At 38.4% G+C, this 72,089-nt stretch overlaps 2 protein-coding genes across 4 annotated transcripts in view; both read right to left on the bottom strand.

Annotated features, from left to right (window-relative positions):
• pappaa (pregnancy-associated plasma protein A, pappalysin 1a) overlaps positions 1-2,966 on the bottom strand; it is a gene marked incomplete at its 5' end in the record, with an annotated part of 88,848 nt that extends 85,882 nt beyond the window's left edge. The window contains one exon of the mRNA XM_083929296.1: positions 2,576-2,966. Within this exon, the coding sequence (XP_083785422.1) occupies positions 2,576-2,966 (391 nt within the window). The remainder of the gene's footprint in view (positions 1-2,575) is intronic.
• A 16,485-nt stretch (positions 2,967-19,451) lies between these two features.
• znf618 (zinc finger protein 618) lies at positions 19,452-51,862 on the bottom strand. 3 transcript variants are annotated; one of them, XM_083930506.1, is made up of 16 exons: positions 51,734-51,862; positions 51,495-51,583; positions 41,261-41,600; positions 40,173-40,250; positions 39,832-39,876; positions 39,526-39,576; positions 34,350-34,439; positions 33,801-33,884; positions 32,795-32,884; positions 32,137-32,226; positions 30,476-30,553; positions 29,610-29,654; positions 28,765-28,866; positions 27,341-27,541; positions 25,643-26,745; positions 19,452-25,273 (listed from the first exon to the last, which is right to left on the bottom strand). In XM_083930506.1, the coding sequence occupies exons 3-16, from the start codon at positions 41,571-41,573 to the stop codon at positions 24,725-24,727; spliced, it is 2,919 nt and encodes a 972-aa protein (XP_083786632.1). In that variant the 5' UTR covers positions 41,574-41,600; positions 51,495-51,583; positions 51,734-51,862; the 3' UTR covers positions 19,452-24,724. The 3 variants fall into 3 exon arrangements, with proteins under 3 accessions (XP_083786632.1, XP_083786633.1, XP_083786634.1); XM_083930507.1 differs by having other exon boundaries at positions 28,789-28,866; positions 51,495-51,845; XM_083930508.1 differs by having other exon boundaries at positions 41,315-41,600; positions 51,495-51,845.
• Positions 51,863-72,089: the final 20,227 nt, after the last annotated feature.

Raw genomic sequence — 72,089 nt, 5'->3', positions numbered from 1 at the left:
AGCCACATCCAGCTGTTAGCGACTGTTAGAGACTCTCCAGGGTTTCTCCGTTAATAATTTGTACAGGAAAAAAATGTCTTGATGGCTTATTTGAGTGCAAATGTCAAAAAAGAGCATGGGAATTTCACTTTAAATGCCTGAAGTTTGACATATCAAATCATAAAAAACATAAACGAATGCAACTTCTTAGTTGGTAGACCTTAAGTTACAGCTGGGTTTCCAGTATTCCTTGACTGTTATAATTAATTGTTCAGTTACAAGCCCCTCTTCCATTGTTACAAAATTAAGTAATTCCGGAGAGTTATAAGAATCATGTGTCAAAAATAAAATAAAAGAACGAGCCAACAGAACTGGTCAAGGATGCAAAAGTACCAGACCACTCGGCTTTCAGTATTCTTTTTCTCAAGCCAGAAACTGTGCTCACTTTATGCTGATACCCGACCAACTGCACCGAAAACAACAACATAAGTGTTACAAAAAGGGAAATTCAAATCTGGAAGAAAGGAAGAAAGCAAGAGCGAATGAAAAAGACAGAAAGAGAGAGCAACACCAGTGATCAAAACAACACAGTTAAAAAAAAACACAAAAAAAACAGCTGCTGCAAACAACACTGTGCTGGGATCAAAACAAGGGGATGGAGCATTTTTAGAAGCACTGGGATTTTTGAGGCCCGAATTGGATTTAAAAGATTAGGCTTTAATGAATTTGTTTGATCATCACATTTGTTCTCTTTAGGTTCCTTCTCTGGTGCACTGATGGGAGCAAATCTTTAATAAAGGAACACATGACTATAAAGGAATGGTAATGTCTGGTAGGGTGGAAGCCAGCACAAGATGGGGGGTGGTGCAAAAATAACAACACCTGAACAAAATAAAGTGATCCAACACCACATCTGTAAAGCCTTGATGTTAATTTTTCTGTTAAGATTGTGTGTCTGGGGTGTTTATTTAATTCTATGGTCATTGTGGAGACGTTGGTAGTGTTGTTGTTGTACTGGGTTGCATTGCATAATGCTGTACAGATGTTCCTGTTATTGTGTCCATCCTCTCTAAATCTAGGAGTCAGAACACCCCCCCAACCCCCCCCCCACACACACACACACACACACACACACACATACACATACACACACACACACACACACACACACACACACACACGCACACTCCTCTCCCCCAGTTAGCGACTCTGACAAGGGATTGATTTAGCAGAGCATGTCCCTGCCAACTGGCTAGTACTACCTAAAAGTGTACTGTATCTCAACACACACAAACACACACAGGCACGCACACACAGACAGAAGTGAATGTTTGTGTGTGGGTTGGGGGAGCCAGACAGATAGAAAATAAAAGGAGCATGTAAATGTGCTCATATGGTTTAGTGTTTAGTTAAGTCCCCAAACGTGCAGACTGGCATACAGGAGGCTGAGGAGGACTGAGTTCAATTCAGTTCAGTTCAGTTCAAATGCAGCCATCTGCACGAGTATTACAGCAGGCAATGAGTTGTGTATGCAACGCTCCCTATCGGAAAAGAAAAGCAACAAAAAAAAGTGACCTATACTGTAATGAACAAAAGCGCTATGGTCAAAACAGATGATGCAGAACAGTTTTAACGCCTGTCTGGTGCTCCTTTACGCATGGCTGCAGGAGAAAAAGGAGTGCGCACATATGACTACAAAGTGTCATGCTTTCCTCTGACCAGAGGGATCTACTCAAGTATGTGTCCTCATCTGCGCAGTCATTGGATAGAGATGCACTATCACTATCTGATAGTGCCATAAATTAGAGACTTGCCGACGCATGATGTTGCACAATACTCTGTGTTTTTGGAGAGACCGTAGCCATACCAAACATCACCGGTGACCGTGGAATCACACCGCCACAGCACAAACACACGCAGGACATTTTCGGGCAGGAGGGGGGAACCCTGGATCTCTCGATCCTGCCCCGTAATTCCAGTAGCCAATCCAACTGTGTCGATTTTGGGGGACACTTAAGCTTGCGATTGGAGCTGCGCGCTTCGAGCGCCTATACAGCAAATATCTCCCGCGTTGTGCCTAGCGTGACGTGCTCGCTCACAAAGTTTTGGCCATTACATCATAGTTTTTAAATAGCCAAGTCGGTTCAGAGAAATTACATTTTACGCACAGTGACATCAGCTACCGGTCAAATGATGCAGCCTATTTATCAGCTGCCCGTCCTCCTCACTTGTATGATTATAACCCACTCAAATCATCATTCTAAAGTGCAAAAATTACAGAAAAAATACATTTGAATGATAAAATCAGCGATTTACCGCCAGTAAGCTGACAAACTTAAATGTGATCAAAATATTCAGTGACCCCGTGCTTGCACTACCTAAAATATCCGCTGTACTTTTCATAGCATTACATCATTGTCTAGTCTGATAGATGAACTCATTTTCAACTCGCTGAAACTGCATGTTGCTTTGTTTCAGACTACATGACACTGATAAAATGCTGCACATATGCATGTTTAATTATTATTTCCAGTTTTGGAGCTACACAAATAAAAAGGAGTTGACAATAGGATGGAGGATGTGTAGACTACCCTACCTGCAATCACTGTGGGTGATCGTTGACCTCCCTCCGGTTTGATCCACATCTCCAGAGTGAAATTTCCTCTGGGTATCTCCACGCCAGGCTTCAGTCGTAGCTGATCTCCCCTGCCGGTAAAATAGACAGCTTTCCCCCGGTCTGGAGAGTTTTCCTCCGCCTGAGAGGAGCGCCGACGCTGGCGAAGCACCCGTCGCTCCAAGCCGGGCAAAGAGCGTTTGCCCCGGGGCAGACGTGTGGCACAAGCCCCTGGGATGGTGGCTTTCGCCTCCCTAATGCGCACCAACTCCCTCTTGGATCTCCCCTTTCTCCGGACTGTCCCGCACTCTGATCCAAAACACAAGAAGAGAATCACCAGGCAAGACACCCAGGGAGATGTCCAAAGTTTCATTTTCAGAAAAGGAAATGGCAAAAAATATTTTAAAATAAGAGGAAAAAATATATATTAAAGAAACAACGGAATAACTACAAAAAATGTATGTCCACAATGTTCTCCTCTTTTGAATCCTCTCGAGTTTTTCCTTCTCTCTTTTTTACAGCGGTAGAATGTCAAACCGAAGAAACTGTCTAAATAAACCCATAAAGCTATGCTGTTTTTCCCTCTTTATAATGCTAAGCCACGACCCCCTCTCTTAAGCAAAACTACTCTGGAGACATTCAAGGGACACAGGAATATTTGATTCATGTATGTGTTCCACGGTGCCTTTTCAATGGGTCCCATTTAGCCAAAGGGATGACTAATAAGTAATCAATCAAGAGGGGGGTCCGGCCGATGCCCCCCTCATCCCCTTTGGACGGTAGGAGTTACTCGCAGAAATCCACAGTTGTCCGCCAAGCTCCTGTCACACCTTTTTGTTGTTTCCTTATCCTACCCGTAAAACAGCATACGGAATGGCACATATGAAATTCCAAAGAAAAGTGACAACTAAGCGACCTCTCATATTTATTACAGGAAACAAGAGGTAAATTGTGATCAAAAATGGAATCCAAACTTGCCCTCGCCTTAATGCCTGTACAAAAGTTGAAATGCACTATAATATCTGCTAAGGCGAATGAGAGAAAGAGGGGCAGAGAGCTGCAGAAGTAAGCATCGCGGTCCTCATTGATTGCCTGAAGCAGATACACTTGGAGCAGTCGGAGCTCGCCGTCCGCTTTAGAGGCAGTTTCTCTCTAAGTCTTTTTAAGAACAACTCATGTTTCAAATGTACCGGGGCTGTGTGTGTGTGTGTGTGTGTGTGTGTGTGTGTGTGTGTGTGTGTGTGTGTGTGTGTGTGTGTGTGTGTGTGTGTGTGTGTGTGTGTGTGTGTGTGTGTGTGTGTGTGTAGTGCTTTTTTTTCAAAGTGGGAAGTCACACAGGTAGGCAACTCTCACTGACGGCAATTCTCTCTATGGCACATAGTGATAGGATGGTGTTTACGGAGTTTGAAAGGCGTATATGTATCCCTCTAGCGGTTACAATTTAAACAATCCCAACACTTCCACCAAGTCCACAGCACTGAACCATAACCAGAGACTGAGATAACGAAAGAATTATTCCAATCCCCGATGTTAATTGTTGAAATTCTACCGAAAAGCTCGGGTTTAAGGTTAATTTCACTTCAAGAGTCATAGATTTTGGCACAGACATGTTTCAAGGTATACACTGAAGCTTATTGGAGTCCTTAATGTAAATGTTTCAAATTTAATGTAGAATCAACAGATCCTGCCAAATATGATTTTGGGATCAAAGCTTTTATTTTATAGGCTGTTAAAAAAAGAGATCAATATCCCAAATTTAGAAATAAAAATGTTGTAAATATAAAAAACATATACTAATATGAGGCAATTCATAGACTCTTATGAAAGTCCCCCATTTTAACTTTGGCAAAGTATCCCTTATTCTATAAACCTAACTGTCCGATCAAAGTCATCTTTGCCATTAATGTCTTTTCAAAATAAAGTAAGCAGTAGATCAAAGAAGTAATGGAAGGACATTGACAAAGCCATAGCAGTTCTTGTCCTTTCTTTACTTAACTTAATTTGATGGATCATACGTCTTTTTGTCTTTCATCTTAAAAGCAAGAGTTTGAGCTTTTTAACCACAAAATGGCAATAAGTGCACTTATGTGCATATTTTCTATACCAGGCCCACTTATTCCACTCCAAGTTTATTCCAGTTCACTATTACCACACAAGGTTTTTTTTTTCTGTCAAAGGGTTTTCAAAAAGAAAAATGTAAGCGATTTGGAAGTTTCAGGTTGACACACACATCCTAATGTTTACTGACCCGTCACTTTAGATGGATGTGAGTTTCAAGACCACACTCTCGACTAAAGTTCGCAAGAGCCTTTGAGCCCGGCGACAAAGCCTTCATAAGTCTCAGCTGCTGAATGAAATGAAAACAATCCTTTGGACAATGTTACTGTTACTCTGAGGATATTGTGACACAGAGAGGAGAGTGACTTTACCTTTTAATGGCTTTCCATAGAGACAGTCAGTCGGAATGTCAGTGTTTCCTCTCTGTTCTCCCGCGATTGTTTGTTGTAAATGTGTGTTTAGACAGCCAAAACTTGCCACCTACCATAAAGGGAAGAGAGAACAAATATTAAATATTTGTTTTCCTTTTTCATATGGTGTTGCGACTTTGGGCCACATATTTCCTTTTGTTACTTCTTGAGTAGGGGGAAATCACATATTGAGAGGTGTTTGACCTTGGAAGTTGCTGGGAGCAGAGTTTCACACGGACCACAAATTTAAATCTTGCCAGAGGAGACAGTGGTTAACCTTGTGTGTCCAAACCTTCACATGATCGGTCGTTAACACACATCTTTCACATCTCTCTGAAAGAGTTTTTGTTCAGGACTTTGTCTCTAAAGACTCCTGATTCCCATGAGATTGCTTGCGTTTGATGCGCACTTTGTGGTAAAATGCATGCTTGTTTCCCCTCCAATTGGCCTATATTTTCCAGTCAGCAAAATAGCACTGGGTCACAGCAGATAAATGTATTGCTATAATAAAACATACTTCTACTGGTCTCTTCTCACTGAGGTACCAAAGTATCATGACAGAAGGTGAGAGACTTCTCCAGAACTGTAATTACATTCTTCACTTCCTCACATAAAATCCGACTGTCACTCTCTCTATCGCTATAAAGGAACATGAGTGTTGAAGATAGAAAAGATAACCTAATGTCTTACATCCAGCATCCATTCAGGTTGGTACACTTTGTACAGACTAAAGGAGGGGGGAGAAAACCCCCTGAAACATGCTCACATAAAGGTCACTCGCCAGCTCTCCGTTATGCAAGGGGATTGAGTTGAATTGTTTCAGTACAGTCTTGCGCCCACCACCCGACCCTGCAGGGCATGGACCAATCAAAATGCTCAAAGTTCAAACTGTGTGCCTCCCTGGCTCTACTACCATTTGCCATTATAAGAGCGTCACAATATCTCTCCTTTTCCAAACAGGCTGATTCCCAGTTATTCCTGGATTTGATGGTACAGGAAGACAACATCCCATCTTAACCTAATGACCCGTGACGGTTCATGTCAAAGAGCCCATGTGCAATTCTGCAAATCCCACTGCAAATCTGAGTCAGTCCATGAAGCAGAATATACTGCATCACTTACAGAGCGGCATGATGTTAAGATCAGTCAGGGGTCAACAGTGAATAAAACACCACTGGACAAACACAAACATTTTGACCCAGGGAGATTGGATCTGTGCTGTTTAAAAGTAACAGCTTTGTCAGATTGGTTGAACCGTGAGCCTGTTTTGTGAACACAGAGCTCAGTCAGGTAATATTCAACAGGAGTAAAACAATGTGCATTTGATGGCTCTTCAAACTTTGTTTTCATCTTTCACTACTGCAACCAAACTACTAACTTTGTCTAATAGCATGTAGGTCATAAGCATCCTCAAACTTGATCTCTAGCTCCATGGTGTCACATCCATTGCTGCACTCATATCACTTCTGTTTCGAGAAAAGTGGTTGCAGTATTGTACAATAATCCCACTACGTCATCAGAGTGACTGCAGAGTAGTGCGAGTCAAATAGGGAAAAAACATTGTCCTATAATCCATTAATGCACCCAGCTTAATCTGTGACTGTTCTAAAGTGCAAACCTTAATGCTTTTCCCTCATTTTTGTGTGTGGATGATCTGGAAAGTAAAATGTTAGAGTGTCAACGATGTTTACACATTAAAGAATAATACAGATGGGCTTTACAGTAAATATGGGAGAATTTTTATTGAGAAATGTTACAGGAAAATAAAAGCTGTAGTGACAATAGGATTCCATAATCATAGCAGGATCTTATAAAAGGCAGTGGCTCTTTCTAAATGTAATGCCGTTACAGAATACCCATTAAAGCCTTTGAGAGTATAATCCTGTGCTACCTACGAACTCCTAGCAGGTCAAGTTTTTTAGTGATTTCATGAAAACTGTCACAAAGGCAATTTCTGATAAAAGAACTCCCCAATAATAGATGCGCTATCAGACACAGAGGTGTTGTTTGTTACTTTTAAACAAAATATTGCAAAGATTACAGAAAATGTATACGTTCACGTAAATCGGGTTTAATCTTTTCTAATGCCTATGACAGCTGTCATTTATATGCGCTTAGCATGGAAGGGCAGCCAGTTCAGCAGTAGCATAATATATATTCTCTAATTTTGATCTCCTATATATATATATATATATATATATATATATATATATATATATATATATATATATATATATATATACATACATACCTCATACATATATATATGTTTATAGATATCAATATATACATCCATACATACATACATACATACATACATACATACATACATACATACCTCATATATATATGTATATATATATATAAAACTTTGTTTAAATCATCTCTTCTGACAGTGGTTACTGTCCTCTCACGTTACTTACTGCTTTTCACAAAATAAAGGTTTTAGTTGAAGTGCCATGGTTATATTTTTAAAAAACATGTTAGTACAACAGTGGTATAGCCACAGCAGATATTCTATCAAATTCTGAATAATAAAAATAAACAGTTTTTCAGAATGTATTATGTATAATGAAAGTATTAATAATTTGTTCTCTAATTTTGACATCCATCATATCCATATATTTATATCCATAGATAGATAGATAGATAGATAGATAGATAGATAGATAGATAGATAGATAGATAGATAGATAGATAGATAGATAGATAGATAGATAGATAGATAGATAGATAGATAGATAGATAGATAGATAGATAGATAGATAGATAGATAGATAGATAGATAGATAGATAGATAGATAGATCGATCGATCGATCGACCGAAATGTCAATTATTCCTCGTGAATTAGCAAAGTCTACTGTTTCATTTAACTCATCACAGCAAATTAAATCTTTTTAAGTCATTCTTGGTGACAGTGAACACTGAAAAGTTAACTTAATCACGTGGTTGTGTCCCACTTTTATATTTGTAATTTTATCATCTCTCCTAAGTGCCTTTGTATCACTTTGTTATGATATATTACATTCTAGTGTTTTTTTCTTGGTCATCCCTATCCTACCCCATAACTTTCAAGTCTGCCCCTTTATCATCCCATGGTGCTCAATAATTTATTAGTTATAGCTTCCAGCTGTAGAGCAACAGAAAGTAAGAGAAGAGGAAGAGGAGGAAGAGGATGTGACTAAGTCGTATATGTTGTTCTATATCCCTGTCAAACTATATCTGTACACAAATCTGCTATCCAAAACCATTTTAGGAGAGCAAAACATTTTTCAGATACAAAAACTATCACATCTTAAGAGGGCTTAGTCTGTGGTGCATAGGTAGCTTAAGGTCATTATGCAGTCATACACTCTGCTGTACATACCACCAACCACACTTACACACCACCTTAGCTTTTTTTTGGCATCTTGTTGCACAAAAGCTACTTTCTTAGAGAAACATGGGTACAATTAGACTTGGCTGTGCCTGAAGCCTGACTCCTAACTCCTGGCTAATCCAAAAATGGGCAAAGTGGTGCAGTGTGGATGGAGCTGAGTCAGGCTGAATAAAGCCTAGAGTCTATAGCCACCTGTGAGGTCACCCAGCTGTCACTCAAAATGACCAACCCTTAACTATGCAGACTTTTAAGCTTTAATATAGAACATGAACGAGGGAATTAACTATATGCATTTTTTTTGGCATGTTTTTTCTACAGTAAAGTTTGTAATATGGGACTCTATGGAGATTGACTCTGTTCTCCAATAGCTTCATTTTTTCAGCCCCAGATGTTGCTGCTTGGCTTTAATGCTAAATACAAATAACTAAATTACATTATACTTTAACACCACCATCTGGAATGCTGTGTGGTTGAATGAGTAGATGTATATGACAGTAAATCTGCTGATGCCTTAGCTGGCCAAGCTCAAATTGTCTTGCATTGGGCTTTTTCATCAGAGTTTTTGATGGTTTATTTCGTGCTCTAGTAGAGCTGATCATCATTGGTCATGTTTTTAAAAACTTCATCAAAAAAAAAAAAAACATCCATCGGTTGTAAGTGTGACAAAAAAAATGCAGGAATGTACAATATCTGCTTTGCAGAGCCATAGCCCAGAAAAAAAGCAATGCTTTTGTCATCATCAACATATCTACGTGTAAATTTTAAAACCTCATAAATCTTTCTACTGATCTCAGCCATGACACACGGTTCCCAGACACATGATGAGACAATTCAGAAGAATTCACTGAATAAGATGTACTAATTTATTGCAACTGCAGAGGAAGCATGGCTAAATAATGACGGTTTAGTACTATAATTTCACATTAAATTCTCTCTTTTAATGACAAAATTGACAACAAAACTCTGTTGTTTTAAGACAAAAAATATGTAAAAAGTGAGACTTCTTTTTCTTGTTTTCATCATAAAGCAGGTTGAGATGCTATAAAACTACTGAGAAAGTATCAAAAATCCACAGAGAAATGCACACAGCCTGTACTCAGAAACTGTGTATGTAAATGAGCAGTCAGGACTTCCTTGTTGTTGTAATGTCACAACTTTACTATATGTAGGTAGAAAGTACTGCTACAGTGCTGATACCGTTATTCCCCGGCTGCAGTTATGGTACAGAAATGCCAGGAGCTTTGCTGCAGAATACCTGACCAATTAGAGCAGCCTAGGCTATTTTGGGAGGGGAGCTTAAAAACACAGGCGGTAAAACTGAAAGTTTTAAACAGAGGGAGAATACTGGTATATTCAGACAGTATGAGAATTTTTTTTTAGAAAATTAAAGCATGTAAACATGTTCTAATAGAAACTCAAAATACAACTGTGCACCTGAAAATGAGTATCATAAAATATCCTGAAAAGGAATACTGAGTCTGCCTTCCTTTAAGAAATACAGAACCTTTATGAACATCACATCATTGTCTGCATATGTGAATGTGTATGAGGAGTGTGTTCCTCATCATCTTCACATCCCGGATTTTAGCTGCTTTTGTGAGCTGTGTGGTAAACAATAACCCATTATGGGTCCCTAACGGCAACCAAGGCTTGCCCTTGGTTTAACTCCACTGCTTGTGGGGAAGAATTATATGTGCAGGGTTGCAGAGTACGGCACAGTCAGCACACCACCACTTGCCACCGCTACTGCCCCTCCGTCTAGACGTTAGAGCACGTCCATATGGAGATGGTTAAAAAGCTCATTAGCCGGCCTACTTTAAAATACAGTTGCAGTGACGCTTGTCCATAAAAACACAAAGTAGAGCGGTTTCTGCAGTGGTATTAACCAGGTTGAGGCATCAAGCCCCCAGGACTGACAACAATTTGGCGCAGTTCACCAAATGATGGCTGAAACTGCATGCTTTCCAAGAAAGGAAGAAGGAAAGAAATAATTTCTTGGAAGATTTCTGGAGCTTTTTGCTTGTTGATCCATCTGGGTGAGGAAGAGTGGAAAAATGCCTGGTAAGGTGAATGGGATATGGCCCATTGGAAGAAAAATGGCTTGGTTGTATTAAAAACATTTAGGGTGGATAAAGGACTGCTGTAGACCAAGGAAAGATTTGAAGACCAAATATGTCCAACAGCCATTCACAGTTTGGCACTATGAATTTTCAGCCTTACATTCACACATTGAACTCGAACCCTCCTTCATTTACTTGCAAGATATCCTCCCATAAAATAAACTGTATACAGTGTAGGCTTTCACGTTGTAAACAGCACCTATAAAAACATTATTTATGGTACATCTAACCCCTTTTAAAATTTGGAGAGCTGTAGATTATAGCCCCTTATAACCTTTTAACACCTTCTGTACAGTTGAAGACTACACAGGTTTGATTTAAGCTAACTGGGGAACCTAATACCATGAGAAAATTGTATTAATGGTGCAAAAAGGAAAGTCATCGGACATGCATGAAGAATTGCAACCTTTTTAAGATTTAACCACAGAGAAGAAGTTCCTATTTGCTGTTCTAAATGCTAATGTTTGGGGTGCCTAGTGGCTATATATATATATAGTAACAATTGATTAAATCATTATATGCCTTATAAAAAATGTTGCCCATTGTGACGAAACCTTCAGATTTACCACCCAACTCTGCAGTTCCCCTCAGTGTCTTCTTACTCTGTGATACACCTCACTGTACGCTAACCTCCTAGCAACAAATGACAGATAGACTTTGTTAGTACCCAGTACTTAGCATCTAAAGAGGCAGATATTTTCTCCCTAAGAGTAAAAAATTAGTTTTGAACTTACATTCTGCAGAGCACAATTGCACTCCAAGTGAATAACAATACATATTCGTAATAACGTGTCTTTTTAAACACAAAGTTACGTCTAATGGCTTTAAAAGAAATCCCGGGTTGTTGGTAATATGAGACGACTTTCAACAATCAGAAAAAACATATTAATGCATAAACTTGCTCACTGACTGCATGAGGCTGCAAAGAGACTGTTTTGGAAAGAATCAAATTTGACAGCAGTGACCACAGAGCAGCATTAACACTTCTAACCACTAAGGAGAGAAAACCTCAGACTCTACATATGAAAGATATCGTTTAACTGGTTTCAAGGTGGAGGTAATTCTGCTGGAGAACTTTCCCGAGCCACATATTTTTTTGTGTGAAGTGTGGAAGTCAGGAGGTTCGTACATCGTACACCATGTAACAAACAAATACAGAGACCAAATGGATGTCAGCAATTTTAAGTAAACTAAATAGTAATATTTACTATTATGCTACTGAGCTGTGGATGCAAGAATGATTAAAACTAAATCAGTGGCTGGGAAAAGCTGGACGAGCCCTACACAAGTACCTGTTAACAAAGTCAACATTCTCTCAAGTATCCTTTATGAGCACATCTTAAAGCTTCATACCTATTAAAGCTTTCTTTGTATTAATACAACCAAGCCTTTTTTTCCCCCAATATCTTTGAGGTTGTGTGTTTCATAGGCATGTTTACTCTCATCTGAACAATAAAAGAAAAACTATTTTCCAAATGCTCATAAAGCTTCAGGTTCATAGAGTGGTGTCAGCGTCACGGCTCTGTATGTGTACGAGTGTGCAAGCTTGCACTTGAATGTTTATCTGTATGACTGCATTTGCATGGATTGCACATTTATCTGTAAGCAGAAATGGACGTGGTCACAGAGTGGGTGGGAGGCTGCATTTGGGTGCATTGTGTGTATTTAAATATACTTTACAGTCGAGAATGTGCTAATAAGAATGAAAGAAGTGAATTCTCTGTGTATAGAGCTATAAAACTAAGGTACAAATGTCTCAGCATTCAAAGGTGTGGTACTTAGACGACTATAACCAAGAGAAAAATGGCAGGAATGTCTAGAATGTGGTTGGTAAACAACCTTAACAAAATGCAGTGGACTTTGTAAAGAGCATATATACCTTATGCTCTTTGGGTGTGTCGTAAATAATCCAAGTGCTTTGTGGATGTAAACAACACTGTGGTTTTTGTAGACACACTGTGCGTTGCGTATGATGTAATGTATATTTTACTCCGGCTGGGAAAGGAAACATAATGCGTTTAGTGCGATGGTGAAGTCAGTAAGCAGAAAAACACATGCTGCAGCATAAGTAAACAATGCATAATGCTACATTGAAATGAGCAAACAATGGGCACGTGCTGATTTGCAGTCAACAATGCAATGCTGCACCTTAATGTGTCTGGGCCAAACAATGCAAAAGCCGATTATGCAAATTGGGGTTATCGAGGGCATTGCAATGTAACAATGGCACCAAGTTGATTGAGCCAGGCTGCTTGTGTGCGTGTGTGTATGTGTGTGTGTGTGTGTGTGTGTATGCTACCCATCCCCTTGGGTTTCTTTTTTTCCCCACAGATGCCCTTCCTAAAACCCCCTATCCTATGGTCTCTGTTCCAAGGCCTCATTATAGGGGCTGCTGTCAATCGGAAGGTCAAGGGTCACAGCAGAGGATCATCTTGATCAATACTCCCCCGGCCTGATCAATCAACTTGTCTTTTCGTTTCCACCAATAAGATACCAGCTTCCGTCAAAACAAAGGAGTGAGAGGAAAGAAAATGCCAGAAAGAATTAGGAGGAGTAAGAAAAAGGAGAGTGTAAACAAGACTGCCTCACTGAACAGATCCCAGAAGCCCCTTTTTTTCTCAGTTTAGAATGACATTGTCAAGGACTAGGACATTGATGAGCGGTGTGCGTCATCATGATGCACCTGTAATGCCCTTGGGCCCCTCTGTGTTTGCTCCAGATCTGAAAGACTTTGTGGGAGATTTAGCTCTGTGGCTGCATAGTAATCAGTTCCTTATGGCAATAACACGTACTGACTTCTTGGTCTTCTTTAGTGGTAGCAATAATTTAAAAAAAGTTAATATTTGTAGAAGTACACATTCATCTCCGGTCTTTAGTGGAAAAAATGGCTCTTTACTAAATAACTCAAAGAATTAAGCTTTACGATCACAAAAGCATACTAAATCATCCCATTTTATATATCCAAATTACACGACACAGTCAGCCTCTCCTCATTTCCTTTTAGCAGTTCCAGAGTTAAGAAAATTGAAACGATCCATTAGCTTTGATTATCAAACAGGCTTAATAAATGGGTCATTTTTCAGTATCCTCTCAAATTAAAACTGCCCAGTGTGTATTTTCAATTGAGTATCTGCTTCTGTGCCAAGGAATTATTCTCCCTAAGGAATAATTCCAGCCACCAAGTAGTTACAAATCATGGAAATGAGATGATGGAATATAGAGTAGAAAGGCACTCAATGCTAAATCATTAAAAATGTACTTTCTTTACCTCAGCTCCAGAGCGACGCCTCACAAGACATTGGTTGGCAGCGAGCCAAGCATAAAGAGCATGCAGGCCTGGCCTGTTCCGTGGTAAAAGATAACTTAACTTAAAACTAAGGGCAGTATGTGAACAACACAGTCATGACATGCAGCAATAAAACTGATTTAAAAGGTTTGTAATACAATTTGATATACTTAAGTGATGACACTTTGACTGCAGAAGGAGGAAGTCACTCACAAAACTACTTTCTCCTCACTACTGTGTTACCGTCAGATCACATAACACAAATAGCTCAATTATAATTCACTTAAAGAAACAACTGTAAATTAATCAAGCAAGCTATCGTTCCCAGCACCACAAAACATAAAAAAGAACAAACAAAAAAAGATGGAAGAATTGAACTTTAAAACCCAATACGCTTGACCTGTTCTATTTCCATTCGTCTTTTAGGCTGATTTATGTAGCCTATGTTTCAGGAGAAACTAAATACAAAGAAGTGACACAGACAGATCATCACTGTTCAACAAACAAATGAACACTTATGACTCTTGCAGGGATTGAAGTAATAATGTTGAAGATTTTAATTTAAGTCACTATTGCCGAATGAACACAATTGTGATTGAGCTTGTGGCACACTGACAAAAGTTCTTGCATTTGCATTATTACGAACTGGGCTCCTGTGGCGGCAAAAATTACAAGCACTGTGCACAGCAGTTTCCATCTCCCAGCAGGGGTTGGTCTGCTGTAGAGTGTACATTGAGCAAGGGATGTTCTATTCATCACGTGAAGCGACGTACTGTCTTTTTTCCCCAATCTCTGCTAGTTTTGCAAGTTAACGGTATGGCTGAGCAAACAAAGAAAAGAGCAATGACAACAGATGATGAAACTCTGAAAACAAGTGAAAGTGAGATCCAAAAACACACCTGCATTTACTGCTTATCGCCAAACGTGCTGCCAAAGAGAATGACACAGAGATTTTTGAGCTTGTAACTTAAATGGTACGGTCACACGTGAAATTTACTCCCATTTACTTCCATTCAATGCAAACCAAATGCGTTTAACTTTGATAAACTTTGACGGGCGAAGTCGCAGCCTCAAGAAGTAGCAAAGCAGTGGCTGTCATTGCCTGTAGTTTTCCGAGTGAGCCAAGATGGGTGAGCTGTTCATTACTGCTGTGTCTAATCAGCTGGTATTGCCTCGTGGGGTGGTGCATTTGTGCATGTGTGACTGTACCTTAAGACAAGCCAAGGGTAAAAACTGTCATAACCCGGCTCTAGGCCATGACATATATGGAAAGGACACAACGAAAAACAGCAGTCAAATTATATTTATTACAATAAACTAAAACATAACAGAAATAAAGTGTAAATTAAATTAAGACCAATTAAAACAACAAGCTGGATCTACTGGCTGGGATGCCTCAGATGTGAGAAAGGGAAGACAGCATGGCCTTGAGCTGTTAAGTATGCTCCAAAGCAGGAAACAGGAGACACTAAGCGCAATTGGTCATTGCAGCCTCGCTACATGCAGGATTAGACAGGGGCCGTTACACAACAAAAAAATCCATCTACCACCTTGGTAGCACCACATGTGCTATGTGACTCTCTACTAGACCCGGCCAAAAAATGGTCCAGAACATAATCCTCGTAAAAAAATCGCAGCGTGTCATTTTTGCGCGGATAAAACAAACAACATTTATTTTGTGAGCTTTGTAGGTGCTGGTAGACTTCTTTTTTAACTTTGGGAGCCAGGCTAGGCGTTTCCCCCTGCTTCTAGTCTTTATGCTAAGCTAAGCTAAAAGACTGCTGGATCTAGCTTCATATTCAACAGATAAATGTGAGAGTGACAAGAGTGAATAAGTAAATAATCTGAGTGAGCAAATGCGACTTCTTCCAGTCTACAATTTATTGACCAAGGGGCAGATTGCTAAACACGGCGGAAAGAGAGGAAATGGAAGAACTAACAGGGAATGAACTGAATTTAAATGAACTATTTTTCAAGTAAATGGTATTTGTTTCAGCTTAGTAAGCTTTAAACACAGCCTAGGGGCGGTGTGCAACAACTAATTTCCAGGGAAAGAAGTTTGAAAGGTGCAGAATAAGGTAAACTGAGTGAGCAGCTGAAAAGTGTACACCAGACTCAGAGGAGGGACAAAACAAGGGAGCAAAAAAAAAAAAAAGGCAACAGAAGGAACAGATTGTATAATGAGCCAAGACAGAGGAGTTGATTACATTCAACTTCTGACATTTTGGAATAATTTCCCCGCCAAATAACACAATTTTATTTGTATGTGTAATGTCACTTGTCAAGCCGTAGGTTCTCTTGGTGCAGATTAATAGGAGAATAGAGAAATTATGTAAATGAAAAAAATACTTAACAAAAGGCAGTCACGTCGGGAACACAGCCACTGATGTTCCCTGGCAAGAAAAAGCTTGTAAAGACCAGCGTCAGCAATCCTGAATATGGCAGTTTAACAAAAGGGCAATGACGTCTTTACACAAAACAAATAAGCCTGTTTCACTAATACATGGGCTTCATTGTAAGAGTTAAAAATTCTTAATTTGTCCTACTCTTGTCATTGTCTTCAGCTGTCTGAAATTGCATGATGAGGCTGGATGTGCTCCCCAGATCATGACGCGATTAAAAAATAATAACGGTGAGATCAGGGGGACATCACTGAAGGGCTATTTATATCCACAAAGCAAATTCAACCTTGACCTCATTTTTTCAGTGACCACACTTGCCTTCCTCAAGCTAAGAGAGTCAAACATCATATTTTCACACTTTGGCATCATCTCATAACTCTGACTTAGATATGAAATATTCAAATGTTGCTCTGACTACTGTAATAGGCAGTGAAATTCCTCAACACAAGCTTCACAGACTGTGTTCTTTGTTTCAGGGAGGAGATTGCCAGCACCTGTGAGCTGGTACATGAATGCAAAAACACCCTGACACTCATTGTGTGTGTTTACATCATACTGTATCATATGTGTCATTGGGTAGAACACTGTGCTGTGTGTGAGAGGTCCACGAGATGCCACAAACTCAATCCTTTGGGCCTTTGTGGTGAAGGACTTTAATCTGAGTTGGTGTATGATGTGCGTGCATATGTCTGCGCAGGTGTGTAGAGGGAGCAAAGCAGGCAGGCGAACAGACAGGCGCACCGGGTGCCTGTGAGGTCAGGGGCTAGGTGGAGTGTTAGCGGGAACGACACCTGACAGCAACTGGGTGGATGCGCCCTGGCAGTTCTGTACATTTATGTCACTACTGATAAAAGTCAGCACCTGCTGAGCAGGAGAAACTACAGTGCCGGTGCCACTGGGTCCTCCATACAGGACAAGGAGAGGAGGATGAGAACAGTTCCTTCCGCTGTCCTTCCGTGTCCCTCCAATGCTCACTGAGCAGACAAGTCAGGACAGCTGTGATGGCCATTGGTTGGGCAGGGGTGAAGGTGCCAACCTTGTCAGTGCCAGAGGTGGGAGCAAAGCTTCATGGCACCGTCTGATTTGGGCTTTGAAAATGAAACCTGGATGCTTCTTTTTTTGGTTGCATAACAGCCAAGGGCAACGAGAAGTGTACAGAACTTTCTGTGTTACTGTAAATGTAGCTGAACGGCTACATGTGTCTTACTGGATAAAGCACAACAATCAGCTTCATGGACTGAATGTTTTTTCAATGGGGCAGTGTAAAAGATTTAACAAACATGAAAACCGACAGTGGAGCTTGTGTAGGTACAGTGTTGCAAAACACAATGATTCATAGCTATCAACAGGGGATTTCCTCAGGTTCTCTTGATTCCTCTCACTGTCCAGAAGCATGCAAATGATCCACAATTAAAGCAAAAATATAATATATATATATTAGCTATAAGATGGTCTTCTGGCCATCTAGCGAGTCTCAAAATATCTTAGCCTTCTATGTTCTGAAAGAATATTCCAACTTGGGTTACAGTACATGGAGCTCAATGGTATGTAAGTGTTTCCAGCTATCAAAAGGTACACCTGAGAAATATAATGCAATCCAAAATTACCAGATGTTTGATTTTTGCTCTCAAATCCATATTAACTTCGGAGGCCTTAGTTTGTAGGGTTGCTATACTGGGTTGCATTACATCGTAGCAGTAATGCTTTCATTGTGTTCACTCTTTAGCTGATAAAAAGCCAGACACTGCCACCTAGTGTTCACATACTGGTACACAGAGGGAACCCCCTTTAAATTCAGCAGCTGCGGTATTTATCACACTCCAAATGCAAAGTTTAAACTCCTAATTTTAGAACAATGGCATCCAGCAAAAACGAACAGCTAAATGTGTTCGCCGTACATGAATTGTGTGGTTGAAAAACAGCCCCACACACTCCTCCTTACTTTCCTTGAGAAAGAGCTGATGTGCAACTTTTCCTTAACCCAGAGTAAAACGGAAGCAAAATGTCCAGTGGGCGTGTTGTTTTCCCCCACATTTTGCTTTACTAGATGACTGACAAGTGAGTGCAAACACTTGGTGCCTTAAGCAAAAACAAACATAGCATCTCACTGTAGTAATAGCTTGTGGAAAAACGTCACCATCATCAGTGGGGCATGGAGGAAAGGAGGAGGTTGTATCTTGTGTGTGTGTTTGTGTGTTGGTGGGGCAGTGGAGAAAGAGTGGGGAGGCAAACTTGGATGCATGTGCTGCAAATTAGGCTTTGGTAAGCAGCCCTTATGTTGGGAGCAGCGGAGGAGACAAGAGTGCGGGTGTTTCTGCATGGCAGCAGACTGCTGCACCTTAGGGGCCGGCTGACCCGGGTACGAGAGAAAGACAGCAGGCTGTGATGAAAACTAGCTTGCTCTTTCGCTCTTTAGCCCTATCCTTGGCCCCTGGGGAACCCTTGCACGCACCCCTAAGCAGCCTCTGTATATTTTCTCCCAATGTTTGAGTCTTCAATCGCTCTGCCCTTATATAAGGCCTCTTTTCCCTTGTGTTTGAGGTTCCCCGTCTCTCCTGCTCTGTCACTGTGGAAAGTTCTGCTCTATTTATATGTGGGAGTCCTCATTCATACTGAAAATAAGCAACTAGTGTAATTTTTTTACAAGAAGATTGTCAAATATCCTCTCAGGTTCTCTTGATTCATAAATACAGAAGAAGGCTTTCTAAACATTTTACTTTATCCCTTGACAGAGAAAGGAAACTTCTTTCATTTGAAATGCAGGCAAAGGAAGTTTAAAGCTGTTAACCAATCTTACTTTTAACCCTTGAATACTAAGAAAGAGAGTTAAAGGCAGACATAAGGGGGGAAAACCTTTTTATTTATTTAGCATTTTGAAAAAGACAAAATCTTTCTTCTCTCGACTTTATTCTCAAAATAACAAAAACAGAAAATTCCCTCGATTTTATTTTTTTCTTATGCCTGCCACTAATACTGCTGGTTCAACTTCATTGTCTTTTTTAACTTCATGTGTGAGCCTAATACTCTTGCGTTGCCCCTGTCAGAGGGGTACTGTTGGATTCAAATACATTCCAGATTCTTTACCATCCATCTACTCACACATACATCTGCCACTCATCTAACTGCATACACACCAGTGTTGTTGACAGATTTGGAGTTTATTCACACATCACATACTACAGTGGGTAATGTATTCAAGAAACATTGAACAGCGCTGCCACATATGACACAGGAAAACAAAAGAAAAAGACACTTAATCCTTTCTTCGCCATTATATAAAAATAGTGTTGCTACAAAAGTATAAATTAGGCTTACTAATAAGACAACTCAGATTTGAAGCTACACAGGAATCTGCTGCCAAAGTGCAATAAAAAAGACAAAGTGAAACCCTTTTTTTTTTGCATTTTAGCAGAGTATAAAAGGAAGAAATGCCTGTAAAATAGGATGAAAGCAACACTAATTTCTTAACCTGAATTGATAATACAGACTATAATCCATAGTTAAAACGGAAAAGATCTCCATGTTTGCATTCCTATACCATGTTACAGTTATCTGAATAAGTTAAAATCCTGAAACAAAATAAAACTTACAGCTGATTTCAATTTTCTAATAACAGTATCTAAGTTGAGTTATATCATATCAAAAAACTTTAATGCTACTGTAGAAAATAGAGGTATACTGTTATTGGTGTTCCCTACTGTATCTCTGAAATGAAGGCTCCCCCTTGTGGCATAAAAACAGCAGTTCTCTTGTATTTACATAATAAATCCTCTGAAAGTGGATGATGTCAACCCATAAACACCAACCCATGATCAGCATCACTACTCCCACCTTGAAAGCTTAAAGTCAGTCCGGGTTGTTTATCTGACTCCTGATGAGTAATGTTTACTCACTAGCCAGTGATTCTCATCAGATGGAAGTGAATCATGTTGGCTCTAACTTTATATACCGGTACTCTTATTAAAAGCATGCATATCTTAGATATAATTCCCATTTAATCAACAAAAAAAAAATGCTATTTCTGAGTAACATTAAGTTGACATAATTAGGTCAACAATGGCATTTTGTCCCAGAGCATATCCTAGTTAAAATACTTATTTAAAAACCGTAAAAATCCCTTCATCAGTTCAATCGAGGATCACTGCTAAAACTGCAAGCCAATGTACAATATTTTACTATATCTTAGACCAAAGCATAAATTTCTATGAACATCTGATTTCCAATCTTTAAATTAAAACCTTACCTTCTGGGTAATGAGGTAAAACATTGGATTAGTACTTCAAAAAGTCAATTTAAAATATACTTACAACAATCTTTCTTTTTTTAAACAAAATATAAATGTGTGACATAAATCAGTTTGAAAACAGCAGTGTACATATTATCACAATGAAATGTTGTATGTCTTGGTTACAGTGAATCAAGTTGTTATTCCCAAGCCTTAGAGGGGGAAAATAGATTCTGTTAAAATATGAATGACAATTATTTTCAACATTAATTGCAAGAAAATAAACCATTATAGTGTAACATAACATACCCTGAAACTGGTGTCTTTGCTGACCTCAAGTGATTTAACTTCTCACCTGGCTGCAGTGATGTACAGGTGTGGGAGTGGTTTCAGGTGCTATCTATCAGTTACTACGCTTAGATGCAAATAATATTCAGTTTTTTGCCATGCAAAACAGACAATATTCCTACTAAGCTGTTTACATGGCTAATGAAATTGAAGATTTCACAAATTATTCTATTTGCATGCAGCTGTGCAAAATAGGTACATTTGTTTGACTGTGCAAACACAGCCTCTCTCTTTAATTCCTTATAATGTTTAACAGAAGGATTGTTTCTCCTGATGACCCGAAATGTGGGCTCAAGTCTGCCACCGGTGCGAAACTAAAAAAAACCTAAACACAAATTGGCACAGCTCGTATGTAAATGGGAATTAGTGAAAAATTAATTCTCATTAACCGTATAAACAGCCTAGAACAAATAGTCTTTTTCAGAATAAGTGCAGAAAACAGAATATTTTGAGCATGTAAAGGTGGTCACTGACAGTGAAAAAGGCTGGAAACTTTAAATCAGAGACAGCAGCAAAAACAGTGCTTTTTCAGCCTGGTGTGAATTTACTAAGAAGAAAAAATAATTTAAGAAATACTAAATCAAAGCTGCTGGAGGTAAGAAGAGTAACAGTCTATAAAAAACAATGTGTAGTTTGCAATTCATCTTTGATTGACAGACATTATTTAAGCATGTTCAACCTATAATGCATTATAGTAAAAGTTGACAGAACAGCATTCAGGAGAACTAAAAAGATTAGCATTTTAGCGAGACCTGTCTCTTCTTGGCTTGCCCATTCACTCAAATGCCCAAATTTCCAATGTGCAGTGTACTGACTTACCACTTCCTGTGTCCTTACAAACCGAAAAGGTACAGTCACATTAAACAATATTTCTCCACACTCAGCCTCAAAAGGAGATAATGTCACAATTCCAACCTAGGTCATAAATAAATGTTGATGAGAATGATCACTAACTGTACATTGACTATGAGTGTGATGCAGCAGTTTTTAGTCTGTTAGTGTGATATTGCACAAACCAGGTGGGCTAGAATACTTCTCCATTTCCAAGTATAGTTCATCAGTGTGTCTACTGGCCAACCGTGCACGTCTGTGAGGTCAAAGAGGAATAAAAGGTGAACTCATTGACTGAAGGTGGTCATACCCAAGCAGGAAAAGGATGCTTGAATGTCTGTGAAATGAATAAGAGACTGAGCAAATATATGTTCAATGTGACTGTACCTTAGGTTTTACTGAGGCCTAAAGCTTGGAAACAGGATAAAATAAATAGCATATTTTTTTGTTTTGTTTACAGTTAATATTTAAAATGATAAATATTAGTGAATAATATTTGAATAGGATTCAAAGAGTATGATGTAGCCTCTCATTCATGTGGTGCAGTCGAATCATGTAATGCACTGATCCGCACCACAAGTATTAGGTATATATTTTATCATTAAACTAAATCCAAATGAGTCTTATACCACAATATCAGTATTGATATATAAATTCCTGCTCTGGTATGAGCCCAATGAAGACCTGACCTACTGAGTATAAGTTTATACAGTAGATACTTGTGCTTGGGTGTGGTATTATTGAAGTAATAACTGACTTGTTTTATAAACATAGATATTAAACTTTGAAATATGTAAAGCACTTGTCAAATACGTTTTTAAAAAGCCCATATTTGACCACTGGAGGGCACTGTTTCAAACCATAAACCAGAGGTCCCTTTGAGTATACAGGGGTGGTAAAAAAATAAAAAAATAAACACCCTGAAAGCTTTCGAAAACATGGTGAAAAAGGCCATATAACAGCAAAAATAAAAGGCATGATGTTAGCTCTGACTGTAGGGTTTAAGGTGGTCACATGAAAGAGACGTAAGGCCCAAAAACAGAGATGACAAACAAGTCCTTGACTTATTAGTACCAAAGGCAACAAACAAACTTGCAATATAACTTCCATTCATCCAACCCATTTTAGGAGGTATCAGCTTGTGTAAATGTATACTAGAATCCATAAAAAAATAAACATGACTGCATTATCATGCATGTGTTGACCTTAGTGAATGCACTGGCAGAATTCATTTAATCCTAAAAAAAAAAAGAAAACCCCTCACTGATCCATTTTTCATTTGTTGCAAATGGCACTAACTGTATCTGGGGTGGAACGTTTCACAAAAGTCATGGTTCAGTACATACCTCGGAATTGAGGTCACAGTTTGGTGTGTTTTCGGTACAGTGAGGGAAAAAGTGGCGGTGCCTGTTTGGGTGCACTCATTCCTGAGAAAATCCCATTGATTTTACAGATAATACTTTACCATTAATAATTAACTGTAGGAGCATCATGAGAACAAATGAAGTTGGCAACTATGCCATATTATAAAATGGATGTGTGTAGCCCACATGAGGAAGCCAATGGTGATATATGAATTATAAATTAGGAAAGAAGAATAAATAAAATAATGATGATAACTTTCCTATGGACAAGTCTTTTCTAGTTAAGCTTTGAAAAAAATACACATATACACATAGTGGGCAACCACTCAAGGATTTATGCAATTATGAATTAAATCCTTGCCTACAAGCTTACCAAACTGATGGCTATTAACATTACTTCTGTTTGTCTGAGGGCAATGCACAGGCAGAACGTCTCCAGTATCAACAAGTGTACTGATATCTCTTTTCACAGAGCTGACTGATGTGAAATTCCTTAAGTACCAGCACTTGAAACTATCATCAAGCCACACAAAATGGCATCTAGATGTTATTATTGAGTATTTACTGACATACAAGCTGGGTTGGATCATCAAGTATTATATGATGTTATTTAATTCCCCTTAATTCCCCTGCAATCCACCTATGGTAAGGTTGAATGAAATTGTTGTAAAAGCTGACCACAAACTGGTTCTAATATGATGCTGGGCTCTTTGTGTGTGTGAAGGAAACTCAACCAAAAGCTTGATTTTATTGACTTTATGACATGGGCCCTTCTGTGCAAATCTAGCCGCTTGACTTGCATTTCTAGCAGCATAAGAGCTCTTGAGTTAATTTTAGAAAAAAACAAAAAAACAATGGATGGACTTTTCTTGACAATTTGTAACATAAACAACAATGAAAAGCATCATATCCTTATTAATGTTTTATCAGCTGAGTTTTACCCCTTTGGATTAAAAATGCATGCAATCTTGTGCATGAAAATGATCCACAGCTACATTTTTAGGCCACTGAAGCAACCGTCAAATAAGCATCAAATGCAATGATAATCAGAAACCTGACCTTCTCTCATGGTTGAATGTTGAGAAAAAGTATTTTCAGTGATGGTCATCATAAACCTAGTGCACTTACTTGTCAGAGGTGCAATGGCAGTTAAGATTCACCTCTTGATTTTTTTTTTGTCATACACCAATCAAAATGACCGTTCTCCAAATACTGTACATGCTACAGTATTTTCTGCTTTATGTTTTCACAGGTGTATGACAGTAGTTTCAAGCAGTGGAAGCTGAGTGTACCTGAAAATGTTGCCATCTAGTGAGAATAACAGCATTATAGCCTTTTAGCAGTATTGTCATTAGGCTGGAGTAATTTAAACCACTGACCATGATAACACTGATCCTGCTTACATGTGCATCCCAAACCGAGGGTGTCATACCACACGAGACCATCTTTTGAGAGCTAACGTTCCACCCCTACATTTTGTCCACAGTACCTTACAACAGTCCTTTCTCCATATAAAATATGCAATAAGCCGTTTGTTTCATGGGTGTTGCAACATATACACTGTGAGTTTCCTGTAAATATCTGTCTTGAGAATATTTAACACATTTCAGTTTACAGTTGGTCTAAATCTACAGTATATAAATAATAGTCTAAAGTCATTGGTTGGAGGTGAAGGTTTGGTTTATTAGGGTTGGTTGAGTTTCTCTCCTAGCCCATGTTGGAGCGAAGGAAAATTAGTTTGTTCATCTCCTCAGCAGTTACCTGCTGCCTCCTCTTCATAGCCAGGCTTTGCTCACACACAGTCACACACTCATTGTGTATGCCTACAGCAGGTACAGCAAGGAGCCACATTGCCAGGCGAGAAAGCCTGGGGAACTTCTCATTCACTGCCGAGCTCCAGTACTGGAAGAGGTCAGGTGTGCCTTGGAGAAGAGGCTCAGCCAGGTATTGAAAAATCTCTTGTCTAACTTGGCTCTGACTGTCACCATTACCAGACACTGAGCAAGATGAGGAGGACCCCCTTAAGGTGCCGCCATTGTTTCCCCCTCCCTCTATGCGGCTTATTTTAGGGGTTGGTGGGCCATCAGTGTCCCGCTCTTCACCACCTGAACCTCCACCACCGGCCATACCTCCATCCCTGGTTTCAGCAGCCATCTCGCATGCACGGGAGATTATATCTTCATGCTGGTAGGCCGGTACTGAACGCAGCTTTAGCTGTGGGTCCAGGACCATGGCTACCTGGTGGGCACGTTCAACCTAGAGATAGACAAACATTTCAATGACTGTCAGTCATTCCTAAATCCAATTACTCATAAGCATTCATCATACATATCAAGGCTCTCTGCACTATATCTATATATGAGTATTAAACCTGAATGCTTTATTGGTTCCAATGTGAATGTCAAGTTGGTATCACATGTCTGGTCAGATGTGTAATCTTGTTTACTTATTTTAAAATAGTTCAAGGCTTAAATCAGTTTTAGACTATATATTCAAGCAAAGTTTAATGAAATGTACCAGCATTGGTCAATTTCGACAATATTCTTTACATACTTTCAGAATTTAAGAGGAATCATCACTATGACAGCAAAATGTAAATTTAAGAAAGCAATACCAGTTCAGTACCTTGAAGTTTTCCTTAAGTGCTTCTAGGAAGTAGTGGCAGAGTTTGCTAGCCGTGCCAGTTCCAGCCTCTCCAGCTTTGGATGTGAAAAACTTCTCCAAGCGTAAGTAGACAGGCAGCACCTGCTGTAAGGTTGGTCTCCTCTGGCTGCTCAGCTCCAGAGCTGCCAGACGCAGAGGTGCTAGCAGACAAGACAGCGTACCAAGGAGATGCTTGTTGAGACCTTGGAGGAGTGGAGCCGTGGTCTTACTGCGTCCATAAGCCTCACAAATCTGTTCGAAGTGGGCATGGACCTGCAGAAGAGCTTCAGCTGTACGATCCCAGCAAGGAGGGTTGGGGCATTGTGCAGGACTGCCCTGTGTACCTTCCTCGGTTGTGCTTGTAGATGTGTTGGTGTACTGTTCCTCACGTAGGGACAGTGTGGTGGAGGAGGCAATATCTCGGCACGTTGAGAGAAGCTCAGCCAACTCATGAAGACCTCGAGCCTGGAGGCTACGCTTCCCAAGAACAGCCTGGACAACTGCACCGAGTGAACACCCAGCGCATCGCAAGCATATCCTGCTCCGGCCACCACCACCACCAAGTGGCGATCCCGCAAATCCCACTGCCCACACTTTGGGATCTGAGACATACACGGTGCGAATATCTGACATCACAAACTCAGACAGCACATTCTGCACCCAGTGGTGAACCTGCTCAGGCCCTTCCTTTAGCTCAGCCTCCCTCACACCGAGCACATAGCGCTTCAGTCTTGACCCTTCCACCTGGTAGGCTGTTAAAACATAGCAAGCATCTGGGCCGGCTGACTGAGAGTGGCAGGTGACAGCGATGCCAAGGGAAGCATTAGAGCCTAGAGCACACGTGACTTTGACTTTGACTTGGTTGTACATGCGGGGTAGCTGGCGCAGTGCCAAGGCACTCATGTTGCCAAAAGCATCCCGGGTGGAGTAGGCACCATGACGAGCACCCGTATCCACAAGGGTCTGTGCCAACTTCAGGAAGTCCTTGCTGTTAAGCACATTTAGCATGCTCAGATCTGAACACATTACCCGTAAGAGCCGCTCAGCCACCTGTTGTCGTTCCTTCTCAGGTAGTCCATTATTCTCTGCAAACACGAAAAGCAGATAGTTGGAAAGGAAGGTAGAGAAAAACAGGAGAACGACTATTAGTGTTTGTTTTTTTTAGTTTAATTTATTGGCAGAAAACACACTGTATCTGAGAAAGGAAAAGGAAATAACAGAAGCATAGAGAATAATAGAGATATGGCAATACAATGGCAACAAACCTAGCTGTTTCTTAAGCTCAGAGTTCAAAGGTGAGAGATACATTAGTTTTGGTGAATTTAAGTTTTGCATAATCTCCCACAGACAGAAAGTAATAAATGCATTAGAATAGACCATCTTTGACCCATTTAGTGTCCTCTGAAGTCCTATCAAACAGCAATATTAAAGCTTTCCCTGCTCAATTGTTGAGTGTCTATGGGATTTAAATAACATTATAATGATCCAAAAGGCATCAGGAATTGAGCAAAATTAAAGGGGCGCCTTTACTTCCAAGCTTTTTCTGAGGTGAGGCCCACAGTCTCAGATTCTTAAAACCCTGCTCTAGTGCAACAGAAGAACTCAACAATTCCCAAATACAAATGGGTGTGTGGCGAGCTCATAGTCCTGTGCAAATAATGAAGTTAATACTGTACTTACGGCTGACTGTGTGGTTTCTCTGGGAGATATTTTGAGGCTGGATTTGTATTTTAACTGAGGAATGGGCCTGGGCCTGGGCCTGGGCCTGAGCCTGAGCCTGAGCCTGAGCCTGAGCCTGAGAGCCCCTCCACAGCTGCTCCTGAGGACCGGAGGCTGAGGAGGCTTTGGGAGAGTCCCCTTTGGTGTGGTTCTCATTGTCCGCTGAGGAGATACAGATACAGAACATCAGGTAGAGACAACAATATCATGTGGTTTTAATGGAGAAAGTTTATGTTAGGCATTTCCAGTGAAAAAAAAGGGAAGAATAAAATTATGACACAAACTTAAATAAAGAAAACAACTGTCAGCAAAAGAAAAGACAACTAGAGACCATCTTGCAATGGATCACACTAGCTGTGATGCCAAATGACACAAAGGGGCTAAGTGGTCCCCTCCCTACTTCCTACCCCTCTACTTCTGGTGCCCGTGTTTAGATCACACCCATCTTCAAACTCAGCCTTAATTTTGATCTCAACTACACACCTGTAAAGTTTCTTGACTGCAGCTTGCACAGCTGTGACGCCTCAGCAGTGACAAAATCTGTCCACAGACACAGAGTGACAGACTGAAATATATACATCTGGCAAAGTGAAAAAATTCCGCTAGAAGTTCCCGCTAGAGTAGGTGTTTCAGGACCACATTTTTCCATGATGACAAACTCACACTCTCATAAGGTAATACAATACCAGCATCATTGTTACAGCTGGTAAAAAAATAAACATAACCCGAGTCTTTCATTAAAAAGTTGTGCCTTCAAAACCAGCTGTTCTCACTGCAATAATTCCAACAGCAAGGACCAAAGGCCAACGCCAAACAGAAAAAAAAACCTATCATAAATGATTAACTAGTTTAAATGTATTTTGTTTCCATTCGTGAAGCCTGGATAACAATATTTTATGACTGTCCAGATAATAATAGTATTATTAGAACTGCATACAAGGACAGGAAACATGATTTATGCATAAGAGGGTAAACAAACTGCACTTAGTTATTTATCAAGCAAAATGCCAAATATTTGGTGGTTTCAGCTGCTCAAATATGGCAATTCTTTAGATTTTTAGACTGTTGACAAGACTAAATCATTTTGTCATGACTTTCAGCTATAGTTGCTAGTGATTGAAATTGGTCTTTATTTCCGAATAATCAACTGGAAAAAATTTGAAGATAATGCACTACTATACAGTATAAATACATGGTTACATGTACGGTGCACTAAAGCTTTTGCAACGAAACCTAAATAAATGTATCCAGCAGCCTCAGAACCAGATCTGCAACAACCCTGATTACTATAAACAACTAAAGATTTTGTGTGATCAAACAGACTTCCACATGCATTGCAGCCACTGAGGGTGTGTTCACATTATTTGTTTTCCTGTCGAGCTTACGTGCATTTGTAGTCGTGGACTCACCAGCGTGGGACTGCATGTGCTCCAGCAGGTTGTTGTAGAACTGGAACTGGATGCCACAGGCACCACAAGTGTAGGGTTCTAAAAAATCACAAGGCCCAGAAGAGCATTGACTCTTTGTTGGAGGAGAAAATGAATACACTGTGCATCTGTACATGAACTATCCTCTAATATCCCTGATCTATCCTCTGGAAGTCATTTTTTATTTATATTTTTGTAGCCCAAAGTGACTTGATTTTAAAGCAGCATTTCTGAAAAATTGTGATGCCATTTTTGTCAATGTGTGTTAATTGCAGCAATGTTTAGTATGTGTATGTTGGGGAATCCTATGGGGGATTTAAGGTGCTGGCAATGACAATGTCCCTAGTATGAAAAGCCTTTGTTGCATGTAACCCCCCCTCCCTATAATTCCCCTCATTTTCTGTCCTATCTAGTAAAAAGCAACATAAACAATAAAACATAATAAACAAATTAATGTTTACACGTCTGAACAGAACCATTTTGTAACAGAGCGCACCAAAACAAAACCTTGTAACAGATAGTACAAGTCAGCTGATGCTTAGTTGTTAGTTATCACAAGGCAATTTGAACACACTGCAGATGTACAATATGGCTAATGTTAATCTATTCAGACATTCCCTGGTTATATTAAGCTTAATACAGAAATATGTTTAATCACAAAGATTATAGAGAGACTAATTGTATCAAACGATGATAGATTTAAAAAAATAAAAATAAGCACACCAGAAAAAAAGATGAAATGGATAAGATGGAAGCAGCATGCACATTTTCAGTTTTGAACAGGAAGGTTGGGTTGGACTTACTCTGGGATGTAGAGAAGGTGCTGGCCACCAGAGGGCTTGGAGTTCCTGTGGACAAAAAGATAGGGAGGAAGTTTAACCATTAATGCTCACTCTTGTCCCTTTTTTTATTCAGTGAGCGTCTTTAGTTTTCATGTTATTCTTTCATAAGGCCAGTGAAAGAGAATTTAAACTATTTCTATGGTACAAAAAAGCAAACAGATTTAAAAAAAAAATAAAAATCAGTGACTGATGGCGACATAAACTGTATACAAGCCATTTTTAATACTGTATTTACTATAGGGCATTTACTGATTAATTCCAGCACCAGGCAAACAAACAACTTTCCTTGGTGATAAAAGCACAGACAGACGGCACAAAAAAGTCACATAGACAAACTCAAATGAGAAACAATGAAGTCTTTTGTAACTTTTGTACAAAATGTTCTGCTCACGCAGGACAGTATTTCTCACTGTTAGAAGCTGATTTTAAAAAATAGGTTCTCAGGGCCTTTAACTACAGTACAAATCTCTTTTTGAGTCACTGCTATGATGTGTTGAACAAGGTCTCCATTCTGCATGTGTAGAGTGTGGAGTATAATAATAATAATAATAATAATAATAATAATAATAATAAAGCTGTTGGGCTTGAGTTTTATATAGTAACAACTGATACAGGGTAGGTCACATAAACCTCTTTATGTGACGAATGTTTTTTAAAGAGGTTTGTCCAAATTTTCAGACCAGGCATCAGCTGCAAAACTGTAGAAATACTGTTTCTATACTGACATTTACATATACCTGCTTGTTGCAGAACTGAAAATACCTTTCACCATTCTAGCAGAAATTATTCCACACAAATTCATATAAAATAAGTGACTCGGTGCTCACCGCTTGAATTCTGCGAACTGTTTGTGTCAACCAGACTAGACTGAATTGCACTTTCCAGTTTCCGCCTGAATGGACTGTCTGTAAGAAAACACAGGAGAAAGGCTGGGTGAGATGTCCATGCTAAGTAACGTGGATAATATTCTTGAGTTAAGCTACAAACCCACACAGCAGTTAAGATGGAGCAAAGTCAATGGCATGCAAGTTATTAATCGTAATTACACTTTGCAGCATGCAAATCAATCACGCTAACAATCTTGACAAAAGATCCAAATGTTCATATTACATTTAAATATGGTTTCAATTCCAACTTTTCATTCCATCTTTTTGACCCACTTCTATAATGTGAGTGTGTGCCATGCTTTAAATAGTTCTTTATGGCAGAGCATTTCTTTGTAGAGAGAGGGATGGTGTGGGGTTGGGAGAAAAATCAATGATTTATGACAACTGGAAAAATGTTTATAAGAAAAAAAAATGGATAGCATGGAGAATCGCGGTCCAAAATACATTGTTGTATTTGATTTTACTTAGAAGTAAAAAACAAAAAACAAAAAAGTATTTAATTGATTTTTTTTAGTTTGTGAAACCTGCTTTAAAAAGACAGCAGCTTTAATCACACTAACCTTTGGTAAGACAGAATAATCTGTGTGGACTGCATTATATTTCATTTTAATATTTTTTAACATCATTTATTGTTAAGATGTTTGAAGCAGCCAAAAAAGTCATAAAGGAAAAAAAAATGCTCAACCTACCATCACTTAAATTGTGCAATTAACAATTCATTAGAGGTTAATAGTTTCCAGCAGGATTGCTGCAAATGCAGTGGCAAGGTGACCCAGAACCTTACAGTACATGCAATCTCTTCGGGTTCTCCTAAATCCCTTTTCCACTGGCTCCATGTAACACACTTTAGTTATAGTGAGGCTCTTATGGATTCTTACCACAACCTCACAGGACTGTGATATTGTTGTGACGGTTCCTGCCCTCAAACCCAGCTCTGCCAATATCATATGAAACCAACAGGCTGCACTTCTGTCCACGTGTGGGCAACTATTCTTCAATTCAATTCAATTTTATTTACAGTGCCAAATCATAACAAAAGTCTCTCAGGACAATTTACAGAGTATGTATAGACCACACTCTATGACTTATTTATGATTTACATAGACCCAACATTCCTCCATAGGGTAGAGTCACAATGCCATGTTAAAAAGACCTTATTCAGCAATACAGGCAATAGGTGTTTGGTTTCTGATCATGTTCACTCGGTTGTTTTATCAACATCAATTTTGACCTGACTCGTTTCCAACCATATTACAATTTGTTATGTTGAAACCCTCAGCCAACTGAACAGCATTCAAGTCATCACATCACCAGTGAGGAATATAATGTATATGGTCTGTAAATACTACACTTAAGTAAAAGGGGGGAAAAAGGAAAAACATACTGCTCTGCACAGTGCTATTAGGTGCACAAGACTGCACTTTGGTGATCATATGTTTAAGTCACCAGCCGAAGCAGGTACAGCTATGTATGCATGTGTGCTAAGAGAAGAAACATTTGGATTACAAAGAAATGAGGCATGCAAATGTCACTTAGCATCAAACAATCAATCAACAAAACTGGTGAAAAAATGTAGAATTAAAAAAAAAAAGTTTGCTTACTTTTTATCTTACCAGTTTGGCTGTGGCCAAATTTACTCATATCCATGCTACTACATTCCTGTACCCGTGTTGTCTTCAAATCAAAGGAGCCTACATCAAGAAAGATCCTCATAGTCAAATGTACACCACTGATCTGAATCTGATAATACAGATTTGTTCATTTGTTTCTTCACAAAGATGCAATACTTACATTGTAAACTAGTGATAGACTGATTACTATATATTAATATCGGCCGATGTTTGCATTTTTTAGGTGTATTGTATCGGCCAATGCATTGTTTACAAACAGGTGTCCGCAGGCAGCTTTGTGTTGATGGAGATGCCTTTTTTTTAAGTTCAATAAACATTCTTTTTTTTTAAATTGAGACTCGCAATTTGTTATCATCGAATAATTATTATGTTGTAAATTGAGGGAGCAAAAGTAGTATCGGCTCCAAATATCAGCTCAAGAAAATCGGCAGTCTGTATCAGTCATCGGCATCGGCCCAAAAATCCATATCGGTCGATTCCTATTGTAAACATTTAAAAACAATATTTGAGATGTTGGCCCTTCGTCCACAATTTAGGTTATATTTGTACAAACAAACAAAATGACATAAATAGGGACATTTTCAAATCCTACACATCGTGGCTTTAGGCATTAACTAAACAGGCTTACTCATTGGTGTGTGAAGAGCAACATGCTCCTGGTATGGGTTGAAATACTTGTACTGCTTCCCACAGAACTCACAAACATAGCTCCCAGTTTCTGCAGACAAGAAAATACACAATCAAACCTTTGTTTTCATCAAAATACATCTTAGTGGTAAAACCTGTATATCAATTTAGGTCCAGTTTGTTGGATTAATTGTATTATATCAAAAATAGAAAAGGGACTGAAATTCAGAATAATTCTGTTAATGTTGTCTTATTTCACTGGAAAGAAGCAGAAAAAAAGAGGTCTTAATAGAGTGGCGAAGACAAAGGAGCTGGTGATTCTGATTTGAATCTTATCCCGACTGAAAATGTACATTTAGCAAAACCTCAATATTAGAGAACATAAAAACACAGTAGTCTCCAATGGAAGTTAACATGACCCCCCTCATCAGTAGGAGTCATTAGTGCAGTGACAAGTGCAGGCTTCCCACCTGCGAACACTGCCATTTGTGTTTGAAGGGACACCCACTGCTGACGGCTGAACCCACGGTCTCTGCAGACGTGGGCGATTGCTTTTTCCCCTGCGAAGGAGGACTTTTGGACTCATGTTCTGAAAGCTTTCCAGTGTGGAGTTAGCTCATATGCTTAGTGTTATTTTTCTAACATGGATCATCACCATGACTTAAGGTTGTTCATTACAAACTGTTTCCAATACGCTGAACTGGACACAGTTGGGCCTTAAGCTATCAAACATATGCCATGTTAAGCAAAATCGGAGGAGAGATGCACCTATAATCAACTTAGAATTTTAATACCAACTAAGCAAATGTCAAATTTCCGCCTCTAAAATAATCATTAAATAAAACCTAACACAAATGAAATCACAGAATTTGGAAAACAACGTGTTACAGCTGCAAATCTATTTCGTCGAAGCTACTGTACATATAGTACTGTTTGTAATCTTGTCCTGTCCTGGTATATCTGCGGAACTAACTATTTAAATAAAAAAGTGCATCAATCAGTCTTACTTGGTCCAATTTTCTGGTAGGGTTCAATCGGCTCCTCCTCTTTAAGGCCATCCACCACAGGTAACACAACCTGTTCATAAGGATCTGAGAGAGAAGTGGGGAAGGGTTGAGGAAAAAAACGTTAATTTGTTTAAACTGAATACTTACAGTATGTAACTTGAGCTCTTTGAGATGTCTCATATTGTACCCATTATTGACATTCACAAAATAATGGGCTCCGTTTACCTCCACTGAAGTGAGAACTAGCCTGAATAATCCTAATTACATTTTACCTGAGACAGACTATTATTAGAGTCAATTTATTGCTCATTTGATATTTTTTAATGAATTTTTTGTGTGCAAAAAGGCTCCCCATTTTTCTGATCTCCTCCTCTTTACTATGCTACTCAGCTTTTGTTGCTGCTGCAGGATGTAGAGACTCTACGGTGAGGGAACAGTGTGAAATAGGGAGTTCACTTATAAATGGCTTCCAGATCAAGTCTTGGAAGTTTCAAAAAAAAAAAAAAAGAATTGTCATACAAATTGTCCAAAAAAAAACCTCCTGGTTACCATCAACTGCATGCAGGTCACGGTGCTCCTGGAAGCAGCTGTAGTATTTATACTTCTTGCCACAGATGTCACAGGAGTAACGGAAGCTATCTGCAGATAAACAAATAGAAGACATATATAAAGATACATATAAAGACAATGGCTATGGCAACTAGTATTTTGTGGAAGAATGAATCCACAACTGGGTAAAAGAAAAAATAACTACAATTTTTCTTTGGTGCACAGTTTACAGTAGCAGATAGCAGGAGAGAGAAGATCAGGTAATATGCGAAAAAGATTAAGGAGCCATTGCAGGTACAGTGCACACTACAGTAACTAACGAAGTGAGCCCCAAAACACAGCAATATGTTCAGAGAAGCAGTCAAACACCTTGTACCCCAATTTCTTTTCACACTTCATTTAAAGAAATAGAAATAAATATATTTCATTGTGCCATATAAAAAGGGGCAGAAAGGTCAGGGTTAGTCATTAGGCATTATAAAAAACGATAAATAAGATTAAAATACGTAGGAAAAGATATACAAGACAAACAGGCTCCTAATCCGAAAGAAGGTGACAATTACTCAATTATATTTGAGTAACATCTCCATATAAACAAAGCTAAAAATGTACAAATAATTATGCAAAACAAATTTCTATGTTAATTAGCTCAATGCTGCATTCTACATTTTAATTCAATTCAAATAGGGACATAAAGTTAATATAAAGAAGTGTTAAATCGGATATTGTCCTTTTATTTTTATTTGAAATACATATTGCAATGTACATCTGCAATAAACATTTTTGAATGTGCATAAATATTGCTTCTCAGGGTGTAAAAGTGTATTATTGTTCAAAGCCATTTCTTGCCAACTATTTAAAGGGCTAAGAAAGTGAAAGGATATAAGATTACTGCTCTTGCTAATCTTGTTGCAGTGGGGGGCCAGGTGGCAGTTGACAATTAAGAGCACCTGAAATGCATCTTGGTACAGTGGATTTCTGTCTAAAGCCAATCTGTTGCATAAACCACTGAAATGGAGCAACTGTAAGGCAACTGTCACTCCAACGACTGTCGTTGGCACTTGGAGTACTAAGGGTTCCAGTGACATCATCGGCCTTGTACACGCCCTCACTTGAGGTGAAATAACTGGATCCCTAAGTTGCTTTTCACTTAAATTTCTTTGGAAATATGTAAGGCAAAATCCATTTCTAACCTCCTTTTCCCAATTGGTTCAGGTTGTCAATTTTTTTCTCCATAATAATTTGCCTAACTGTTGTTGCCCCAGCAGATGGCCCCTCACCTAACACACCCATGTGACAAATGTTTTATTATTTAGCAGCAGAGCAACAACTTAATTCTCTCCAGTTCATTCGGACTCTGGCAGCTGCAATAATGGCTGAATCCCTGAGGTATAACAAAGATGTACAAGATATGTTTATTCTGCTCTGGACTGGTCTCTATCGATGCTTCAAAAACTAAAATAATACTTGTCAATATGTAATTTGAATATTTTGGAAACATAGTAGATACCTGATACAAGGTGGCACAGAAAAGCCATTGATTTGAAACGACCAGTTTCTTCACTTCATAGCAAAAGAGTGCATGCAATTTATGTTTAACTTGAAACCAGGAAATACAGCTACAAAAAAAAGATTATTAGGATGCCTAACTGTAATTGCATTTATAACACCTCAAGGCTCCAACTGCATGCACATTCTATAATTTAAAGATTAAAGCTTTAATTTTCCACAAATTAGTGGGTTTTGGCATTTGTCAGTGTAATTAAAGCTCATATAGCACTCACGGCTCCAAGCATAGGTGAGGACACATTGTAAGTGAATCAATAACACAGTATCATAGCTAATTGGTTATTGATGTATGATCCTAGCAGGTTGGATTTGTCTCTTTACTGTAATGTTTCTGTGCACTTGCACGCAGCCACACACAAACACTCCTGAAGAAACCAAGGACAGTCAAGAGACAAGGCTCTAAAAAAAAATAAGAAAAAAAGGAATAAGGGAAACAAGTTCATGGAACAAGATATGACAACCTTGCATGTCTCCTTATTTGGGTGTTTCAATGAAAAGAAAAAAAATCAAGCAACCGGATGTCATATCTTGCCCCCTGCCTTTAATAGAGGAATGAAATATTTCCTAAAACAAGCCTGGGAAAATGCTGCGATTATTCAAATTAAAATGAAATTTTTCATTTTTATTTGATAAGCAATAAAACCATGACATATTTCACATTCACATTTGCAGTTTGCATTTTCAAGCTTAGGTTGCCCACTGTCTGCCAATTTAACAAAACAGAAAATTCTAAATCAATTTCACATTTGAATTCACAATCAATATGACAGGGTTATATTTTGGAATACACAATGCAATAACATATGGCAAGTTGCTGCATTGACAAAGCAAATATGAGAAAATTACAGAATCTAGAATTGTAAAATATAGTACACTGAACAAAAATATTAATGCAACAGTTTTGTCATCATCATACATCTATATCAAAGCTCTAAGACTTTTACTATGTACACAAAAGGCCTATTTCACTCAATTTTTTCAAAGTTTAAATCTATGTTACTGAGCACTTCTCCTTTACCGAGATAATCCATCCACTGTGGCCACGCGGCTGTGTGTCAGTGGTGGAGTGGGTCGTCCTCCATTCGAATCCCAGCTCCCCCGGTCTGCATGTGGAAGTGTCCTTGGGCAAGACACCCCAAATTGGGGGGTGTCTTGCACATAGGTGTGTAATGGTTAGATTAGATGGTATGTAGATTTCCACTGCCACTGCCATCTGTGTGAATGGGTGAATGTGACAAGTAGTGTGAAAGCGCCTTGAGTAGTCAGAAGACTAGAAAGGCGCTACATAAGTACAAGTCCCTTTACCAAGTCCAAGTCAGCAAACCGGGTGAAGATGCCGAATGTGCATGTTAACAAATGGTCTGTGGTTGTGATGTCAGTTGGATGTACTGCCAAATTCTCAAAAACGACTTTGGAAGTGACTTCAGGTAAAGAAATAAAGTTTAAATTCACGGTGGACATTCCTGTAGTCAGCATGCCAGATGCACGCTCATGAGACATCTGTGGCATTGTGCTGTGTGATAAAACTGCACATTTTAGAGTGGCCTTTTATTGTGTCCAGCCTGAGGCAATAATCAGACTGTCTAATCAGCATCTTATATGCCACACCTCTCAGGTGGATGGATTATCTCAGCAAAGGAGAAGTGCTCACTCGCACAGATTTAAATACATTTGAAAGAAATACACCTTTTGTGTACATAGAAAAAGTCTTAGATCTTTGATTTCAGCTCATGAAAAACTGGAGCAAAAACAAAAGTGTTGCTTTTATACTTTTGTTCAGTGTACAAACCTCTGTTCAGTGTTATGGTTTCTGATGACTTAAATGCATCCGTATATCAAACTAGACCTGGATTATTGTCTCACTAGTAGCTGAAGCAACAACCACTTGTTTTTTTTGTTTAAACGTAGGGCTGTTTAAACGCCTACTTCATCAGAACTACAGAAAGTTTGCTCTAGCTGGGCTCCTAAAAATAATCCCTTCAAATCCAAGAACACCACAACACCAACAGCCTGTGTTGTTTCCTGCTTTTCAAAATTCTCCTATGCCCACACTCGAATATATGAAGCACCTCTAAGGTCACATGGTAGAAAAAAAACAACTTGATGTGTAAATCTGTGCGCACAGATTTGTATACTGTGCCATGTATTCTCAGTCTGTGTTGAGGTACCCTTTGGACTGGGTCGGGGACATCCATCCATAATACCTTTTAATAACAACAACAATAATAATAATAATAATAATAGGTACCAGCATATAAACAATTTTCATACAGAGATTTTGTGATCTCTATAAACGTCAAATACGCATGTCTTGGTATCAACAGAAGGTTATACCTGTATCTCTCTTCTTGGATTGGAACCTTTCCCATTCCCTCGTCTAAACTATGATTCCTGTGACAAATTATCCTAACTGTGATACTTCCAGCCCCCTAATAGCCTATTGCACATCAGGTAAGCCTGTCTTACTGGATGTACAGTGTGGGAATAAAGCCATGTAGTAACATGCTACATAGGTGTTTTGAGATGATGTAAAAAGAAAAAAACAGACAGAATGATCACAATTACTGTCAAAATCTTAGTTGTATTTCAAAAAATGGTTCGCTACTTCATGGTCAGCCACAAGTTTAGGTTCTTCTGACATAAAACCGAATTACAAATCCATGTGAATGAATGTATTTACAAATCAAGTTTTTTTTCTACCATTTGTCGTGACCCCAGAGGGGCAATAGTAAGTTGCTATAGTAACCAATCATTAACAATAAGTCTGGAATTAAGCAGGCTTAAAGTCAAGGTTATAATAATGCCATATATTAATTGTGCTGCTCTAAACCTGAGCTTTCAACAGATTTTTATCAGACATCTAGAACGTTGTTCCTTGGGAAATTAGTCTATTTATTTATCTATATTAGTTATAATTGGCCTCAGCTTGTTTTATCTATACTTGCAGCCATATTCTTTTGGGGCCACTTAAATTGCTCATAAGAGCAAGTTATATTTAAAAATGGTCTAATAAATTGGCATGCCAGTCATTATCAAGTATAAAGTCTAAATCTGTGGCGTCAACCAAAAATGCTTTACAGCATGTTCCATCCTCTTAAGAATTTAATCTATCAGGGGTTTTTTTGCCAAGCGGCCTCTCTGGCCTACTTATTAACACTGTCACAGACCTTTTGGTTGCACTGTGTCTGTATTCCTCATACAGCTAAAAAAATATATAACTGTTCTCCTTGCATCAAGATGATTTTTTTCTCCCTGCCATGTTGATAGTGCTGCCTTTAAGTGATGTGCACATTCATGTAATGATTTCTGAGAGTGTGTGTAGGAAGCTTTATAAATAACTCTGAAGTACTACTCTGAGGTAGGAGTATTTTTAGTCCTAATCAAACTTTCAGATTCAGTACAGAGATTCCTAAGATGCTTATAAATGCAGGCCCTAGCAGCTGATATAAAATGAATGTATTTTGTAGTTTCAGGTTTACCTTACGTAAACTAGAGAAACTGATGTTGTCAGACAAAATATCACTGTGATAATCAGAACATTGTGTCCACACATGACATAATTGTGCCAGAAATGTTGAGGTAAAGTTGGATGTCGCCTTACAGGTACCTGGTATTAGGATGTCACCTATGGGAAGGCGGCTACAGTGAGGAGACAAGACTGATGGGAGAGAGGGAGGGGGACAATGAGGGTAAATAATATGGCTTTTAGCCTGCTTAGTCACATAGAGACAAAGGTATCTTCAGTTATAAGTTGCGGTGTATGGTTTTTAGTCAGCTTTATGAAAATCAAAAAGATATCTAGTAAAACAACATAATGTTTGTTAAATGAGCCATGTAAGAAATAGACAAATTGTGCTGGCATGCTTATAAACTTGAGTGTGTTCACTGGATGAGTGTGAAAAAGTGTACTCACTGTTGGGCGTCTGGGGTAGACCATCTGCAACCATGCTATCTGATTCTATAGTGGAAAAAGGGGGAGACAGTCAGCCTTAGAGAAATCTGTGAATAGACGAATGTGTGCTCACATCTGCGCATTGCTGGTGCTAAAATTGCTACCTTGCAAAAGACAATTCAGAGGCCAAAAATAAATAAATCAATCAAAATACAATTCCTAGCCAAAACAGGACATGCATGACTAATTTAAAAGAAATGAATAATTTTGGGACCATGTCAAGAGAGGAAAAAAACATGGAGCTGCAAGTTATTATTTGGCTTATCAAAAAGACTAGAATACATACAAAAAAAGTGTCTTACCTCTGTGTGCCCTAACGTGTGTCTGAAAGCAGTTGTAATACTTGTACTTCTTTCCACATACCCCACATACATAGGAACCTACATGAAAATTCAAAAACTGTCATGAAGACAAAGTGATAGTATTATCACACATAAAGCACAACATTAAATATCATTATTTTTCTCTCATGTTCTTAGTAATCCCCATCCTAACAACTGTGAATATCTCACAATTACTTCTCTGAGTATAGACGAAATATAACCAATACTCAGTTAATTTTCTGAGCTCCAAGTAAACGTCACTTTCCACAAAATGTTTACATCATAAGCTTTACTAGATCTTAAAATTCTGAGACCCTTTCTCTGCTTTTTACTAAAAGGGAAGAATTACTACAAATGTAATTAAATGATTAAAATCATATGAATGTCAGGAGCAATTGGTATCATGGAGAATCAAGACATGTTATACATTTTGTAGGAGGTGTTTATTGCAGGCCTGTTGTATAACTTTTAGCTAGGTGCAGGTGGCAATACCATCAATCAAGGGATTTTCCAAGTGGGTGTTATAATAATAACCACCATCATCATCATGTGAAAGCTTGGTTGGAGAGTAGATTCAAATATGAACAAATTTCAGACTACCTCCTTAAAAAATGACAAGCTCAAACAAATAACATTATATCAGATGTTGTTATTTATCTAATGGTACAGTTTATAGCCATACAGTACAATGTTGTGAGATATCTGTCTTTAAGATTTCAGAAGCCAATCCAATACTAAATCCGACATAAAATTGAGGTGAATGGAATATCAGTTGTTTACAGGATTGGAAAATTACATATCAAAACTATTTACAGTGGTTTTTTGCAGTTTCATTTTTAATAAGTAATTTCTTCCGTACAAAGTAGTTAAACAAAACTGCGTATAGTATGGATAAACTGTGGATTATCCTGAGTAACCAGGACATTTTTTCTGTAAATTATTTTTTTTTAAATGTCATTTTTAAATGCTGTGCAGTTTGTTCATGTTGTTTTGTCAGTCAGGAAGCAAGGTCAGGGTCAAGAGATAGATTGTAGTCAGGAAATATATGTATATCTACGTTCACACACCTATGCATGAGTCTGTGCTCTTCGTTGGAGGAGGAGTACCAAGGGCAAACATACCCTCGGTCTGAGCTCTACGGGATCCACCTCCACTTGCTCCTACATCATTTCCTCCAATGACTACACAGATCTCAGCAGGGTTGGCATCACCCACTTTCCCGTTACTCGTCTCTGAGGTCCCAGGCTCTTTCTTTACTGTGACAGGTGGCGGAGTTGTATTCTTGGTCTTTGGGACTAAGGTTGGTGAGGGACCATCTGTGGCCGCACTCCCACCATCCACCTGCTCCTTTCCAGGATTGGGTGCCTCTTGTGCACTCATGACTCCACCTCCTCTGAGCCTGTGCTTCTGTACCAGGAGTATAAACAGAGAGATAGACAAACACTTTACTTTATTGTCCTGTAACAATATACAGTTTTGATTAAGCCCTGATTTGTAGCCCAACATATAGCATCGGTACACAATATCAGCAATGCCAGATCAAACAGATGGGTTGTTTTGAAGCCAGCACGGCAACACAACAAATATCAAAGGGAAAAAAGGTTGTCTAGATACCATATACAACTTCTACTTACCCAGGTACTAAGTACCAAAGAGCAAGCTGCACATAACAAGCAATAGTCTACCTGGCAACTATTGGGTGTGAAAGACAAATAAACAGTGAGACAAACAACCCTCTGAATACAGTCAAGAGACGTGTGACCTCAAAATGCACAGAAGCCACCACCTGTAATATACCATAGATCTGTGACAGTGTTGTTTTGAGGACAGAAAAAAACATATATTTTCTTGTTAAAACAAAGTGGCTTAACTGTTCATAAGTGTCCTTTGATGGCATGATTTCCAAAACTTTGTGGTGCCCAAATGCTCTAGTTTCAAAACTATCCAAATTACTTGCCACTTCAGCATAAGGCTATAAAAGGACTTATCAAGAGAATGTGCTCAAAAGGCAACCATGCAAAACAGAGTTATGCCAGGATGACTGATATTATGGAAAGAAGGGAAATTGGCCTTCTAATAATAGCGCACCAATACAGCAACAACAAGCCTTTTCATAGCCCGATACACCTTTCTTTGGATATGACACACGACCAAGAGGCATCAGCAAACATGCCCATGAATTGGATAATGTTGACACAAAATACTTTTTAAGTAGAAATTGCTGACCTTCATCATACAAAGCTTGAAGGGTGTGCAAGTAGTGCATTTTGTTGATTTCCTAATACCTTCTACAACCTGTTTAAGGAACAAGATTGAACATGTGTTTAGATTAACATACAATTGTAAATGTGTTGAATCATAAAAATCCAAAGCATATTTAAGAATTCAGTAAATTTTTGTATCTTGCAATTAACAACATTGTTGACCTTCTGGTGGTGCTACAGGAAAATTAAGAGGATCGCCAAAGCCAGGATCATCATCTGAGGCCAAATGTCATGGCAAACCACCCTTTAAATGACAAATTCAATTTGAGTATTTTCATTCTAGCTTTAAGGATTTTTCATTTTTTTTTAACTAGAGGCTTTCCTATTAAACTTTCCATTTTCAATGCTGAGTATTTGTTATGCATTGTTTTCGGCATATTTCCCCATTTTATACCTGAAAGGGTATTTCCATTTCAGGTCTTTCAATTTCACTTTCCATTAGTCATGTCACAGTGTCTGGTTTCACCAGTGGCATTAGGTGTACAGCAACTGTGTACACCTTTGTCATTCTATCCACACTGTCCATGAACTGAAACCTTGTTATGCATTTTAACACCGCTAAAGAAAATAAATACTATTGTTGAAAGAGAAAGTCCCCAACTACTATACTTTATTACATACATGAACCAGAAAGCAGCTAACAGTTTTTTACAATTGTTTGCACACTAAAATAGAAAATTACAGTTGGTTAAACCTAACACTTACAGAGAAAAACCTCAGCCCAACTATAAGCCCATTTTCAGCCTCAAACTTTTTGCAAACACAGTTCTCTACATTAAACACAGAAATATAACATGATGTCACGTCCTTGCTATTTCAAGGCACCTCCTTTGAGTATACCACACCTTTAAACCATTTGATCAAACACAAGCATCAGGTGTATAGACACTTAGGTGCTTAGTAGTAAACTCACTAACAGGTGAGTGTAAGATGGAAGGCTGCAGTTAAGAGGAATAGGGAGAGTTAGGATGAGGGTCATTGAGACAGACATTTTTTAATTCATGCTTCATTTTTTTTATCCACAAATGTTTATGCTCTATCTATCTACAGTTAGAGTACATTGTGTTTGACTTTCAGTACAAAATGCAACCTTCGGAAATGCATAGATGTACTTACATCATAATTGTCATCAGGACACTACTGGTCTTGTGTGTTGTATTTGGTAAATATATTCCTGTTTTTTACTCTAATAATATCTCTGAGAACATCAGACTCAGACTGGATCATTAAAATAAAAAGTGTTCTAGATTGAGTACAGCAGTGGGTGATGGTTCAAACAGAATCAGATCATATGAACCATGTGTGCCATACAGTGACAAAATTGTTTTTTCTATAAATAATTGTACAGTTTTGTTTCATTTTGCAAAGGATCTAAGGCGTTTTGTGGTTTGTATGTGTGGGTGTGAATTGTGTGTAGCATTTTGACAAAATTAACCAAAAAACCATAACGATGGATGCCAACAAATTCATAAGCCAGGTTCCTACACTTTTGACCAGAGGCCCATAGCTACAATTTATAACCACTGATCTTTACACCTCCATACGTAGAGTAAAACATGACTACATTACAATAAAACTATAAAGCTAAGCTTCTCTGCTGTGTTTAGACTTTGGGGGGCACTTTAAAGGTTCGGAATACCAATTTCTGAACACCTGTGGGAAACAACCAATAGTAAAATAAAAAGTAACTTATTACATTTTTATATCTTCTCATTTACATACATGAAGGGGGCTGAATACAGTTGTCACGATACTAGAATTTTATACTTCAATAGTATTAAAAAAAAAAAAATACTTGATGCCATGGTGTCCCTGGCACACAGTGCACAAAGTTACTGAACACAAACCAACACACGGTTGATTTTTTTCCCACAGCCTTGGGTTGAAAATATGATTGTAGATCTGCTTTTTTTAAATTACTTTGGTACTTTTGATTATTGAATGTGGATCTCGTACCACTTTAGCGCCGGTTGTTGAGAGGTATCAATATTTTTTACCCAAAAGATTAGAAAGACCACTGAATATAATGCAACACAACACTAGCATGTAGTATGACATCAATGCTAAACATAATAATTGAATTAACACCTATGACAATGGAAAAAAATGATACATGTATCATTAAAAGTTACACTTTATGACGGAACAGTTGTAATGGATTTGGTGTGCCACTGTGGTCACTGGGTGTATTCTCAAAGTCAAATTCATGTTGTGGAATAAACAATGGAATCATAATTTAAAAAATCTTCTTTTTAAAAAAAAACAACATTACAGCTTCTGTAATAAAGCATGCACTGTACTGTAAAAAAAAAAAAAACATTTAACTTGAAATACGAAACATAGAAGTCACATATATATATATATATATGAAGCCCATTTACAGACCTAAGCAACAGTCAATCACATTATTTATTCATAATGTCTTGTTTATTTATTCAATATTTAACACTCTGGGTCCCCGTACCAGGCGGAGCTGCAGATATAATATACCAGTTTCCAAAGATCATGTGTTACTCCTGGGTACCAGAACATTTTGAGCAATATTAACGGATGCCATTCTTTTTATCTAAAGCAAGATCTCATAGTAACACCCTGAAATTCTGACACTTGTGTTGTCATAAATGCAGTTGTCACAGTAAAATAAAAAAGTAAATTTTGAATGCAGGCAATCACAGAAATATTTTGGGTCAGCAAAGTTAGTGACCCAGTTATTGTCTATGCAGCAGTGCCACATTTAACATCCCAGTGACATCATAAACTGAATGGTCAGCTCTCCAGTTTATAGCTTTTAACTGTCTTCGATACAAGGGAACTCCTGCTGCAGAGGGTACAACCATTTGCATATATTTTAGATGATTAGATTGTGAAGTTATGGTTAGAAAAATGCTCATAAATGTTTTGTTTCTGGTGGATTGAGCCACAAGTTGTACAAATATTCTTGAAGCATTGTATTACAGAGCCCACACATACACTGAACAAAAATATTAATGCAACACTGTTTTTGCTCCAATCTTTCATGAACTGAAATCAAAGATCTAAGACTTTTTCTATGTACACAAAAGGCCTATCAACATTGATTTTACAACATGATTATTTCACAGGTGTGCCTTAGGCTCAACACAAAAGGCCATTCAAAACTGTGCAGTTATATTACTGTTCAGTGTAACAAAAGCTAAGCTTTTCCTGGTGTTTGTCTCTAAAGAAATCTTTAGAAAATGCTCCTCACAAGGCTTGTTGCAGTATGCATTATCACTAGTGGCATACATTCCACAACACTACATCAGTGTCCTTCTACACATCTATACCATGTTACTTTCTGTAAAATTCCAATTAATTCAATTAGTCTCAGTGCAGACACGCATCACCATTCATTAATGTGAAACAAAAATGGTATCTACAAATAAATAGCACAGGTGAGGGCAAGGAATTAAATTTGAACATTTTCTGAATCATTAAGAAAGCCATGATGTAATGCAGGAGTGAACTTGTTTGCACTTCTCCAGTATGGCAGTAGTTTAGGTTCAGCCTTGAGCCAGCTTCCCCCTGCAGGCAAGTTTGCTGATCGTATACTGGAAAATTCTAAAGTTTGTGACGCCTGTTTTCCATTTTTACTAATCTTACAGAGTCTAGACTAAAAAGCGTAACTATGATATGAGATAAGTCTTGCTTTTAAAAGCGATTTTAAAAATTGCAGTTTTTAAAAGTTAGTCTTCCTGAAAATGCTGTGTGAAAAGTGTTTCTGTTCAAATTTCACAGTGAGACAAGAAATACAGTAAAGCCAGACTTCTTCGTCTCAGCGTTTTTTCAAAATCTGGCCTAAGGGGAAGCAATTTCAAAGTCAACAACACCGGTATCTGGCATTGTTCTGGCAGAACCTACACTGGTATGAACATATTCTACCGTGACAAGTATAATCCCCCATGCATACAAAAAAAGCAATGTGTCATTATTGTTCTTTTATGAGCGATGGGGTAAAGGCCTTCTTTAGCTTCAGCTTAATTTCCAGACAAAACAAATATAATGACTGACCTTTGATGATTAACAATTTACTCTATCTCATAACCAGTGGTGGAAAGTAACCAAATCAATTTACTTAAGGACTGTACCTCAGTAAAATTAAGGTAGCCTATATTATGTTTCCATATACTTCTACTCCACTATATTTCATAAATTAATATTCTCCGTATTGTATAATAAAGTTACAGATCAAGATTTTGGATAGAAAAACACATGATGAGCTTATATAATACAACACATTTTTAAAGATAATACTATTGGTTTCCAACCATTTGGCTTGTGACCCCATCAAAAAAACAACAACAAAAAACAGTGTCAGTTAGGGGCCCTTTGCCCCGTGTAAGAGACATTAACCCTACTGTATAAACTTCTCACATGGTTTCATTTAAATAAAGGTTTGAAGTCCAAGAGGGTAACACTATCCATTATTTCACTAAAAAGCAAAGATTAGACAAAATGAAAACAGATTTTTGTAGCATAACTTTGTTTTTCTTCTTTTCTCTCGAATTAATCCTCTCACAACCCAGATTTATTTGTGACCGTTAAGAGGGGCCTGACCCCTTGGTTGGAAACCACCGGACTTAACTATAGCCCCCTTTAAAACATTTGTTCAAGGCGGGACTGTTGCACCGTTATTTCAACTTGCTGTTGTGTATAAAATGTGCAGACAGAATATGGGGGCATTGTTGCTCCGCTGCTAAACTGGCAGTGGAGGTAGTCACAGAGCCGAATCAACGCCCAATATCCAAAGTCACACCTGGGGCAGCATTAAGCAAAGCCAAGTGGCGAGGAGACATCGGCAGCAGTTATGCAGGATCTCTGTATAAAAGGGGCTAATGTAGCTGTATAAAGTAGTTTAAACTAGCTACTATAGTATAATGGTGTTTACAGGTTGACCAACATTCACAGGAGCCATTTTCTGCAGAAGAAGCACTTTTAAATTGATACGTATATTTAGCTAACAATACCTATGTACTTTTATTTAGGTAGGCTTTTGAATGCAGGAATTATACTTAATTAAATACTTGCACTGTTGTTGTACTGATACTTTTATTTAAGGATCGGAGTGCTTCTCCTACCACTCTTCATTACATTCAGCAACAGCATATAGTCCTTATCTTCGATACCATAAATTTATCAAAAGGATTTTTTTTTTCTCTAATTAAAGTCAATATGCAAAATTAGCCATCTGGCCTTCAGTTCTTTTATAGTCTAAACTTCTAATATGATGCAACCTACAGCACCATGCAGAACGAAAATCTAAACCAGATGCACATTTACTTCATGTTCCTTACAAATAAAACAACAACCTAAACCAACTAAAATAAAAAGGAGAGGAAATTCAGTTATATTATATTATCAAAAGCATTTGAAAATTAAGGATCTATAGATACTATCATTACAATAGGCACTGAAGTAAGAAGAGGCAGTTGGCATTGTGATTTATGTCAATCTATAAAACACGTTTTAGCTTTTTGATTTGGCCCAGATGTGTTTTAAAATTACAATGCAAACATATTAACAACAACAATATATTACAGCAATATACTAAATTTATCTAGGGTTACAGAATAATGAGGTTAGGCATACAAGGAAACATACCTCTGTTCAGAATTCAGTGCTTAGTCGAGGTACTTAAAATAATTGGCCTATATTTGGGCAGTACTGTACAGTATCTGCCTCAGCACAATAATGAAGTAAATCAATCACTGTGCTTGGTTAAGGCAAAAGAAATGTTTGCTTCTAACTTAGAGAGATTTTCTTACTTTGTATTGTACCTTGACATGCCAAAAATCCCTGTGCTCTGCATGTTAAGTAGACTGGAATAAAGTTTCCAAATATAAAATACAAATTTGTTTAAGGCTCATGAAAATGTTTCCACTCTGGAGGGATTAAAAATAGGAATCAGCTAAAACGGGGGATGGTGGGGGTCACTTCAATCACTGCTTTCACTGCATGTTTGTATTATCCAGAGCAGAGTCAGTGACTAAGAGCGAGGGTTGACCAAAACATGTTTTACACTAAACCCTTTGCTTTCACTGTTTCTTTAATCAAATGCACATTTTTTCTGTCCTATGTAATAAATGTCTTCCAAGATGCTGTATGACCAATGATTTCAAAAAGCAATAATGCAGAGAAATGGATAAATCCCCCCTTCACCACACCCCACCGCTCACACACACACAAACACATACACACAGACAGACACACACACACACACACACACACACAGACAGACACAGACACACACCCGGGATGCTCTGAAAAAAGAAACTGTATCGTCTAGTAAAATTCCATCAGCATACACTCAAAACCCCCATAAAAACCTTTTCAATCTATATGTTAATGCCACGAATTAAAATTTAATAACAAGAGATATTGAAAAGCAGACTTGAATTATACAAAAATAAATCCTGAAAGATCAGGCCCCTAAAATTAGAAATTCAGGGCGGCATCCGGTCTGCTGCTAAACCCTTGTAGGCTGGCAGATTAAATTTTTGATGAAAATCAAAATTGCACTGCACACTGACGCAGGCGCAGCAAACCTGGCACTATTGTGATTTATGGATTCATTAAACCCGCAGGAGTTTCACCCCTCCCCTTTTCACTCAAAGAAATGAGATTTTCTCTGCTGAAAATTTGTATTTTCAGAAAAGCTACTCAGGCTCTGCTCTACCTTCAGAAAATGGTCAAGGTAAAAAAGCAGCTCCTGTGTACATAACCACTGCACGTAAACAGCCCTAATTTTCATTGCTGCAGCAATTGAGCGTCCTTATACATTATTCATGAAACCAATAAGGTTCATTTTTACAAAGGAAGAGGCAGAAAAAATATGTGCAGAATGCACAGATTTTTTTTTAATGCAGCAGCCCCAACCCCTGAAAAGCCATTCCCTAGAGACTAATTTAAGTGAAGGCATTTTCAGACATTTTAAAAATGCCACTAATAAAATAACTGAACACAAGATGTTCCCTACGTTTAAAAATGATGTATGTTTGTTCACACACATCTAAGCTCAAATCTGTAATTGTTCATTAACAAAAAAAGAACTGGCACAACATCAAAGACAGAGACTGTTTGTGTAACACCGCTTACCCTTTAAAAAGAAAACAAACCTCTGTACTTAGTTAATGGCAATTAGAGAAACAACAATGTTTCATACACTGAAACCCACCAGCTGTGATGTGATCCCTCAATATCGAGTGTTTATCAGTGCCTGGAGGGACAAGTTTCACCTCTTCATCCAAACTATTCGCTCTAAATATCCTCAGTGAATCGAAGCTTTTGTTCTTTTAAGTACAGACAGACCAGCATTCCTCTTACCTTACTTAAAATGAGAACACTCCCAGAATGCAGTTCTCATTAACCATATCAGGGTTTAAGGTGTTTTTTATTGCAATACTGCAGCATTATTCCTGAGAGTTTTATAACGTACCTGGGCCTTCAGGTATTCTGCATATAAACATTCCCATCACTCACGAGAGTGATGCAACCCTATTAACCCATGACACTGGTTGCCTATCTTCACTTCTGAAACTCCTGTATTTTGATTAGACTTTCCTAGCAAAGGTCAGAATTTACACCCAGATTTTGCATACCAACCATACAATTTCCACCAGCTCCTTCAAAATTATACAGATTTGAAGGTCAGCATTAAAATTACCCACAGCAAAATGGCCTCCATAGTTTCCCTTAGATTAAAATAAAAGCAAGCCATGCAAGATGGGAAACGGTTTGGCGTCTGCAGGATTAATATAAACAGTAGAGCCACTGGTTGTGATTGTTTTTCCTGCCCTCAAATTATGCTGACATGCTCTTTCTCCTTCCAGTGCCGTTTAGTTCACTTTGGATAGCTATTTTTCCGCTTTCACATTTCCAATCTCTAGAAATAAAAGTCTAAATTGTTCCATGTTTACCAAGTTCAAATGCTATCAGTATACCCCCACCATAACACAAACATACACAGGCATGCATACACAAGCAAGGGGAAAGTGGTAGAAAATTACAGTTAATGTGTATGTTGGCTGAAAAGATTCTGCAGATTTGTATCTTAAGCTCACAGACTGACAAACTTTGCATTAGCATTTAATGAATGCTTGGCAAATTAATTCAAGTCCAGGATATTTATCATGAATAAAATTCAAAGAAGGATCAGCATTAACTTGTTTTAAGTGCAGTATTTAAAATCCCATTTTGAATTAATTACCATGAAAAGCCCAAGATACCTTTCATTTCTAATGTGTCGCAATCATTTACAGATTACTTCTAACGTCATTCATTCCAACCAGCATTGTGGTTATGACATGTGTCTCCATTCGCACAAACTACCATTCAATTAAATAATGCACTCAAAAACTAGTCTCATTGCAATTTTTTGATAATTTCTCAAAATGACTGCCTACAGGTGGCGCCAATGACACTTTGACATTTAAAATCCTGTACCTTCCGAAAAATAGAATGTAACATTATGTTTATGTGACGGTACTTAGTTGTTTTCACTTGTCTGCTCAACAGTGAATACCAACCCGTCAAATACAACCAAAAGTAGCGTTAGTGTTGAGAGTTTGAGAGCAGAAACTCCGAAGCTCTGCTCAAATTTGCAGGAAAATTCACAAAACATGGCTGCAGGAGGTTTTTGTGTTTCAGATTGTTCCTCCCCTCATCGTCCTTCATATTGCCACTATCGCCTGGTCCCCCTTGCTATATCCGAACATATACAATGTTCTGCCTATGTGGTGGATATGTGAACAAACAAGCTGCACACACGACTAGTCAGCAGTTATCGTTTACACAGAAACTTCATTACGACAAATTCCGTCTAGAAAAACATCAACAGATTAGGACTATTTCGGATGGCTTCAAAGCCTGCACCTGGTTCAGTGGTTGGCAATAGTGCGAAGACACTGCCGGGTCTCGCTCATTTAAGTAGAGGGGACTGAAACTTGACATTCGCAAGTGAAATTTCTCAAATTTAGGATTTCTAAAATCAGAAAAAAAGATACACAACGGTCTGACATACCTCCAAATAAAACGATGCGGCTCATGCGAAGCAGGCTCCAGCTCCAGAAATCTTCCCTCCCCGACCAGAGGTGACTGCACAACTGCTTCCTCCAAAAAAAAATTGTGAATTAGTTATGAGAAATTCCAAATGTGGCAAATTTTCGCCACGGCGTTTTTTTTCCTCCCTCCGCGATACGCTACGTTACATTGTAGCAAAAGAGTAATGGCGTAATGAATCATGAATTTGCTTCGGTTTACTTGCAAGCTCTCCGTTTGTGCCTCGCACAAGGTTTTTTTTTTTTGGTTTTTTTTGTGGTTCCTCCTGTGGAAATTTCGTCCGCCATATACAAGGGCAGATTCGGAAATTGCAGCGCCGGCCTGTATGTAGCCTACATGAAAAAAAGAAAGAAAAAGGAAAAAAGTCTGGGAAGAAGAGAGAGAAAAATGGCTGGTCGACTATGAAGTTACACAGGGGGAAAAGAAACTGGAAATTACGCAGAGGAAAAAATTCTCATGTGAACTGAGATCATAAGAAAAGCTCAGATTGCTCTTACTGCAGCTCGACGCTATACTATTGAGAAGTGGGGCTATGTTGATCAGATAATAGCACGATTACATGATTGAGCATATTTGGCTGATGGACAATTTCCGTGTTAAACTATCATAGCCCCACGGTCACATACATTTCCAAATGTTTTCCTTGTTGCTTTTTTTTTTAATGGAAAGGAAATCAGCGACCCTCCATGAGCAGTTTGTTCCAAAACTGAAGTTTTGTAATTGTTCAGTGTGCACAATTAATTCAAAATCGAAACTCTTGCCAGACAGTTTAAAAAAAGAGTCAATAAAGCCACTTATGTTAGTCCTGATAACTGCAGCAGTCTTCACATGCAGGCGTCAAGAGCAAGTTTTTGGTTGGCCAACACATTTTCATTTCAAAACCCTGCTCTGAGAATTAGCAATCTTTTTTTTCTTTTGAAATAGTTTAGTTTTTGTTTCTAGAGGAGAGTCTTTGTGCCAGGCTAAAGAAAACAGCTTTGGCTCGTCAAAAAAACATATTTAGTAATACTGATGAATAAATTGTGCAGGTATGCAGTACATGTGGATTGGTTTATTTAGACTAGACAATAATATAAACATGCACACTAACAATAACAACAACAACAATATTAAAATAATAAGTGGTGTATTTTTTAACGTGTCTGGTGCAATATAGCAATTTTCCAAGAGCATTTAAAAGCCTTTTATTCTGCACAGAATCCTTATTCATGCAGTGGTGAGAACAAGGTGGACTCTGTGTAGTGAGCTTCTTTGCCCTTTTTCTACAGTCCCAAAGTGGCCCATTGGAAAAACAATTGCAAATCTCGAATAAGTCATCTGAAGAATTAGTAGATTGATTAATTACCAATTAATAACTGAATGAATCATTAATGTATCCAGTTAATCAGTCAATCGGTTAATTAAGTAGTAAATAGTGAGTTCGTAAAAATGGATTATACTTCGAAAAGATTATAATAGAAAATTAGTAAAGTCCATAATAAGTTAAAATCACAATAACTGGCCCTTAAATCTAAATACTGCAAAAAGTAGAAAGAAATCTACTAACGTACAATGTCTTACGTTCAACCTAGCCTACACTTAATAAATAACTTACCTTTATAAATAACAAAGGTTTTCTTATTTTTCAATTTTGCATTAAATCCCAGTGATTGTATTTTTACACAAACGACACAAATAGCAGTTTCTTGCATCTTAAACCTCCTTGTTTTGTTGTAGTATGTAGTATTTTTGTTAAGTTTACAACTCTTAACACTAATGTCAAAGTAAACTTCAATCACTTAGCAAATTACAAATAAAGTAACTACAAGTAGTTGGTTGCATAGGTGCATAAATGCTTTATTGTGTGTTTGTTTTATGAAGTGGCCTAATAAATTGAAGGTGTAACAAGTATTTCCAGTTTAACACACCTGTATCTGCAAGGTCAATTTGAAGTTAGTTTCCTGGTTTAAACTGTGCCATTCCAAACAAATGTGTCGAACCTTTTGAAAATACTGATGAAGGGGAAAATGCAAGAAAATGTACAGTAGGTCAATCCAAAAAAAATCTGATATTAATGAGGTTTTCCAGAGGGCATGTGAGAGACTCTGAAACAAAGTGGAAATAGCAGAATAATCTGATGAGATCAAAAATGTGTTGTTGTTTGTTTGTTTGTTTTTTTGGGGGGGGCATCATATTCATACTAAACTCTAAACACTCTGCACATCAGCAGAGACACAACATCCTGACCATAACTCCTGGTGGAGACTGCATCACAGTGATGCTTCTCTGCAGCAGGCCCTGGAGGGCTCGTGAGGGTGGGGGGTCAAGTGAATGCACCAAAATACAGAGAAATCCTGGAGGAAAGATTTGCTGCAGTCTGCAACTTTTGAGATGATTTTCTTTTCAAGCAAGACAACAACCCTACACATGAAGTCACACAGGAATGACCAAGAAAACAACAACATTTATGTCTTGAAGTGACTGTGTCCAAATAAGAATTAGTGGTGGTACTTTGAAATTGCTGTAAACTCCCACTCTATGTGAATCTTGACAGTGTTTGCAGCAGAATAATGGGGTAAATCTGCAGTTTGTCCAGATGTAAAAAGCTGATAGGGACCAATCTGCATAGATTAGGGTGATCATTGCTGCTCAAAGAAAAGGTGTCTGCTAAAAAAACAACAAAACAATTTCCTGTTTATCAACTATCTCTGAAACATGATGGCACAATCTGAATGATGAAATGATTACCATTTTGCAACATAATAGCAATGACATCAGATCACTGGGGATTTCATGAATCATTCCTAATGTTTATTATATGGACAGGCTATATTATCCTGTCTTACTCAAAACAAGGCTAATATAGAGCAGGGCAGAGGAAACAGTTAATTAATAAAGTGCTCAAACATTTTCAGATGTTCTTCCCTCTCGTTACTCTGCATACTAATGCTATCCCCATGAGGAATAAGTAATTGGTGCTGGTGTGATTTATTGCATATCACATACAATGAAGGGTTTATGATCCTTTATTTAGACTTTTACACCGGATGAACCTCCCATTCACTTGCTGTAATTATTGTTTCTGTCCAGCAGAGAGCACCAACACACCAATAAATAGTCACTTCACTTGCTCCTGCAGCGGCCAGTAAATACACTCCATCTGTAGATTAGAACTGTCTAACATTTCGCTCTCTTTCTCCCTCTGCTGCTTAGACATTGCAAAAAAGTTAATTCGCATTTGAGTATTGCAGTGATATGTTTTACCTGGGACTGTTAGCTACAGTAGGACAGTCCAGATTTTTGTTCAGGGAAAGCATAATCCCTTGTTGACTGCATCACTAACCTCATGGTATGAAACAAGGTGTCTAAGACTGAGCTAGGATAACACCATCTTTTAAAGTTGCGCAATCCTACTGGGCTGAAGGAATTCAAATCCTATGCGGGTAATAGAATAACGCCTTGTTTCAAATTTCCAGTTTATTTGTAAAGTACAATCTCATACAAAAGCAATTCAAAGGGCTTTACAGAGTCATAAAACAGTTGAAAATAGGTTATGACGTGTACACACACACACAAACACACACACACACACACACACACACACACAACCAATTAAAAGCTACACAAATTGTTCCACATTAAAAAGCAAATTATTAAATGCTCTGTCGCTGAATTAAACTCAGATTTTCGAATGAAGATAATGGGGCTAATCCATTAAGTGCATATAGAGCAGGAGAAAATTCAAAGTCAAGTCAGTTCTGTAATGGACAGGTTGATGGAAGGGTATTTAGTGATGGTGATGATGACAGAAAGTGATTTGAAGTGGTTGAAGACACTCTTTAACCTGTATCTGGTCAAAAGCTAAGTTGCGTTTTAAATCACTCAGTGTTGCTTTAAGAGATTTTCTATACCTTCCCTAGTGATGACATCAGCCGAGAACATATTGAATCCATTGATTTAAACTGGGGGAAGTCTTTCTGACTAGTGCTGAAACACGTGGCAGCTCAAAAAAATTGAAAAAGAAAACCTAGCTACCACAGTGACCTCAATATAGCAAAACACACTATATCTCCTCTATCATTTTTCACACACAGCTCAAGGTTGGCCTGACCTCCTCTCAACCTACTTTTTCAGAAATATTCCTTCAAGGGGCCGAAAGAACCAACAGGTGACCTGGGCTGACAACAAGTTTTTTTTCTCAGTTACCTACTTCGGCCTGAGAGCCATCAGAATTTTGTTGTATGTTTAAGAGCTCAGCATTCAGAGAAAGTTCCCCCACACAGATGGTACTACAGCGTAGGTCTATTAAAACCTGTCAAAAAATAAGCTGCAGAAAAACAACAACAACTTACAGAGAAGGTGTTTTTTTTACACCGAAAGAATTGCAAGAATATTCAGAACTATAGAAAAAGTTGTTCCTGCTTTTTGGCACAAAACTCTAATTGTGGGTCTGACGTTGAAAGAAAAAAGCAATCACTTTTGTATACTATGAAGTGTAACTGCTCCACAATCAGATACTTGTTACTTGTTGTCACGTTTCCCTTTCACGGATAAGTCTGGCTCACCAGATATAAAGTGTGTGATAAAGCCTGACATCAGAAGCCTCTGTTATCTCTGCTATTTTGCAAGGGCAAAATTTACTTCATCTGTGGCTTTGCGCTGCCCAAGACAATTGTGACTGGTTTAAGGATATACAAACAAGCCAGAGTGTTTTTTTTCCCTCTATCCCAGAATCATTAACTTGTGTAGGCAAACCATACTACAGAGCTGATACGGCGCTGTGGAGAGTAGGTCTAGCAATGTGAGTGCAGTGACAGATAAACAAGCAAGTGGTTTCATTTTAAACTAAAACAAGAAGTAAACACATTGTACCTTGCCATAAATAAATAGAAATGTAATGTGTCCATCAACTGCCAACTTGAAAGCTACCAAAACTGATCACCAAACAACATTCTCTCACTGTATTAATGTTTTCCCTCCAACTCCAAATCAGGCCATGGCAATAATTTCTGACATAGTTTGGAACCTTTAATGGCAACACAGCACTTTTTGTGCACTCACTTATGCATAAAACATGAAAACACACAAACCACATAAGGGGAGGCCTGAATGTACAGTGAGGACAGTGTTGGGCACAAGACAAAGCAGAGTATGGGCATGCCATACACACATTTGCTGTTGTTAGGATATGTTGACATCCATTTGCAGATATCTGGTCTTGCTTATAGCACTCAATGATGACAGTGCTGAGTTGAACAACAGTTACATAGCATGCATGATCAGTAAACAGAGCAATACCCTCTCTGACCAATCTCTGTTGACAGAAAAAGTACATAACTAAGAACCTTAGTGTAACCAACCATTACAGCACAAAAGTTCATCCTTCACCTAATATGCATTTTTGGTACAAGAAAACAGTAGTTGTTTGCTGACCACAGACGAGTAAAAGCCTGTAGGAATCCTGGCTGTTGTTCGTGACGTTGCCTCTGGTAATTGCAGGTTTTTGTCAAAGGCCAATCAAAGGCCTCTTGCACCCATTTAGTGTGCTATTTAGGATCAGTACAAATCTAATGGTGACCGCAAACCAAAAATAGAATATTTGTTGTTTTTCTAAGTTGATATTAAAAAAAAACTCGGTTTAGACTTGCCAACTCACCCAGAGTCAGTAAGATGATTTCCAGCCTGCTGTAAAGATTGTAGAGCACTTTAACAGTCCAAATTGTAGTACTAGTAGGAGTGCAATTGCTGACCAAACCAACCTAAATATTGTCAGCTCAATTGTATGAAAACATTTAGAATATCCACTTTCATATAATGAATAGTGTTTGGAACATACATTGGAGATCAATGAAGGGGTATGGGAGTCTTCACAGGGCTATATATACATAAATAAACAGGGAAAGATTCCAAACTCAAGGTCCATTCGGTGGCTTTTTCCAGAACTTTCAACCACATCTCATGGTCTTCAGTGGCTCCAGTTTCCTGAGTGGTCATTGATATGTAATGTTTAGTTAAGCTTAGCACAAAGACTGAATGGTTAACAGTTAGCTTATAGCTCTGTCAAACAAAACAAAATACACCTTCCAGTATTTAGAGCTCCAGAGCTGTCTTGTATGCATTGTGCAATGTTACTTTAACTTTAGCTCACAAAAGAGACACAATCAAGCACTAGTGTTACACTTACTCGTATGCCATTTACTTTTAAGTTGCTTTTGTGTTTTTTTACATATGTTAGTTTTATGCTCAGTCAAATTAAACCCTGCTAATTGACATAACATGACCGAAAGAACAAGGTAGCGGGTAAAAGCGGCCGAAATGGGTGGCTGGAGTCTCCCTCAGAGATAGGGTGAGAAGTTCAGCCATCCGTGAGGAACTCGGAGTAGAGTCGCTGCTCCTTTGCGTTGAAAGGAACCAGTTGAGGTGGTTCAGGCATCTAGTAAGAATGCTCCCTGGGCGCCTTCCTAGGGAGGTGTACCAGGCACGTCAAGCTGGGGAAGACCCAGGTCTAGGTGGAGAGATTATATCCCCACACTGGCCTGGGAACACCTCGGGATCCCCCAGTTAGAGCTGGTTAATGTTGCCCGGGAAAGGGAAGTTTGGGGTCCCCTGCTAAAGCTGCTGCCTCGTGACCCGACTGTGACCCGACCCCGGATAAGCGGTTGAAGATTAGTATGAGAATGAGTATGAGTTATTGACATAACACACATATTAAGTACAATTATATTTGAAGAAGTTGTGCTTGTATGTATAAATGTGTAAGTGTAACTTTTACCTATTTTATTCCAACAAAAACAAATTCTATAATACAGGAGATGCACTTTGCCTATTTGAAACAAATGGTAATGATTTTTCAAGTTGTAGGTAATCAGAGGCTCCTGGTTGTTTTGTTCTTCACATGATTGCAATGACAAGCGTGAAGAGCGAAAAGCCGGTAATTGCTTTAATGCCACCTCTAATGTAATGTAATTATAGTTATGAGAGGGTTTGAACTGACTGAACCTCCTATGCTTTCATATGTAGGAAAAGTCAAAGAAGAAGCTAAGAATAACACATACAATGATTGTGCAGTAAACCTCTGCTGCCCACAATGACAAAAAAATGTCTGATAACCACAGTGCCCAATCCAAGGCTTATTATAGTTATACACTTTCTGTACTTGGATGTTGTTTTTGTTCATTGCAGCTCGGCTAGAGTCAAAGCCACAACCTAAAAATCATCCTCAAGGAACTGAAAATATAAAAGTCTGCATGCAATGTATTTATAGTTTTTAGTGAACTTGGCCCAAAGTGGACACAATCAAATGGAACCATTTTTACCAGACATCCGGTGAATTTAGTGAAATCAGTAAGTAACTAAGTAATATAACTTTTTTTATTCATGACAACACTCTGTTTCAATTAGTTTGACAATTATAAATGTTGACTGTTAAGTGGTCTTTCTAACCTTGTCAACGAAAGCCACACATGCTTTGGATTTATGAGAATGTCATAACTGGCACACTGAAACGATAACAGTTGGATTTTGAAAGATGAGAAGGGCTCAAACACAACAGTCAATACTGTCAGAATTCTTCTCCACTCCCCCACACTCTCCTTTGCTTGTGTTTCACATAAACAGCATCTTTAAGATGATACAGCTTATCTTTAAGTACGATGGCCATATGGATAAATAAAAACCAGAGGAACCAACAGCCACATCAGCAGCTCTGTGAGGCTGTACTTAAGCATAGCGGTGCTTTGAGCTCAATGCTAATGTCTGCCGGCTAACTCATGCTCACAATAACAATGCCTGCTGATGTTGTAATGTTCATCATGTTAAGCATTTTAGTATGCTAACATTTGATAATTATCACTAAACACAAATTACAACTAGTCTGATGGGAATTTCTTTTGTTTTACCGATATGTCAAGAGAAAATCTGCTTTGCTCTGATCACTGCTGAGTTTCCACTCCATACTCTCAAGGGTTGCTGAGTTCATCACCAGCTAAAACAACTGATAGATAAATTGAGTTGAATTCAAAACAGTGACAAAGACCTAAATGCACCATCTGTCATCATTTGCAGGAGAACAAAACTAGGAAGCTTGCCAAGTTAGCACGACATCTGATTAAAAAGCACTCCAAGTATGAAGTAAGACAAAGATTTTTTCCATCTGCAGAGGGAAGAATGTACTTGCCAGAAATTACAGATGGTGAGACATTTTCCTAAAAAAGCACAGATGGCTCAAGTTGAGGACATGCACAACAGTACATTAAATTACTCTCTGTTTGACTGTTTATAAATAAAGTTAGTTGATTCAAGTTACAATATGTTCTGTGAGTACTACTGTGAACCACGTCAGATTTGAAGATAAAATATTTTAATGTCATCAAAAACCATTAGCCTTAGTGTTCCTAAATAAAGCTCAAGAACATTTCTACGCTGTGAAGGGTAGATCTTTGACTAACCATGTTTTACACAAGACATTGGGTAGATACCAGTGTGCCTTATTTAGTTTGATATCAATTCATCAAAGATGTGATCTCAATCTGTGATTGTTTTTTTGCAGTCTAAGTTTGGTGGTACGCCCATTGTCTCACAGCTGACCTTTGCCTGAGGGGTTGTCTCAGTTGACATAAGACAGGCTGTCCAGACAGACAGAGGATGTGCAGACACCTGATGACACACACACACACACACACACACACACACACACACACACACACACACACACCATGCATTGGCCGTAACAATTCAGGCATTGTGTTGGATCGAGATGATGAAGAGAGAGCCTGGCGATGAAAACAAAAAACATCCAATTCAAACCCTAATTTATCATCAAAAGATACCCCCAGCTTTGATGAGATCACATCACAGCTTGGCAGCCATGGTATACAATACTTGTTTGGTCATGGTTGGTAAGGGATTTTTTTAGGATCAATCTAAAGAACCCTCATTGTCAAGTACAGTTTCCAATAAAATAAAAGGACAATAATTAAATAAAAGATGGTTATGCAACTTTATACATCTGGGTCAAGAGAAACCCCTCACATAAATTCCTGGACTAATAAATTAGGAAAGCATAGTTCTCAAGGTATTCGTAAATTACATTTATCTATTAGGAATGTACTCCTTTGAGACTCAGATATGGAGATAAATGTGTGTGTGTGTGTGTGTGTGTGTGTGTGTGTGTGTGTGTGTGTGTGTGTGTGTGTGTGTGTGTGTGTGTGTGTGTGTGTGTGTGTGTGTGTGTGTGTGTGTGTGTGTGTGTGTGTTGGCTTGACCTCAGCGTTGACATCATATAAATGAACAGTCTATAAATGGAACCTCATTAGCAGGCTGTTATAATAGAGACAGGGCATCAAAAGGACCCTGGGGCCTTTAAATTCTGTCACTGATGCACACTGAGAATCGTCCTCTTGGCTTTTCCACAAAAGAGTTCATGCCTGACAATTTTATATATATATATATATATATATATATATATATATATATATATATATATATAAAACAATATTTTGTTTCTGGCAGGATTATTTACAGTGGATCTAACCTTTGCTGACTATGTGCCACTGCTGCTAATTAAAGGATAATGGTATGTTAGTTATGATTCTCTATAAGACTTCTATCTTAACGTAGCAACATTGGCATTCATTTGGAGTTGTGTTTCTGTTGGCCTTATGGTTGCAAGCCAATATTCACTCTCCTTTTACCTCTGTTTTACTCCAACTCCTTAGAAAGATGTCCATCTATTTAGCTACTAAACGGTCCACTGTGTCACTAGCTAACACTAACTCGGCTCTTGTGTGGTGCTTGGCAGGTAGGAGAGCTGTGGGTTTATAGGAGCTTTTTCACTTGAAAATGAGGCTGACAATAAAACAATAAAGTAAAGTGAAGGCTGGAAAACAAAACAAAAAAAAAGCTGAAAGACTCAATATCAAGCTAATGTTTGCTAATATTATCTATTATTATAAGCTTGAAAAAGCTACAGTCATATCAGTAGAATATTTACTAAAGTACCATACTTAAAGGAGCTGTACTCAACATTCAGAGCGTTAATATAGTAGCAAACAAATATTTATAATATTCTAACAAATAGAAGGGAGACGATTCAACTCACGGCCATTTCCTGTTTCTGTGTCACGTGTGGTTTGTCACGGCCCTGCCATTTTAGGAGATGAGCAGTAGGTCCTGATTGCATTGATTACAATGAGAGAAGTGAACGTGACCTCAGGTTATGACCTTTCCCTTAGCTCCATAATCAGTGAAGTAGATATTTTTTAGATAACCAGATCAGGAGAAAATTAAATTAGTTTGAGTCCTGTTCTGGCTCAGCAACAAAGTCTTGGGAGATCTATGAACACAGCTACCGTCAACTAACAATCTCAAACGTACCAGATAAATAAGCAGATTAGTCTTGCAATGCTAAATGTGTAGCTGTAAAAGTATCTAATGTTAGCAAAGGAAATTTAAATTAAATATGTACATATAACTTTTGCAACGAAACAATTTCCCCCTGGGATTATTAAAGTATTTCTGATTCTAATTCTGATTCATCCATCCATATGACGTTCACAACACTTTGAAACAAGGCTGACTTAAGAGACAAATAAAAAAATACCATTTTGTTCTGTTGCCGCTTCTTGAGACAGTATCTTCTGTATGGAGAATCTTTGGTACAGTGGAGTAATGTAATGGAGTAATGGCGTCCTGAGCAGAGAATGAAGTCACTCTCCCTCTGTGTGTGTGCTGTAATCTGAGATCTTCCGTTGTTTGTTTTGATAGCCGGTCTGGCCTTGAAAAAACATTGGTATTTCTCATATTGGGGAAACATCTGAGAGAGCAGCATGGAGGCAATCATTGCCAAGTTGTTCCAATATTTTAAGTACAGCTCCTTGAAGTATACATTTTCGCTACTTCTAGCCTAATTTAGTAGATTGTTTCCATTTTGGTGCTTCTGCTACTTTACATTTGCACTCAACTGCATTTCAAAATGTTGTATTTTTTACCTTGCTACATTTAGTTGACAGCCAGTCGCTTGTTACTTTGCAGAATAGGATTATCATAGAAAACATGTTATCATCTTATAGATTCAACCCATCAGTTACCTATGTAGGCTATGAAGCACTTTTAAAAACATTTCAAATAATCCAGCACTGTATAACCTCCATAGTAATGCAACATCCTGAAAAGACCCACTCTCTTAAAGAATACTTTTACTTTTATTTCTTACCTACATTATACTGTTAATGTAATTTCAATGTGTAGCCTACTGGCCATAGAATTCACATGTCCTTTAGTTCTAGGTTCTGTGCTCATGTTACATTATTCATTGTTTTCTTTCTCTACCCGGCTCCTCAACCTTTTTATAGGTTACGTAAGGCTTGTCCCTTCAATATACTTGCATGACCATCCACATTTTATTGAGAGCAGCTCTTTTAAGCCACTGAAGAGCCTCTTTCCTTTTCCATATTCAGTCTGCACTCATGATCCTCTTGAGCAGTTTAGTTTTGTCCTTCCTTAATGTCCTTTGTCCTTAATTCAGCTGGATAAACATCTAATGAGAAATATGGTCACAGGACACATAATTAATCTTAAATTATAAGCACTGTGGGTTGGGGGGCATTTTACAGTTGTAGCTCTTGCCTGGGAAAGCAACGCATGGACTTTTTCTGTACTTTCCTTTGCTTTCATTCCTCTTTAAATTCTGTCTCATGACTTGTTTGATATTCTCATCATCTGACCCAACTGCTGCTATTTTGAGCAGCCTCTTGCTCTCCTTTCTGAATATTACTGTATCTTTCATGTTGTCCTCTGTCCCCTTCAATGTCTCTCATCTTTTTAAGTTTCAACTTGAATCTGTCACAGTCCTCCCCCCAATCATCTACCCTCTCCCTTCCTCTGTCGGTCTCTATTGTGAATGAAGAGTCAGTAACGGAGATTTAGAATGGGTCTCTGCGGCCTACACAGGCAGGTTACAAAACACTGCAGCAAACCACTTATTCAAAGAGCTGTCCTACTTTCATCAGAGCCTATACATGCAAGTATAGGCTACACGCCTACACTGAGTAGATTGATTCACAAGTCATTCGTTAGTAATAGCCACAATGAGTGGTTCACATACATATTTCAGAACTTGTTTGAGACTTTGGTAATGAATACATTCAACTGTAAACATTACAGAAGCCAGTGTCCCTGCTGATGTGGGGACATTACATCAAATAGAGGCTTTATAATATTGATTACCACTACTGAAAGCAGAGCTGAAGTCTATTTACCTTGATTCACATAGTAAAGTTTACTGCTTTAAGTGGATTACTGGACTGCAATGTCATCGAATCCCAGTGCACTATAAAAAAACACAAGATCAAAGGCAATTGCATGCATTCTGCAGGAATACAAACAAAGAACAGCAGAACACAAGATATAAGAAAGATGAGACATAACTGTTACATCAAAGACAAGGCTATAGCTTATGTGTATTTGTGTGGGTGCAGTTATCTAAATCTATCCCTCTTGAAAACCTATTCAGGGCACATGTAAACTTAGGTCTATGAAATTATCTTTCCAGTTCTGCAGTTTACCTGATCTTTTGTCATCCATGTGTTCCTACCCTTCTAGGTCCTTCCTACCTTCCTTTTGGGGGCTTTGTCAGTCCTTCTTCCCTTTTTTCTCTTAACATGTCTCAAAAATTGAGCCACTCATGCTCCAAATGTGTGAAATTACATAATTGACCTGCAGATATGTCTTGGACAGCAGGAGAATATTTCCCTCCATTTTCCAGCCAGTGGTTTCCATGCAAAGTAAAAGCACTAGTCTTTTGTCCTTAAAAACCTTTTCCACCTGGCTATAACTGAAAGAAATGTCAACAGAGAGCATAATGGATAGAGCAGAAGTAGAGACATTTCTCTATGTGCTCTTTGATGTATCAAACTAACCATACTGTATACATTATTCTACCTTCTTTGACTGTAGTGCATCCATACAAGTACAATGGGAGAAATACAAAAGATCACTGGAAAGACATACTGAGCCGTTTAAACCATCTTTTAAAATGTGTGAAGTATAATTGTACAAATTAGGATTTTGTTTAAGTCATATATCACCCCATACACTGGAGAACATGAGCCATAATATTTCAGATACCTGCTGGCATGGCAGTAGGATGATTATTTTTATTTTTTGAGATGTAATGAACTATGAATCATTATTTCACCTATGGGAAAACGTTAAAACAAATCCTATTTAAGCATTCAATTCTCATCATGCGTCATCCCACGAGTACTATAATGAGCTTCTGAATTCATATTTGACTACATATGAGTATCAACGTAATGTCATTCATCCTTTTGTTTTCATACACGGCTAAAAATAGACATCAAATAACCTTAATGGAGTCCTCCCCATGACGTTGGTAGCTACAAATCCAGCCGTGTGTATAGTCAGACATACACACACACACACACTCACACACACACACACACACACACGTGTGTATGTTCACTTTAGTTTGAGCATCATTTCTAATCATAATGCTTTGCTGATGATTCCAGAACTGAGGATTATGCTAAACCAAACGAGTTTCTCATTTTTTTAATGCTTGAGCGGGAATGGAACTCTGCGGTGACCTGGATGCTTTATACCAGGCTTCCAGTTAAGGTTTTAAGTCATGAATTAATTAATATTTTTTTGTATTTACTGCTAAATACTCCTCACTGTGGCCATTTAGCTCCTCCATGCAACCTTTAGTCCACACATCTGGAAATTAAAGCCCATTTATTCTAATAAAAATATGCATTTATCCCTTTCCCAAAAGAATACGCTCAACAAAAATGGCCAAAGTTTGCTATGGAATAAAAGTAGACAAAACATGTGACTAAAAAGTTTGAGAGAGTCCATGCAATCAAAACTCATTAGTACTGAAATAAACACTGGTGGCAACAGACAACTGACTCACGGAGGCCCTCACAACCAGGCAAGGCAGAGTTCTCTCTGTGCCTCCCTTGAAGGTAACACAACCTTTTGCTGTGGGCGACAGGAAATCTTCACCGCATATTTCAGGCCTGGAAAACATGGGCGACAACCTCATTTGACGAGACAGTAAGAAGAGATTACGTCCTTAAAAAAGCATCAGAATTAGACTTTTACGGGAAAATTGTTTCTGTTTCTGTTCTCCTCTGGGGGCGGACATGCTGAGTTATTCACCATAACAAAAAACCTTTCTATATGTTTTTCCTTCCCTATGTCTCATTCCTCCTCAAACAAAAGACAGTCAAGAGTGGCGTCATTCTGGTAGCCACAGTGTTTGGTCATGCTCTCTCGAAACTAAGACTAAAGACTAGGAAGTATATTCAGTTTTATCTTCCCCCAGCTGCATTTTGTCTTTCATTCTCAAACCCCTGTTTAAACAGCTGCTTTAGCCTGTTAGTCACAGTGTGATGTGAAGAATGCGTCACCATTACTGAACTGATAGAGTTATGGGTGTGCACTTGGTATAATTGTTGAAACGAGGCATCTGTGTGTGTGTGCCGTTGTATTCAACAAATCTCAAAATGAAACATGCTTTCACTGATTGTCTTCCTGTTGATTCATACATTCCTAGCTCTATAATCTCTGCCAGTGAATTTAATGTTCATGAATCATCTGTGTACGTTATGCCCATCTAATCATCTTCACCAGCTATCTACTCATCTTCACCCCCCATATGCTCATCCGTTGTTTGTAAGTGGGAGATGTTTTAAGTGGTACACTTACAGATGATTAGCTTAACCTGAAAAAACTCCACTAGTCCACAAAACACAGGTCCTTCAAGTGTCACGCATTGAACGTGACAGTCATTATTTTGGTCACGCACGCCACACATTATATCTCACACGGAAAAAATATTTATAATATACCGCAGCAGCAAAAATTTCTCTGGCCGCAGAGCAGTAGTGCTGCTCTCACTATGTAACTGCTATTGATATTATTTTGATATCCAGGCGGAATGCCACTGCAGGAGTAGTAGACTGGTTGCTAGCTTATATAACTGAAAGTCCAACGCATCAATGGGAAAAAGTCCTAAACGCAACGTTCTGGCATGCCTTTGACTTAACGTAAACAAAGAATTGAGAACTTTTTTAAGGCCTTGATTTCTGATGATACACTGTCACATGCACTGATGTTAAGAATATTAACAATGCTAATCAAGATGCTAGCTTCTCAGTATCACTCTGTGCGCAAATATAATAGCTTGCCTTAGTAAAAGCCACCAAAGTCTTTGCATGTCTCAGATATTCTGGTTTCATGAGAAAAGTACACCAAATGTATGCATTCCGTTGCTGATATAGAAACAAAAACTAAAAGAATGACGAAGCCAAGAGAGCATGGGTGGATAGACTGCATAGGTTCATTTGAACAAGGAGAGGAGTATTTGCTTGGATAACGGGTAAAAAGAAAGAAGTAGAAAGGATCAATAATGATGGCAATTTGGAAAAAGTACAAGTATTCATGCATAATGATTTCAACACTCTTGTCACTGGGTTGAAAGAGCTCGGTAAGTAGAAAATCTGCCTGAAGACGAAAATGATGCAGATCTAAGAAATTGTTTTGAGCCTAAGCTGTTGACTGAAGGAGAAACGGAAAAATGGATAGACGCTACTTGTAGCCTACTTCCTGCCAAGCTTGTTTTTAGGTACTTGAGAAAAACAGTGGCTGGTAAGTGGATCGATGGTCTAAGTGGCTAGAAGATCTCACTTACCTCTCGTACTCCAGCATAAACAATAGTAACCTGGTTGAATCATTTTTTGATGCAATTGAGAACGCCTACGGCGGAGCATCTTCAGATATGTTGGTGAATAAGCAAGGCAGAACCTAATGTTCCTTCATGTTGGGAATGTAAATAGTACCCCTGTTTAGACAGGTCAATTATTCAGAGACTCCAGTTAACTGCAGCAGTGAAACTGGATGATGAAAAGAAATGCAAGTCCCACTTCAGCAGACTATTTTGTGGACTGACAGTAAGACAGTTCTCAAATACATCTAGGTATCGTTTGGATTTTATCGATACTACTACTCTTATCGATAGTTCTTATTGGTTTGGCTCTTTATTAATACTCTTACTGGTTCAGAGTTAATGCTTTTCTATTTCAAATATAACTGATTGTTGTTTTCTAGAGCAGCAATAGTAATGTTTACAACAGCAAAGTCCCTATGTCACTATGTTACAAAGCTACAGCAGTTAGTTCGAGAAAGATTCAGAGCAATGCCAAAGAATGCAAAACGGAATTCATCATTTCTAGTTATTGTACAAGACAAATCGATGTGTATTGTATGTTAATGATTGATAGTCCCTTTAATTTAGGCAGTGATGTCATGTGCAGTAGAGTTAGATTAGGCACAGAAGCACACTACTGTGACACAACAGTAAACCTTTTTAGACTGGATTACACCTCCTGTCATTCGTGTCAAAATGAATTGACCGTGCATTTCTCGTTTGTTTACTCTTATTAATTTCTGTCAATGAGCTGTACAGAGCAGGAAATGAAGCAGTATGCTTCTGCTCAACAGTATAGTGTTTCTTCTTGTAGTTACACGGGTAGAAACCAGTTATACATTTCCATAATTGCGCATTCATTCCGTCTGTGTCAAAGGAAAAAAGGATTGATTACTCTTAACTGTGTCACAGACATTGCTTACCACAGCTTTATTTGTCATTTCTCCTTAAGCTTGATGAACCTTTGCTCATGTGTTTATTTCTGCCCAGAGTGGGTAAATTTAGGTCCCTCATTGAAAATCTTGCAGTACACGCTGACATTAATCGTAGTGGAATTAGGTAACACGTCTGTGTGCGAAGAGAGCACATGGGTTCCTGTTTAGTTTAATACCATAAAGTGAATCTGCAATGAGATCTTTCTTTGACATTTTCATTGAAAAAAGAGCATGTGTGTGTTACAGCTGCTTTAGTAGTACAGCCATTCATGTATATTTCTCTGAATACATCGGTACAAAGATGTGCTGAGACAAAATTGTTTCATCAATGAAGCAGAAAAATACAAAGGCAATTATAAATTAAAGATCATTCTTTCACAAATAGCCCCGCAAACACATATGAGGTACGCGTACAAGCTCAAACAAGATAAGAAATTCTATTGTTGCTAAAAAAAGATCCCTGACAGAAAGTCTGTTGAAAATACACTATTTTCTACGAAGGGACCAGTGACTTGATTTATATGTGTGTGTATATATACAAAGGCCCATGGTAAAGAATTTCAGCAAACAAGCAAGCATTGTGCTATTTGCAAAATAGCTTCACTGTTCAGTTACAACAGAAGTAGCTCAAATAAAGTTCTATTCCAGGGGGCACAAATATGTAAAATGTAGTCACACAGACACAGACTTTGGTGACTTTACCACCCATGAAACCTAGAATGCGAGGCTGTCAGGGGAAACTGTCACAAGGACAGTGGGAGTGTTGTTCTCAAGGTTAATTAGATGTCAAGGTCATATGTAAGTCCTTGTGGCAGAGGAGGCAGATGGAAAATAAATCTTTTAAATGAACCAAACTTGTTCACTTGTATGTCAAGAAATCAATAGAGTGACTTCTGTTTTCAAGAGGCTTGCTGAAAAGAAGGTAGGAGACCTGGAGCTGCTGCGATACTTTGTATACCTGCAATTTTTCAAACCACCGGTTAAGAATGTGGGACAAGGCGTCTGAGACAGAAATAGATCCAAAGGAAGTGAAAGCAGTCACACAGTAGAAAAAGCTCATTTGTCATCACGCTGGTTTTTACTAGGCTTCTGTGGCTACTATTGTAGATTCAGAGCCAGTTATCCTGTCATTGTCCAACCACCAACCAAATAAACTGTTTTAAAGTCCTTTTTAACGAGGAAGACATGTTTTTGAAGACAAGAACAACCCTAAAAGAAGCATTTTATTTCCTAAATGACCCAGAATCTCAACCATCCACATGTGTTTCCTTCTGGTGATGTAACCAGAGTACAGACGGAGCCTGAATGAGCAGTAATCAACAAAGGATCTAGAAGGGAGTGAAAAATAAACAAATCTGAAAAGCTTTACCTAATCATCAGCTGGAATTTCTGACTTTTTTGTGAATAAATTCCAGGGATGCTGTATAACAGAACAGACAACAATCCTTCGAGATACCGTTTGTGTTTTAATGACATAACTGAATGCTGCTAGCCACAGATGGCTGCCAGGCCTCACTGCTTATTTGATTATGATTTTGTTGTTCAGAGATATTTGGAACACACCGAAGAACACTTGTCTTGGAATCAAAGGACAGGAAAAGATACCTTCTCCTGGAGGAAAAGTCCAATCTGCAATCATTCTCCACTGACAATTTATAGCTTAATTATGCTGTTGTTTTAAAATCAATACTTTCCTCCTTGAACTGAACTCCAGTCCATTCGGTAATCAACTTGTGTGGACTGCCTCTCAATGCCTCTCAGCCATCTGCTAAGGCTTGTAGCATTGTAAAACAGCCTTTTTTTAAAATAAACTCCAGGTTCTCTAACTATGTTGTTGGTGCTTCGTGTATAGGAAGGATTAAAAAAGGCATTTTGGAAGGGTCAGCGCTCCGCCCCGAGTTACTCAGTGTTAGCCATGTCTGGCTGTTTGCGACCGTCCAGGATTTCTCTGTTAATAGGTGATCAATGAAAATGGCTCATTTGATGTATATTCATGCTGAAAAAGGACCATTTGATGGATTCTTTAGCTGCCATGCACCATTTTATGACAGCACCACTAATCAACCAAAACCCGCCCACCTACCACCCTAAGAGATGAGACAAAAAGAGATGAGGAGAAACAAGTCATTCATATATCAGACATTAACCTGCCTCAACAAATACATAACTGCTCCCACTGGGTGTTTCCATCCAGAGGTTAGATCACTCTTTGTCTGATTGACTTTTAAAGACATGTGGTTATCTCATGGAAATAGTTGCTAACATTTTAAGGATTAGCGTGATAAAGTATACCAATCTGTGTTGTGATGAGATTGTTATGGTTTAGGTAATCTTACAGTCATGAAAGGTGGTGTCTGTGATTCTAATGCAGAACACTTTTTGTCAAAATCAGCGAATAGCTCCTCAAACTCCACTAGCTGTCTGTTCAGGGTGTGCACAAAAAAAATCTGGCGTTCATACAAAACCCTGGCTCTGTGAAACAAACAAAGGGGCTCATGCACAGGACAGGGGAAAGACAATGGATGTATAAAGAGAAAGGCAGAGGGAGTGAGAGGAACAGCAAATCTTGCACGTGCTAAGGAGCACTGATGGCAGGGGTATTTGTATGGGTGTTGAGTTCAAAGATCAGCTGTCTTTCTCCTGAAAAGCGGACAACATAAGGCTGCTTTAAGATGCAGCTTCCTACTGTATGCTTTTCCAATCTCCTGCCATGCTTACACACATGGTATGAGCCAATAATGGCTTTCCAATAGACCCTTCCAGGAAATAGTCTTCTAAAGTATGGAACCTTTAAACTGTGGAAAAGAATACTTTAGCTGATCAAAACAAAGTGTAGAGCCAATGTTTGCATTGTGTAGATGGTAAATATAGGGGAACAGCTAAAGCTACAGTAAGAGCCAGATATTTTCTTCAAGAGTCTGTGGAGGACAAAACAGATCTAAAAGAGAGCAATTATTGGACTCATCCATCTGGAGACCAGGAACACAAAACTATCTAGTATTTTTTTCATAAAATCATTTTTTTTTTACATAATTCATATGACCATTAATATATCTTGTGTGACTTAAAAAGGACAATATTGTTAATTAATATCATAATCCTGTGGAATTATTTATTCTGAAAAAACATCCACAACACAATTATTATTAACCCCTTTAGCTCATCTAATGCCATTGCTCACCACAATGTTAGTGATGAAAGATTAACTATATAGGCTATAACCAAGTTTGGACTAAAGGTTATATAATATATTTTAATCCTTCTTCAAAATAAAATTTTCTATTGGTGGGTGGGAACTGTGCCATATCTCACACTCTTCTTATATAAAAAAAATACATGTTTCATTTTATTTTTCACCAGCCAACACACACATAAGCATACTTCATGTATTTATAAGACATAAATGACAGACAAAACTCCACATCGAGGGATGGAAAACAAGAAAAGGTGAAAGACTGTCTGGTTAGTGTTAGATTGTTGCATAAGCAAATGGCTGCGGCACAGACGTGGAAAATGGATAAATCATTGAGCTGCGGAGATGCAGCTCACAGTACACCTAATCCATGTGCAAATCTTGTATTGATTAGTAGCCTGTGTGTGTGTGTGTGTGTGTGTGTGTGTGTGTGTGTGTGTGTGTGTGTGTGTGTGTGTGTGTGTGTGTGTGTGTGTGTGTGTGTGTGTGTGTGTGTGTGTGTGTGTGTGTGTGTGTGTGTGTGTGTGTGCGTATCAGGAAGTGCAGTTTGTTAGCATCTGTGTGTATTCAAGCATATCGATTTTTGAAGCATTCACGCCTCCCAACTCCTGTGCACTTCCTCTGAATAATATATTGTCAACACAAAAATAGCACTTATTTTGAAACAGTAGGGTAACACTCCAGAGACATTATGTCACAATGTGTTGTGTGTAAGTA

The sequence above is a fragment of the Echiichthys vipera genome, assembly GCF_963691815.1.
Source record: "Echiichthys vipera genome assembly, chromosome: 16".
Classification (NCBI taxonomy): Eukaryota; Metazoa; Chordata; class Actinopteri; order Perciformes; family Trachinidae; genus Echiichthys; species Echiichthys vipera.
Note: the sequence above shows the minus strand (reverse complement) of the source record. Positions and strands in the feature narration are given on the sequence as shown.

Bases quoted from the DNA above. Each gene is read 5' to 3' on its own strand.
- znf618 (XM_083930506.1), bottom strand. From the start codon at position 41,573: ATGAGTGCACAAGAGGCACCCAATCCTGGAAAGGAGCAGGTGGATGGT. The intron at 32,885-33,800 runs GTAAGACTGATT...TCTTGTCTGCAG, and splicing joins CTACCAGAAAATTGGACCAA to AAACTGGGAGCTATGTTTGT. The intron at 28,867-29,609 runs GTAAGTCCAACC...GTGATTTTTTAG, and splicing joins CACCTTCTCTACATCCCAGA to AACCCTACACTTGTGGTGCC.